Here is a 72089-nt window from a genome sequence, read left to right as displayed (position 1 = left end):
TCCCCTTCAAAGGTCGAAAGCACACAGAAGCGGAGGGGACACTTGCTGCGGGGGGGAGCAGGGGGTGCCAGCCTGTCTCCCCGCCAGCCTCAGGCAGGGGTTGGTCCCCCCTCGGTCGCAGGATGCGTCCCCCACCTACGGCACTGCCGCCGGAGCAAGGACTGGCAGCCGCGAAGGAGAAGCACCACTGGAACCAGGTGAATTGGTGCAACCACCAGAGCCGGTGCCAGGCGCAGGAGGGAGGGAAGGACACGGGGGCGCGGAGCAGTGGCAGAAGTGGGGAAAGGAACCGAAATATTCAGGACACAGAGAGCCCCTGAGCCATCCCGGGCATGGAGCTCTCCCTGCGCTTGGCCAGCCCGATGCCGGCCGAGACGCGTTTGCCAGCCCCCGCGCCTGCTCAGGGTGTCCCTGGGGTGACAGATCACAGCCTCCAGCTGCCGCCAGAGTCAGCGGCAGCGCTGCCAGCCTGGAGGCCAGCGAAAATTGCCTTGTCTGCACTCTCCGAAAGAAAAAGTTGCTTTATTAAATTACCGGCCTGTGAAAAATTAGTATCATGTTCCTCTCGAGAGGAGAGAGCCACATAAAATTTGGGTTCGTTTTGACAGGATACCTTCAGCGACGGTAAATCACACCTCGGTTAGTTAACCTCTCTTTTTGGGCAATTCAGCAAGTTAAATGACAAAGCTTCCCCTCAACCTGAGGGTTTTTACTAAACTTGTAATGAATTTGAGTATGCTAATGTCTTTTTTTTTTTTTGTATAGGACCAAAGCAGCACAGTGGCTGTACTGCCTGGAAGCTGTTTGCCATAAGTACAGGACATCACTCGCTGTTTACCTTGTTCTCTCCTCAAACATCAGTAAATAAAAAAAAAAAAATCACAGAAGAGAAAGCGAATTTTATCAGCCGTGACAAACGATGCCTTTTTCAGATGCACGTTCAAAGCAGCAAATTAGGCATCTGCTGATGCTCTCCCGCGCACCACGCAAAGGGGACAGGAGGCAGATATGGTGGCGAGCAGGGGCCGAGCAGCAGCACGGGAGGGAGAGAGGGAGGGACAGTCATGGCCACTGCACCGGGGACACGCTGAGCACGGACTGGGTCGCCGAAATACAACGAAGAACTCAGAAATCCCCCAAACTGTGCGCAGCCCCCTGGTTTATACCTGCTATGGCAACGGCACGGCGAGCTCACGGCTGGGAGATGCGGGCACAGTTTCCCTGCCCGACCGTGGACGGGGCAGTCACCTCCCGGCCCCGCACGGCTTATCCCTGCTGAGGCATCGAGGCACTAAAGATTAAATGCTTTGCAGGCTGCTTGGGAGCTATTTTAATTCAAGGCATAATTATTTGAAACGGCAATTACGTGCTCGCCGAGACGCAGGCACAGACGTCTCCAAAATCCCCTCTGAAGGGGAGGCTGATGGGCACCGCGGGTTATCGTCTGCCCCGATATCTGTGGGGTTTTGGCCCCTTTGTGGCCAGAGGAGGAGGATGAACATCCCCGTTGGGTTGAGCCTGGCTCTGCTCGCCTTCGCCCCGAGGGACGCAGCCACCTCTGGGGCAGCTTTTCCTCTGGGAAGCTCCACCAGGGATGGAGGAACCCCCTTCTGCTCCTCATCTCCACCTGCAGCATTTTGCCCATGAAATCACTGTGATACCGTAAAAAAGTCTTTATGAACTTAGGCATGTTTTACTCCTGTCTTAAAATCTGCAACATAAAATATCGTTTTTTAAGGCAGCTTGTGTCAACATTTCTCTGCGTGTGGGGCAGAGGGCTGGGGCTGCTCCGCCTGCTCCTCATCCCTGCAGAAATTCATATAAAAAGGGGTAAAAAAAAAAAAAATTCCCCATCTTCCTACAACCAGGCTCAGCAAAAGCAGTGATGTGCCGTTAACATGGGGAGGTGATCTTACGGGCTGCTGAAATGTTTTCTCCGATTGACTAATAATAAAAGCTAATTTCTCCGGGCTCGTTAGAGCTGTGCTGCTAACAAGAGCAGGGACTGCAGCGAGGAGGGGATGAGTGCTCGTCCTGGACAGGGACAGTTTCTCGGCAATGCCTCTCGCACCGCAGACGGAAAGTCCAATCATCTCTGTGACATGTCGGATCAATGATGGAACATTTCCTTAAAAATAAATGCTGTCAAGGAAAGCTGTACAACAAAGCTGTTAGCAATGAAAGGGTTTTGAGAGGAGGGGAAGTTTGCTCATCCAGAGAAAGATAACCTTGCAAATAGGCTCTATTCCTGCCGTGAAAAGAACAGAAACAACGCGCTCCCTGTTCTCCCGCCTATCTGTCCCTTGCAACAAAATCCAAGGTTTCCTGCAAGCTCTGCCAGGATCATATTTTATCTGCTCGTTCCCAGGTTCAGCCGAGGTTTCGGTAGGAGCTTGCTGAACCGTCGCTGCCTGCGATTAACACTTGCAACTATTTTTACAGCGGGATGCGGGCTGGGTGTTTGAAAGTCCCCGGAGAGATGCTCAGACATGCATTGCGGCGAGTGCGGCGTCGGGAAGCACATCGCCCTGGCTCCGCTTCTCCCCCTGCCTTTCACCACCCCCCCACCCCCCACCCCCGATTCTCACTGGATCCCAGAGAGCCGCGGGGCAGCGCGGGTGGGTACGTGGGGAAAAGGCAGTCAGGGCTCCGCTGCTCCCTTTCTCTGCAAATCTTCAGTCTCAGCCCAACCCTTAGGCACTGCCCCGCTCGGCGCCGTGAAACCAAGGCTCGGCACAGTCCTCGCACCCTGCTGCGAGCACGGCCAAGTCTCCTTCTGCCATCTGAATGTCACCGCCAGAATAGAGCAGTCTGTGACTGCCAATGCCTTGAGGTCGGAAATTTGTCCCCAAAAAAGCTCCCAGGTGTTATTTGTGCTGCAAAGGAGCCAGCCGAGAAGTAGGGGGCTGGAGGCAAAGGGCTCTGCTGCACAGTGAGGAGGAAAGGCTGCGGGACGTGGTGGCTATGGGCTCTCCTAGCAGAGAACAGACGCTTTCGGGAGCAGAAGGAGGCTGTGTGGAAGATAGCTGAGGACGGCTATGGAAAGCTGTCCTAAAGGACGAGACCCTAATTTATTTTGTAGCTGAGTAAATGCAATGTGGCTTCGTTGAGTTCCAGAGCATTACGCTGCGTCCCTGTAGCTCAGGACGCGCTGCTCAATGCAGATACAAATTTGTCCTCTTGTGACATGTCCATCTCTGCGTGGTCTGAGACATAAGACACCTTCTATAAGCAGAAACAATAGGTTGGACCTGAAAGCCCTTTAGCTTTGAAGTCTGGAGTTGAATATACCTTCAGCATCCCGAGGCCATCCCTGCTGGTACCAGAAGTCCGCTGGTGCTACCTGGGCTACGGTGAGCACAAAACCTAGGGCGATGTCTGGTGCTATCGCCCAGGCCAAGGATGCGAAACACAGTATTTTATTAGCTAATTCCTGGAGCGAACCAAGTGTAGATGGCAGGTCGTCTTATGGGTCGATTCATGGCCACGACAATGACTTTTTTGGCCTCTCTCTTTGCCGAAGGCTCTGCAGAGCCCGCGATCACCCACCCTGCCCCAAAGGGTACTTGCTGGAAAGCCACAGTCCTCCTAGCAGACGTAAGTCAAAAAGCTTTCAGAATAGGTGTTTTTTTGGTGTAAACCCCAGAGAAGCTGCTTTGCCAGTGGAAGGAGGCAGGAGAAAAGTTCCAGGGAACGGCAGGAAGGTCTCGGTGCTGCTGTGGGCATCACTGTCCCGCAGGACAGCTGCAGGCTCCAGCCTCCCACAAATTTAATTTAGGGGAAGGAGGGGCTATTTTTGTATTTACGGCAGTATTTCACCCCCCTTTGGTGGCAAGAAGGGACTTGCTCTCCTGCCTCAGCAGCTTTATTCCCTGGAAGCCACGATTCAACGCTTCTGCTGTTTAAGCTGCTTGGGAGAATGGGGATAATTAGTAACGAGGCACACGTGTTAAGAACACGCAATTATAACCCATTGGGTTATAATTTATGTCTTATCCTTCTGTGCAAAGTAATTAATATAGTAAAAAATTATTTATACCTAAGTGCCTGGAAGGCGAAGCTCGGCTGTGCAGCAGCGATGGAACCCGACAGAACCACTGCGCCCTAAAGAGGCCGAAGGCTGAAACCCAGCACAGACAAGGAGAGGATTTCCCGACTGAACAGAAACTAATGTTTTGGAAAGCCTCCTCTTCCGGGCACCTTAAAGTGGAGGAAAAGTGGTGCTGGAGAGCAGCGGGGAGGCGCCCGGCTGGTCCCTGCTCTGCCCACACAGGGCTTTCCTCTGCTCCTCTTCGGGGCAGGGGCTGCCCGTGCCCTGTGGGATGGGTCCCTTGACCCTGCTGAGGTTTTGGGCAATAGGACATTGAGATTTATTAAAGAGTAATTTGGAGAGCTTTTTTTTCCCATTCAGGAGCCGCTTTTCCTTGTCTCCTGGCCACGAGCCTGGAGCAAGCAAGGCAAAGGCTGGCCCATCAGAAGGCTTCCAGCAGCCACCAGTAAGGTGGGGTGGAGCAGCTGGGACGGGGACTGCAGCCAGCCACCAGTGCCACTTGGAAAAAAAAACGAGGCCAGATTTCAGCTCTAAATATGGTCACGCCTATGCCCGTGCAACAGTTTGAGCAAATTAACAGGGACTACTTTTTTTTTTTTTTTGCTGAGGATGCGCGGGGTGGCTGAGACCCCACCGTTTGATGAGTTTTCACTCCTCGGCTCTGTCCTGCCCCTGGTCCCCACCAGCGCAATGGGGAGACACAGCATCAGTCTGATGCGCATACCAAAATCGCTGCAAACTCCTGCTGGGTCACAGAAATAGGGAATTCTTAACCCTTGGTGCCCCAGGCAAGGGTGCAGCACGTCCAGGGAGCTCTGGGACGAGGTTTCCATCCCCTGTCCCTGCTGTTTCTGCAGCCCCTGGGACCGAGGCTGAAGGCAGCAGGGATGAACGCAGCCCCTCCCCTGCTGAGACCCCCTCTGTGGCTGTTTAAAGGCAGACTTTGTTTGCCTTGGCTCTCTGTTTCCATGGCAATTCGCACCACTGTGGAAGGAGCATCCACATGGAAGTACCCGGGAAGAGCAAGGACTGACCGCTGCTGCCAGCATGGACAGAGCGGTTGGACGGGAGTGTGAGGATGGGAGTTCAGGTGCCAGAAGGGCTGAGGGGGGTCACCACTGTCACTATCCATGTCTAGCCAAGGCCAAACCTGGACACGCAGAGAGCCGGGTCTGTCTGGAGCAGCCGTAACGCAGCTGAGGATGGATACGAAGTCTCCCTGGGGCTGTGGCCTCGTGCACGACCCCACAGAGGAGCTCAGGCAAGAGACCTGCGAGCAGGACATCTGCAGGTCCTGCAAAGAGGTTCCAGTCTCCTTTAAGCTAAGGAAAAAGCCTCCGCAGGAGGTTCAGTGGCCACACTTGGTGCAAGAGACCTTCCACTGAGCCCTGTTGGGGCAAGTGTGAAAGGCTACAGCCCTCTTGCAAATGGGAAGCTCGAGAGGTATTCCAGGGTTTGTCACGCAAAATAAAGCTGTACCAGGAGAACAAACCCCAACAGCAAAAGTCACATTTTACACCAGTCTACTCCGCAGCGCTACTGCCGTGAGAACAGAGCTTGCGCCTCCACCCAAAATGCACTTATGCAAACAGTCGTTCTAAGCCCAGGTTTTAGCCCGATTTGGGACGGAGCAGAGGTTTGCGAGTCGCTCAGTGTGTGCCCCTGCCTGTCCTCCAGCAGCACCAGCTGCTTTCAACCACCTTGAGCCCCTCTGGCCTCGGGGGCTTTGCCTGCCCCGGCGGCAGGGTCCTGCCGGGGAGAGAGAAAAAAGGGGCAAAAAGGTGTCTGTGCTGAGGCAGCTGCCAGTGTGCAGGCTGACGGGGTGACCCGGGGACGTCACGGTCCCCATGCAAGTGACAGGTCTCCCCAGTGCCCCGGCTGCGCAGGAGCCTCCCCGGCCACGGGCCGCTGCTGCCGGAGGTACCCTGGGGCAGGATGGATGCGGTCGGGTGCACCGGGGAGCCCAAGCCCTGGTTTCTGCTGCCAGATTTGAGCTGAGCATTTCATCCCTGGAGGTGAGAAAGCAAAAAATTAAGTCGCTTACCAGAGGCATCCTGGTGCTGGGTCTCTGTGATAAATCTTTCCGTACTTATACTCACCACTTTACTATAGCACAGGAGCTGTGGATCCTGCCAGAGGTCTGCAGATGACCCGCAGCCATATGGTAGGACTGGATTTGTGCAGAAGGAGCCCACGGGACGACCCTTCTGCAGAGGGAGCTTGGGCCCCGCTGGCAGACAGTCTCAGGAGCTCGGGACAGGCGACTGTGGAATAGCCGGGCTTTGATTCATTATTTTTTTCTGGCCCAGTCTGTATCCAGAGCAATTGCCAGGAGCCCTTTGACAGCCATTCATTCACCCTCCAAGAAAAAAACAGCTTTTTTTATGGGTGCAAAGGGTTATTGCTTTCTGACAGTGCTGTCAACACTCAGGTGTCGCTGCTGATGTCGGTACAGCTCAGCCGTGTCCGTCTGGCTGTAAATCTGCTGCGGCATAACCGGCCCCGAGACGCGGCGTTGGACTGATGAGCAGAAGCGGGAGCATCCTTTACCCGTCTGAACAGCACTTGCTCCTCAGCCTGGTCCATCGTGGCTCTCGGAGCTCATTGGTACCACGGTGGCACTCATTTTTTGCCTTACCCCATGGCAGCAAGACCTCATGCACGCACACATCTCATCCGGGGTGCTTGTGCTCCTCCTAAAGGTCACTGTATTGAATTAGGGGGACTACTTCTCCCTTCAGGCAGCATGAAAAGTTGAGGAGGCCTCGTGAAACGCATAAAGCTCATTCTGCTGGGAGAGATGAGCATTAAGAAGGATGTGCCAAACACCAGCAGTGAAATTAATATTTTAAAATCTTTCTGGCGCTGTAAAGATGGGGAATTCGGCAGCAGGCTGTCAGGGACCTCGGCTGGTGGTGATTTATGTTGCTCTGTGATGGAGCGGTATTTGCAGAGACACAGCCGCCCCCTCTCCCCCTTCCCTTCTCCTGCTCAGCAAGGACTTAGTCAGGAAGGATGAGGCATTGAAAGCCGTCCAGCTCCCCGTAGTGTCTCTGCTCAGCTGCTGCCCTGGGCTTGAGCGCTGCTCGACAGTGTTGGTGGCCATGGGAGGTGTTTGTCAGCAGATGCTCTTCACTACTGCTTCCAGAAATCGCATTATAGAATGTAGTGCAAAGCTCTGTAATGAAAAAAGAGCAAAGAGAGCCCTCCAAACGCCACTCTGCCAGCAAACGCCTGCTCCCAAGGCCGTGTGGCTGCAGATTTGTGCTGCTGGAGCTCAGCACCGGTGTCTCTGCCGGAGACTGGGGAGCCCCGAGGAGCTGTTGCTTTGTGATGCTCAACCCTGTTATTGGCAGAAGCCAGCCCAGAAACACTTGGTGTGTTTCAGCATCGCTGGAGCTGGATGGTGATGGAGGCTTTGACATGCTGATCTGGCCGGTGGAGCATCCCTGGTGCCAGTGCAGTGCTGGGTACCCTGCCCTGGCTGAGGGCACCAGGAAAGGACCCGGGCATTGAGGACATCCTGGCCCCCTGCCCAAACCAGCATGTCCCTCGCTCCTCTGCCCGCTGGGATGAGCAGCCTTGGTGCCACCTTCCCCGAGGTGACAAAGCGCCTTCTCCCCATGCCGGGAGGTGGATCCGCTCCCACCGTGTCCTCACTTCCCACGAGCGCTTCTGCGAGCGAGAGTTTTGGCAGCGCTGTGCGCGGAGATGGCAACTTTTCAGAAAATACTGCAGAGTATTCACATTTTTCACTCCATAAACACAAATATTCCCCCTGGAAACCATTGGGAAAAGGTTACGTGAAGCCAGCTAAGGATGGAAAGCAAGAGAGCCTCATCGTGGCTGTTCAGGTGCATCCTCAAACAGGTGGGGGGAAAAAAGAAAAGTATCTCCTTCTCCCCCTGCCCTAGGAAGGGGCCCTTCGGCTGTGGGATTTCCCTTTCTGTCCCCAGATGCCAGCCCCGGCCGCCTGCCCGGGGGGCCTTGCTGCCACACTTGGCTCTTGTGTCCCTTGCAGGGGGAAAAGAGAGAAGGTTCCCCCAAGTCTCGCCTTTCCCGGGCCACTTCTATCAATCAGACGCAGCTTTTATCCCATCTTGTGCCGGGGAAGCCGTGCTGCTGCCCTCCATTTTCATCTGCCTTCGCCTATTTACTCACCATCACTATTTTTTCCCTAAATCCCCAATTCCTGTGCTCAGCCAGGCTCGAGCAGCAAGAGTTTAGATCTCAGAATGGGTCTCTTCCCCAGCGCTGGAGGGTTCCCCGGGAACTCCTCTTGGGATGTGCCCCAGCACCCAGCCGGCCCCAGTGATCCCTCCCGGCCCTGTCGAGGTTCGGATGAATCCCACCCGGACACCCCGCGGGGTCTCCCCTCCTCCCTCCAGCCAGCCCTGTTGAGGAAGGGCCACATTTTCCTTTTTCTCTTGGAAAAGGCCAAACCAAAAACTTGACGGCTTTTTGAAAGGCCGTGTGTCTCAGGAGCAGCTCTTGGAACACCAGAAAGAGCCCCAGGTGCCCCGAGGCCCTTGCCATGTCAGACTGTGGCTTTTTTTGCAGAAAAAAAAAAAGGGGGTTATTTTCTCCAGAAAAGAAATGAAACAAAAAAAATCTCTTAAAATTGACAAAAAGGTCCGTTGAGAGCTATTTCTGTAGAATCCCTGGCCTGAGCATCAGCCAGCGCCAGCCAGTCCCGGGGGACCGGGGACATCCCGCTGGCAGGTCCCCGGTCCCAGGGCAGGATCTCCACCTCACCCTGCAAGGGCTGAAATTTTAGTTTTGGGGGAGATAATTTTCATTGGGTGGGGTTTGGTTTTTTTCCACCAAAAAGCTGAAGCTCACCAGCGGCCGGGGGCAAGGGGCTCCTGCAGCAGCTGTGTTGGCTAGTGGCCGGCTGCGGGCAAACAAGGCACAGGCAGTGCTCGCTCCTGCCAGCTCACCGCGTCACCGCTGATTAGACCATTGCTCGGTGTATAATTAACCTCGCGCTGACGATGCACGCCGCCGCAGCGGTGACGGCAGCAGGTGGCCCTTTCTCTGCCCCTGTTTTCGTCCTCACTGCAGGAGGTGCTGGAGCGTGTCCAGAGAAGAGCAGCGGAGCTGGTGAGGGGTCTGGAGCACACGTCTGGTGAGGAGCAGCTGAGGGACCTGGGGGTGTTCAGCCTGGAGAAAAGGAGGCCGAGGGGAGACCTTCTCGCTCTCTACAGCTCCCTGAAAGGAGGGAGTAGCGAGGGGGGGTCGGTCCCTTCTGCAGATATCCCCAAATCACGTCATTGTTCAAAAGCGCTTGTGAATAATCCCCGGGCCGTGCTCTGTCATTTCGTTGTAAGCACTCTGCACACGCGTTGTCCCTGCGGTGGTTGCGGAGGGTGTCCCTGCGGTGTTTGCGGAGGGTGTCCCTGCCTGCGGGCCAGGGAGGGACACCGCTGGCTTCGGCCCCTCTAAGGACCGTTCAACCTCCCGAGAGCAAACCTGCAGTGGGTTCCGCTGCTTTATAGAGGGAGCTCAGCGCAAGGCAAGCTGCAACCTGCCGCGTAAAATCCTCTTTCTATTCCCAGCCCTGCCGGGAAGCTTATTAGTCTGCTTTCTCCTGGAACTGATCGGTGATACAGCCTGTGGGCTGCGGCATGCGTGCTCCTACGAATGAGTAAGGAGTAAATGACTCGGTGATGCTCCCGCTGAGCATCATCCTCCCTGTCCTTCATCACAGGCTGGGCTTTTCCCATGTGGAAACATTGGCAAAGCAATCAGCGACATCCCAGCGAGCCTGGGGTGAAGGCAGGAGGAGCAGAAGCAGCTGATGTGCCTGGGACAGCCTGTCACTCCTGCCCGTCAATAAACACACGGCGAATGGATGCGGCGGGAGAGGAAACTCTGTTAGGTCTGGGGTTTGATGGCCCTATTTTCTCAGCCGTGATGAGATTGCTCTGACCCCAGAGTCACTGCTCCCCCCGTAACCTCTCCCTACCTCAGCCAACGCATCTGCTGCCCAGAACCACCCACGCCTGCGGTAAAACCCATTCCTCGCCCGGCTGCAGGCAGCACGTGTGGATCGGTGGCCGGGAACCACACGGGTCGGGCATGTGTCCCAGGACGCCCAGGGGCAGAGCACCCCAGCGCCGGGAGGATGCAATGGGGTTTGGTACCCAGCCACGGCCTCCGCTCCTGCATCCCCTGCTCTGACCATCACGCCCCTGCGTGTCCGACACCCGAATATCCAGAAAACCACTGGGAAGGGAAATATTTCGGAATAACATTTTAGAAGTGGCTGCAGGGGAGGCTTCAGGGTGTTGCTGGCTGGGCTCAGAGCCCCGGCGGCGAAATGCCTCGCGGCGAAATGCCTCGTGGCGCTGCCTCTTGTCCAACGGCACCGAGAGCCGCTGCTCCAAGAGGAGTCCCCAAAGCCAGCAGATGCAAGGGCAAAAGCCAAGCAGCGCTCAGAGCTGGCGGCTTTGCATCTGGCTTCTGCTACCAAGGAAGTAATTAACAGGAATAATCATACAAGAGCAGCAGCACGCTTGGGAGTTGAGCGAGTTTTATCAACCCCAGCGTGCTGGACAGGGGGACGTCCACCTTCACGGGGAGCAGTAATAGCAAAAAGCAGATGAATGTAAAAAAGCTCTGTAAAAGGAGAGACAAAGGCTCCAGGCAGAGCTTGGGGAATTTCTGTCCACAACAGACACCGGGCTGATTTTTCAGAAGAGATTAAATAATTTAGTGGTGGCCTGGCAGGGAAGCAGCACTGTAATTTTCTAAATCTTTCCCCTTGCAGAGCAGTGATAAACCGCCCCATTTATTGGTGTGGGGAAAGGATCAAAGCACTAAGAGCAAGATAAGGTAGATGAAAAGTTCCCCCGTGACATCGCTGGCTGTCCCCGTCACTGTGACCCCCAAAAGAGAGTGGGGTTAGTCCTGGCACCCATTACCCATTGTCCCATTTGCTCCCTGGCGCGGTGGCGGCTCCCCTGCGCTGGCCCTGTTCTGTGTCACAAAACTCCTCCCCAGCTGGGTGACATCTGCCTCGTCCCCGAGGCAGATGAAAAATCCTTATAAAATTAAATGAAGGGGCTTAAAGCATTCCTGGGAGCTTGCAGGAGGGGCTCAGGCTCCCCTGTTTCTCGCCGACCTCCACATCGGGAAGGGGACACGCTCCCCACAGCCACCCCACGAGGGGACAACATCAGGTGCCGGTAGCAGGACCCGGGCTCCTGCGTGGGGACACAGAGCCTTTCGAGGACAGGCAGGGAGCAGCAGCCACTCTGACTCATCAGGCTTGCACAGAAGATTTGCAGATGGATGTTGAGGGCATTTAAGTTTTAATTTTTTATGGTGTCTGACAGTTTGTTTCTTAATTAAAGCTGTGCTTGAGCTGGAAGGGCTGGAGCTGTTGCTTCTATGGCTGCTCTGCCCCAGCAGATGCTCATGGTCATGTTTCACCCATCAGGTTTGGGAATGGAGTTAAATCCAGTTGGTGGCCAGTCACAAGTGGTGTTCCCCAGGGCTCAGTATTGGGGCCGGTTCTCTTTATCACGGAATCTTCAGAGTTGGAAGGGACCTCTAGAGATCATCTAGTCCAACTCCCCTGCCAAAGCAGGATTGCCTGGAGCACATTACTCAGGACTGCATCCAGGCGGATCTTGAAAATCTCCAGAGAAGGGGACTCCACAACCTCCCTGGGCAGCCTGTGCCCGTGCTCTGTCACCCGAACCGTAAAGAAGTTTTTCCGTGTATTTGAACGGAACTTCCTGTGTTCTAACTGGTGCCCATTGCCCCTCGTCCTGTCACTTGGAACCACTGAAAAGAGCCTGGCTCCATCCTCCTTCAGCCCACCCTTGAGACACTTGTACGCCATAATAAGGTCTCCCCTCAGCCTTCTCTTCTCCAGGCTAAAGAGTCCCAGCGCTCTCAGCCTTTCCTCATAAGGGAGATGCTCCAATCCCTCAGTCATCTTAGTTGCCCTTCGCTGGACTCGCTCCAGCACTTCCCTGTCCCTCTTGAACTGGGGAGCCCAGAACTGGACACAGTATTCCAGTTGTGGCCTCACCAGTGCAGAGCAGAGGGGGAGAATGACCTCCCTCGCCCTACTGGCCACACTCTTCCCTATGCAGCCCAGGATTCCATTGGCCTTTTTGGCGACAAGGGCACATTGCTGGGTCATGGATAATTTACTGTCTACCAGGACCCCCAGATCCTTCTCCTCAGAGCTACTTCCCAGCAGGTCCGCCCCTAACCTATACTGGTGCTTTGCATTCTTCCTCCCCAGGTGCAGGACCTTGCACTTGCTCTTGTTGAACCTCATTAGGTTCTTCTCTGCCCAGCTCTCCAGCCTGTCCAGGTCATGCTGGATGGCAGCACGGCCCTCTGGAGTGTCAGCCACCCCTCCCAGTTTGGTATCATCAGCAACCTGGACAAGGGGATTGAGTGCACCTCAGTTTGCAGAGGACACCAAGCTGGGTGGGAGTGTTGACTTGCCTGAGGGTAGGATGGCTCTACAGAGGGATCTGGACAGGTTGGATGGATGGGCTGAGGCCAATGGTGTGAGGTTCACCAAGGCCAAGTGCCGGGTCCTGCACTTGTGTCACACCAACCTCACACAGCGCTACAGGCTTGGGGAGGAGTGGCTGGAAAGCTGCCCAGTGGAATAGGACCTGTGGGTGTTGGTCAACAGCCAGCTGAATATGAGCCAGCAGAGTGCCCAGGTGGCCAAGAAGGCCAATGGCATCCTGGCCTGTATCAGGAATAGTGGGCAACAGGACTGGGCAGTGATCATCCCCCTGTACTCGGCACTGGGGAGGCCCCAGTGTTCGGTTTTGAGCCCCTTATGACAAGAAGGAGATTATGGTGCTGGAGAGTGTCCAGAGAAGGGCAACAGAGCTGGTGAGGGGTCTGGAGCACAAGTCCTGTGAGGAGCGGCTGAGGGAACTGGGGGCATTCAGCCTGGAGAAAAGGAGGCTGAGGGGAGACCTTCTCGCTCTCTACAGCTCCCTGAAAGGAGGGGGTAACGAGGGGGGGTCGGTCTCTTCTCCCAAGGAACAGGAGATAGGACAAGAGGAAACGGCCTCAAGTTATGTCAGGGGAGGTTTAGATTGGATATTAGGAAAAATTTCTTCACTGAAAGGTTTGTCAAGCACTGGGACAGGCTGCCCAGGGCAGCGGTGGAGTCACCATCCCTGGGGGTATTTAAAGGACGGGTAGTGGTGGTGCTGAGGGACATGGTTTAGTGGTGGCCTTGGCAGCGTTAGGTTAACAGTTGGACTTGATGATCTTAAAGGTGTTTTCCAACCTAAATGATTCTATGATTCTATGAAAAGGAGAGAGGTGGCCTCAGGGGCGCAGCCCTTTCCTTTCTATTTTAATAAAAATGCTCAGCGTGACATCTGTACTAAGTCAATTTACTAAGAAAAAAGAAGTGAAGAAACTCCTCCAGGCTGCACTGCCTCCAAGATACCGGACACAAGAAGTCATTAAACCCCATCTTTTACACTTAAAAATGACAACGCGCGTGGTGCATCCCAAGCACGGGGAATAGGACGAAAAACCAGCTCGGGGCACAGCAGCAGCTGCGGTCACAGGTGAACATGTGTGAATAAATCCGAGCGATGAATTGTTTGGCTGCCCTAAGCCCACGCTCCTGGGTACGGCCAAGCCCGAGCCGGCGGCGACCACCAACCTCACCACCCCAGCCCAAACCAGCAGCTACTGGGGAAAGTCACCCCCTGATGCAGAGGCTGCTGGTTGGATCCAGATGGACCCGACCTGATTCTGGGAAAGAGAAACCGAAAAGCCCCTGTTTCGATGGACTGACACATGGCGGTGGTGACTGCGGAAGCGGTCCCTCCTTGCCTTGCTTTTCACAAGAGCCCTGCTCTCTCAGCCGGTCGCTAAAACCAGGCATAAAAGCAGACTTAATTATGTTAGCAAATGGCTCCCAGGAAATAATTGCCTCTTTTATGGAAGTGACCTCATTAGGCGCTGTTAAATTGGGCAGTAACGGAGACATCTGGTGTCTCTGACATCACTGCACCAGCAAGGGATGGGATGCGACCACGTCCGTGCTGTTATTCCCAGGGTTCAGTCGGGGGTTATTTTTCTGTCCCTACAGTCTGATCTTACCACGTGTGGCCACGTCTGTGCTGACAGCCACAGAAGTGCCCAGCACTGGCATAGGACGGTCTGTGCCAGGGAAGTACGGGACTAGTTCCCGGTCCGGGAGACTGCGAGTCCCGCACAGACTTGCCACAGAGTGGGCTTTAACAAAGGGAAGATGGAAAGGCACAGATGAAATCCTGAAGGAGCCATCTGAAAGAATCCTGAAGGATTCATCTGAAGGGCCACCTAGGCTGAAAACACATCTAAATCAATAACCAGGCACCACAGCGTGAACAGAGATAATTCATTACCTCTTACTGCATTATTTATTATTCTAATGATTTGTCATTTTCTATAATGGCTCATACTTTTCTATTTGCTCCCTTCTGCCGTCCTTCGTCCTTGGTGCCGACTGAACTTCCAGCCCCGAGCAAGTGTTTCACAAAGGAAAACTCATCCTCCAAAGATGCTGATGAGGCAGCTCTTTGGTGCCCAGCACGCCAACAGGTCATCCTGTTGCTGACCTGTGGTGAACAAGCAGCCCCTTTTTGGGGGGGGGGGGGGGGGGGGGGGGGGCGTAATCGGTAATTGGTAATTGGGCAGGCGCACTGGGCTGCACCACTGGGGCTCTCGCTGCCTCCCACCCTGACTCACGGGTGATAGACCTTCACCTGCAAACGATTCTCGGGGGGGGGGGGGGGGGGGGGGAGGGAGAGTGGATGCATCTGGGGGAGTGGAAAGAGCCGAGGCACCGTCCTTGAAAAATCTGAACCTGTATTTGCAGAAAAGTTGTTACCTGGGAAACTGAAGGCAGCGGGATGAGCCGGGGCTGCGGGACCAGGCTTGGTCCTTGGCTGGGGGTAGGGTGCAGCAGTTACAGCAAATTGGAGGTCTTCACGTGCAAACTTGCTGCTGGCTCCTGCAGCGGCTCAGTAACCTGCAGAAAGCAGAGATGGAAATTAGAGAGCAAAAGTGCCTCTGTGTGTGTGAGCAGGCAGAAACAAAGCTGCAAGGTGACTCTTGCTTTTCCCCACCTCCTGCTGCTGAGGCTGAAAAAACCTGTGATTATATTTTATCAAAGAAAACTGGCAATATTTGCCATATCATCTGCCTGGCAGCTGCTGTGAGCAGCCCCCTGGGCTGGAAGCGCTCTCCTCTCTTAACACAGCAAATACGATTTACTGCGTCCATCGCTGGGGACGGCCACGCGTGGCACCGCTCTGGTCGTGTCGCTGCTCCTGCCGATGTTGTGCCGTGACAAACGCTCTGCCCAGCCCCGAGGGAGCCCAGTATTTGCTCTCTCCTGGCTTGAAGCTGCTCCAGGCTCACCCACCCGCCGCAGGACCCAGCTGGCTCCTGCCCACCACCGCTGCGCATGGGGCACCCGGCCAGCGGCTCCCGGCTGGGGGTGGCCCAATCCGGGGTGCCCCAAAGCTCAGCCCACCCCGGCACCCACTGCGGCAAGACAGCCTGCAAGGCCTTCCTTGCCTGGTCAGTCACTCTGCCCTTAAAAAGACACTTTTAAGTTCAGAAGTGATGGGAAAAGCCTTTTCTGGCCAGCTGGGAGTAAAATGGGTGATTTAATTATTATTTTTCTCCAGGTATGCGTGGCCCCTGCAGGACACGGCCGCTGGTGTTGGGGCTGATGGCAAGCCCGAGCCGCGCTCGCCAGCGTGTCCTCCTGCTCCGTGCTCCTGAAGCACAGCGCTGGGTCCCCCGGAGAGGTGCCGCGGCAGCAGGGAGGTGCTGTATCCCCCCACCCCCGCACGGCCAACTAGCAGGGAGCAACACGGAAAGGGTGCGGAGAAATAACGTCAGGCTCAGAGCGTTCTTTCTTCCCAGGCAGGACGCAACAGCAAGGGTCGCTGGCAATAAAGCCGGTGGCTCCACACGCCACGGTTTTCCCAGCGAGCTCCTTCTTGGCAGCCTGGCAAGAGGCGCCTCGGCAGAGCTGCAAGCGATTGCCATCTAGAGGCTTTTGAGAAACAAGTGGCTTCAACCCCACAAAGAGCCTGAGCCCGGCGGCACCCGGCCAGGGTGACACAGGGTGGCCTTCCCCCAAGGTTGGAGGTGGCCGTGGTGGCCCATGAAACCCACCGCGGGCAGTGCGCTCCGGCCCCGAGCACCGCGGCGGCCGGGACGGGGCGAGGAGGCTGCGGCAGCAGCGAAGGTGCTGACTTCAGGCTGTGCCAGGTCCTATGGGGAAAGAAGGAACCGATTCCAGCCGGATTTGGCCCATTCCTCTGGGATGGGCCCCAAAGGGCCACAGGGAGAAGAGACAAAGCCGGGTTTGTCGCAGCCCCTGCGCCCTGCGGCAGGGATGCTTCTGCGTTCCCGAGCCGTGGGCAGCCGGTGGAGCTTAACTTCTCTGCCCAGGGGTGGCTTGTGGGCTCTGCTGCACGCGATGGCAAAGCGCAAAGATGCTCCAAAAAAAAGATTAGGTTATAAAGATGCAACTGCCCAAAATGCATAATTTTAGTATTTTGCATCACTTGTAAAGTTTCTTTTGCGACACCGGGGCAAACCTGCAGCCGTCCTCCCGCAGCCTGTCTCGCCTCCCGTTCTCAGGTTTTGATGTGCTCAGTGAGAGAAGGGTGGGGAATTGTTTCGATTTATTTTTTTTTTTTTTTTTAAAGTTAATCGCGTTTTTGATTTCTCCGCTGCTTGTTTTTCTGACCGAGCCCCAGGCTGCTCTCCCGGGGCAGCGACACGTTTCACGCCTCCTTCAGACCAATATTTTACAGCTACGTGTAACCCAACAAGGCACCAATTGTTTTCAGCAACACAAATGAATTTAATAAGGGTCCCAGCAAGGTTTTGCAACCACGGCTGCCTTGTCGCACCTCCAGCCCCCCGGGCTGCATTTTCTTATCGATCTGTTTATCGCTTCTGCTGAGAGCACTGTCCATCACCGGCACCAGAATCCAGCCCGCAGCACGGAGTGGACACTCATAGCTCTATTTAGGTGATAAATGAGAGGTGCCTCTCATTCAGCATGTTTATGAAGCATGAAATACTTATTTTTTTAAAGCCCCACTGCCTAGCAGAGCCAGCAGGGGGTTCCTTTATGTTTCTTGCTGAGCTGCAGGTGGAAACGCCCAAATGCTGCTGCTAAACTTTGGTGTTTTGCTTGAACCTCCTTGGAATCGATGCTGCTTTCCAAAACCCCAAACGCCGGCTCCAGCGGGCGCTCTGCCTCGGAGCAGCGAAGCTCTCCATGAAGCACGAATAGCTGCAAGTCAAGATGAGGTGGGTGTCACTGCCACCTCCATCCAGAGGGACGCAGGGACCCGTCCCAGGGTGGGCGAAGCGGAGGTGCCGGGAGAGAAGGGGCAGCAGGAGAGGAGCTTGCAGAAGAAACCCAAAGCGGAAACCTGAAAAATTGGAAATCTTGGCATTTTTTTAGAAATACAGCAAAGCTGGAGGAAAGGGGGAGATTCAGAGAAGGAGCAGAAACGACAGTGACGTGAGGCCAGAGGAATACCTAAGTACGAGATAAGTAATAACAGGAGATGAGACAGTCCCCGGTAACGATGCTCTGAATTAGCCAGAAACCCCGTGTTGGGGAAGCGCAGCTGCTTTTTATATCACCTCTCACCAGGCTGGAGATTTCCTTCTAAATGGTGCTTTTCTGTGAAAATAGGGACCAGGAAGGGATTTTTTTCTGCAAAATGCCCTGGGCAGGTTTCCTCCCCTCTCCCCGGGGCTGCACCGCTCTCCCCTCCCGCCCGGAATGGTTCAAACACACCAACACGGAGCCACAGTCCAGCCGAGGCACGGCACCTTTCCAGGGAAATCTCCGCTCCTGCCTCAGAGGCTTTAGGAAATTTTACAAGAGGAACTTAAGCTGTCCAGCGAAATTTGGGATCGGGCTTAAAACCCACTGTAATTAAAAAAAACAAAGGATTTCAGCACAGCTCTGCGCCTCAAAGATAAACATCGCTTTCCTTCCCCAACGGCCCCTGTGCAAAGGGGAAAAAAAAAAGATGGAGAGATGGATTTAGCCACAAAAGCTGCTCAAACACTTTGCTGGGGGGTTTATTTATAAACTATTTACGTTCAGCACTGTGGAATAACTACGATGGTCCGCTCCAAACAAAGACCAACAACGCACACACACGGAGACACAGCGCCAGTGAAATGTTTAACGTTAACTCAGAACACAACTTTCCTGGAATCTGTCCCCGACCTCCCCGAACATGTGGTTTCATTCCTCCCTACATTTGCATTAAAAAAAAAAACAACAGAGGAAAAGGCTCAGCAGGCGCAGAGGGCCGTCTCCAGCGGTGCCCCCAACATGCTCACCGTGGCCCGGGGGCGTCCTCGGGGTGACGTGTCCCAGCTCGGTCCGGTCTCCCTGATGGACTGGACACTGGAAAATGTGCCTTTTCACTGGTCCGATGCCTGGAAGGTGGCTAATGCCCACCACCATAGCTGCAGGGCGACAGAGGGCAACGGGCTGAGCCGCGCTTCGTGCCGTTGCAGCGAGGAGTGCAGCAGAGCATCACCTTGCGGGCGATGCCTGGCCCGGGCGGCGCACGGCCCCGGCGCCCTGAACCCCCAGCGTATATTGCAAATACACCCGTCGGTGTTGAAGCCTTTCCCTGCGTGTCTGGAACACGGGTCGGTTCAAGCCTGGTTTGCTCAGTCCCCCCCATAAAGCGCTTTTTTTTTTTTTTTTTTTTTACCCGTCCAGGCCTGGGGTGCCTTTTTCGAAGACTCGGCAGCAGAATTTGAGGGCAAAACCGCCAAACCGCTGCAGGCGAATGGAGGCGGCACGGCACGGCTGCTCATCCTCGCCGCAGCAGGCTTTTGAAATACAGCGGGAATTGAGGTTTCGTTACCCTAATAGGCTGCGGGATGGGCTGAATTTGGATTTCAGGTTTGTAACTGTGGGGTGTCGCTCAGCAGTGTTCATTCGGGGCTGGACGCGGCGGAGCGCAGACACTGCCCGCTGCGCCCGCACGAGCGGCGCAAAACTGTTGTGACTCTCCAGGTTAAACCTGAGGTTTGTTCGTAACGCGTGGCTATGCCGCTGCCGCATCTTTAATCTGTATTGTTTATTTATCAGCTTTAACCTCCTCATTTTCCACTCGTGGGAAATTTGCAGTTGGCACTAACGCAACTACATCGCAATTATTCTTTCCTTCTGGAGTTAGGGTGCAAGCACTTTCACGTGCTCTCAAACTGCTGGAAACACTCTGGCATCAACGTGAGGAAGTTTCTACCGCGGAGTGAAGGCAGACGCTGCTCGCCACGGCTGGTGAGAGCCTGCGGCACCCGAGGAGAGCCCAGGGCAGGGCGAAAGCTGCCGGGGTTCAACGGGGACAGGAGCCCACCTGCGTGGGATGGACCGGGAAGGGCCGATTCCCCACAGATAGTGAGAAGATGGCACCGCGGGTTTATAAACTGGCCCCGGAGCCAGGCTGGGGCTTGGGGACACAGCAGGAGGGGTGGGGGCTCGGGGACAGGCACAGTGCAAGGGGTTGAAGTGTTTGGGGGCCCACAAAGCAGGCTGTGGGAAGGGAGGAAGAGGGTGTCTCCCGTGTGATTGAGTAGACCAGGGTTGGACAAGCTGCTCTGGAGGATGTTGAAACGCCCATGGTGTGTCTTCTCCATCCTGTGTCTGTCCCATATGCCCCCAGCTCCAAGTGGTCACCCTTCATCTCAACCCGGAGCTCACCGGGTTGCCAGGCAGCGAGCAGGACTAGCAAATATACCTGTTCTCTTCTATTCTTCTTGGTCTTTTCTTTCGGTTCTTGGCTCTGAAGCACCCCAAGGGATCCTCCATCCCAGGGCCACGGTGGGCTGCAGCACCTGTGGTGGGTGGTGGTACGGTATGTTCGCAAGAGGCTGAGGCTCTTCTCTACCGCTCCGAGACTTGCCGAGGGCTATCAAACCCAGAAGCAACTCCCTCTTCAAATGAAGGACGGGGAAATCTCTTCCTGCAGTATCCTGCAACCCCCCACGCTTCACTCCTTATTGCTGAAAGGTGCGGTTTACCTTCCTCGCTAGAGCGCAGCAGTACGTTGCTATCTAAATCCCCTTTCACTCCCCGCAGATAGAGCGATAACAACCTCATTAAGCACCAAACCCGGACGGAGAGGCTTTCTCCCGGCCTGGGCAGGACCAAATCATCACCACCTTGTCCCAGCTCCAGCTGGGGGACCTCAGGCAGGAGGCGCCTTTCCTCACCCACCTTGGGACACGCGCCGAAGCCACTCGAAGGCAAGTGGCCTGAGATGCGGATCGTCGGGGTTGGAAATGTGGGCAGAGCCCTTGAAAGCCTCAGCCTCACCAATCAGGTGCACTTACCCCAACTTTTAACCCTCTGCGGCCGAGTAATCCGTGATGCAGACTTAGAAGAAGTAAGATCTGCCTAGAGAGAAGGGCTGGAAGACTTAATTAGCTGCCTGCTGGCACTTAGCAATTACTGCTGTACGGTATGCCCCAATTATGGTACTATTAACTTTAGTTCTCTGGAAATTCAGTGATTAATAATACTAATAATTCTACTGACCTCAAAGTAATTGCAGAACATTAAAGGAGAAAACTGTTTCTAATTAAGCAATTCCCAATCCTTCTGTTTTCTCTTTTTCTAAGCCTCTGGTGCCCTCTCGGCTGTCCCGGCACGGGGAGACGGGATGTGCGGCGGGGTAGAAACTGCTTTTTTCCTCCCCCAAGAAGTGACATTCCTGGAACTCTTCAGCATTTAAAAACCCGAAGCCTGTGCAAACCGTAACCCTGCGCTCCGTAAATGACTGCCGACGGGAAGTCTTTGTTTCACTGCCTGATTAAGCCCCCGGAGGAGACCCGGCAGCTTCCACCGGCCCCTGAATGCATCGCTGCAGGTTGGAAAGCAGCAGAGATGCTCGAACACCAGCTCCCTCGCGCTTGCTCAGCACCGGGGTCATTCCATCAACTCGGGATTTAATCACAGAGCTGAATTGAAAGGGTAAGTATTTCCCTCTAGGAAAGCTCTTGAGGACGATAAAGGGGTCCAGACTGCTCTCAGCTTTGTGTGGGGAAGGCCAAGGGATGGGAATGAGTTGAATGAAGAGGAAAGTTTATCTGGAAAAAAGACATCAACCGACCTACCACATTTCCATAGGCTTTCCCAGAGCAGGAGGGGCTGAAGGGACACGTTCCCGGGCCACGCAGGATGCCAGACGCAGCGGTCGCACAGCCCTCGCTGCAGGTTGCCCCTTGGAGGCTGGTTGGCTCCAGGAAGAAAATGCTTATGGTTTCTTCTTCCATCTGCTGCAGACAGTGCCGGGGGCTGAGACAGCCGGGCAGGGACCAGAAACGAAGCCCGGGAGCTGCCGGGAGTCACGCCGGGAGCTTTCGCAAGCAGGGAAACAGGCAGAAGTGTTCCTCGCCCCAAACTGGAACAGCCTCTCCCCTGTGGGGTGGTCACAGAAAACCCAAACCCTTTCAAATAAAGGAAATAAAAAAGCCCGCGAGGTTTGGAGGGCTGGGTGCCTTTGGGGTTGCTGCCGTGTAGCATCATTGCTGGCGTGCAGGGCTCTGAGTCAGCCCCAGAGCGTGGCTTCCTCCTGCCAACCTCCCAAAACGGTAATTTAATAAAAATTGACGTTAGCTCTCGTGATCTGAGTGTGATGCCTTTCAAAATGAGAAACAAACGGAATCAGTCCAGCCCCAGACCGCCCTGAGGGCTTGCGATGATGCTGCACGAGGCCCGAAGCAGACACAAAAAGCAGCCTAGGTGAGCCCTGTTAACTCTGAAACCTAATGAGGAAAGAGGCTGCGTGCTGCTCAGCGCCTTGCTCGGGGCGCTGCAGCTCAGCAAGGACGAAGCCCGGGTCATGCTCAGCGCAGGAATAGCCACAATAGCCCTGTCCCCAAGTCCCCCTTCGGCAGGAGGCAAAGCCCTGTCCTGTCCTCTCGTGCTTCGGCCCATCGGCGAGGGAAGAGGAACCAAAACGCCCCCAAAATATTGAAGTAAAGAACTGAAATGCTGCAGACGGGAGGTTTTCTTTCTTATCATTTTTTTTAGTTCTAAAATGCAGCAACACAAAACAGAAGGGTAGAGAAACACTGAAGTTCCAAAACCGACCATTTGTGTTTAAAAAATGACTAGGGATGAAAAGGAAATTTCATCTTGTACAATGAGGTTCTCAAAATTACCAGCTTTCATATACTGTATGTATTTATTTGTGTGTGTATATATTTAAAAGGTTAATACTCCTCTCGGCAAGGGATCAATGAAAATTCTCCTCTAAAGTTTACCTCCAAAATACAAAGTGAAGATTATCTCATTCAAACATGTCACCGTATGTAATTATCACTTTAAAGGCACCTTTACGAGGACAGTCTGTTGCTGCCATTTTTTATTACTCTGTCTTACAAAATTCAGATAAATGTTCTAGAACATCTAAAAGGTGCAAATTTTGTTTGTCTCGGGGAGCGGGAAGGGGAGGCAGAGAGCTGTCTCCAGAAAGGTCCTGCGTTACTACAGAATTTTGCTTTTCTTCATAGCTATTTAAAAGCCATGACAGGCGAGGCTTTACCATAACCAAACCAATGCATCCCGTAGCGCAACACTTGGGACCGTGCCGCATTCACGCTGCGCTGCGTTACCTTCTCCCTCCCTTCCGGCTCCCCTGGGCGCACCGGTGCTGTCGGGGACACAGCTGAGCGGTACCTGAGCGGTACCCAGCAAGGCTTCCGAGCAAAGGGGCTCCTGCATTTAAAGGCTGAACCAATTGAGAGGGAAAAAACAAAACAAAACAATCAACCTTTTAATCTTTTTCTCCCCTTTCAAGCCTCACATCTCGGCAGGCTGAGCAGCAGGAGGTGGGCTTCAAGGAGATGTCTTTACCGTGCACGTGTCCAACAGATGCATCCAGCAGAGCCGGGGCTGGTGCTGCGTCCAGCCCCCGGAAGGGACAGCCTCTGGGGGATGGTTGTGTCCAAGTGGGCCGGTCCACATGCTTCCAGGAAAGCTAAGGGGACATGAAAACCCAAATTATCCCTGTGTGGCTTCTCGCTGCTCCCCACAGAGTCACGGTCAGATCCTCGCAGGCTGTCTTCAGCGGGTGCTTCGCTCCAGCGGCGCCCACCGGCCCTCGTGCTAGCCAGGGGCGTTGTGAAATGTCCAAACGCTCCCCTCACACCCGTTCGCAGATGGGCCACAGTTGTTTTGTTAAATAAGCCAGCTATTAGCAAGCTTCTGTAGCTGGGTTTGGGTTTTTTTTTTTTTGTCTGGCTGGGGTGTTTTGTTTTTTTTTTTGGTCTTCTTGTTTCTACTCCGGCAGGTCAGAGAGATTTATAGAAACAACATCAAAAGGCCTGAAACCGTAGGGGATGTATGTGCTGACCACTGGCCCCCGGATTTGTCAAGCTGGTATTTATTACAGCACCAGCAACCAGGGGAGGCGACAACTACGTTAAGATCAAATTCAAAAGTCAACAGCGAAAACGCCTATCAAGGCTGACCCCTTTCCACCAGCTTCCCAGTAATCCCCACTCCTTCCCTCTGACGGCGTGACGAGAGAGGAGAGAAAAATCGGAGGCAACAAAATGCACCAAAAATATACGAACAAATCGCACATTGGTCTGTTGGACAGTGATGGAGAAAGTACTCACAGGACTGCAGGTCACTCACCTGCTGTTGCCCTTAGACATCTGCAAACCGGTCCGGCTGTCAAAGGAGAATGATGGGCACTGACACCGCAGCTCCAAGCGATGGTAAGCAAATCTCGTTAATCTCATTATTAAAGAGGTGTGAAAGCGTGCAGAGCTGTGCGCAGCTGCAAGACTGGTCTGAGGAAAAAATAAGTGATGCTTAAGGGAAGAGACTGGAATGACAATGATTTTATGCTGCAAAATCTCCAGTTAGGAGTTGAAAACTGAAGGATGGAGGCCAAGCAGCAGCGAGGACTAGATAAGGTGAAGATTGGTTTGGGTTTATAATCGATAAAGTTTTCATACTACGAAAATTTACTGCAAAACAAGTAAATTGGTGGAAAAAAAACTGAAAACACAGCATCCGTTCTTTAAAAACACACAAAATATTTTTATAGCTAACTAAAAACATAACTATAGACATTTACAAAATCTCTTAGTGCATATTTACACTTACTTTTTTGTTTTCTTTCCTAGAATTAAAGCTGCCATAACCTTCAAAGACTTTAAGCCTGTTTCAACAGCTGAATTACAAAACAGCTCAGTCGCAAATTACAAAATAAACTTGATGGTTCAAATAAAGAGGGAAAAATAATCCACGATTCACTTCAATATAGATTTATATAGAAAACATCGTTCTCTTGACACATTCGCTAAGTTTGTGAAATGGCAAACTTTTAGTATTTTGATTTATGCTTTGATATTTTTGATCCTAAAGAGACGCAGCTAACCGGTCTCTTGTCTCTCGCCTTTTAGACCACAACACTGCTGAAAGGGAAACTGGGTTGAAGCCGTTTGTCCCCCAAAGGTCCTCCGCTACAAATGGAAGAGACCTAAATGACAGGACGGGAGTCCTGAGCGACACCTCTCGGGGATGAACCCTGCTCCGCCGCCAAAGCTGAAGGGCAGCTCTTTCCCAGCTCTGGCCGGAGGCAGCTTGGGAGCTGCATCGCTCCAGACCGCTCTCCGGTTATTCCAGCATCTCCGCTTCTGATGCTCAGCAGAGCCCAAGCTGAACGAAAGCAAGTGTTCGGATACTTCAGAACTCGGAGCCACACGGGTTCTGCTCGAGTTAGGAGAGCAGGTAGTCACCTTTTTCTTAAATCTCCATGAGTTTAGCACAGCCCTCACGGTAGAGCTGCACCGCACAGTGCAAAACAGAGGGGTTTCAACGCTCCTGAAAGCCTAAGAGACGGTGGTGTTGGAAGTCAGACTCTAAAACCAACTTAGAATAAGATCTTTTTGAAAAGAAATGTATTTTCTTCATAAATACAATACAGTACAATTACATTTTACAATGTCTTTTTACTTTCTAGACATAAAAATGCTAGCTTTTAAAAAAGAATTCCTATACAAATACATGAAAAGAGACACACTCCCCCTCTCCCCGCAGCCCCCCGCCCCCCAGCTCTGCCACGGAGCAAAATCATCGGCCGCGGCGTGAAGAGGCACAGTGAATCCCGGGCTAACCTGCGCCAGCCCCTGTGGAGAGGGAGAGAAAGCCAAATTACCCCCGGGGCTTTGTGTCCTGACTGCCCCGAGTTTTATGTTGCCACCACGTTATAAGCAATGGGAAAAGGACATCGTCTGGCCACGGTTGTGGGGATTCACTGTGCGGGTGTCACAGCTCACGGGATGTGGTTGTTACACGTCTCGCGCACCGCTGGTCGTCGGTTTGGGCTCCTGGAGCAGGAGGGGTCCCTGGAAATGGTTCTGGCCTCAAACTCTGTAAGTCCCCTCACTCAGGCAGCCTCAAAAACGAAGCGAAGCTGGCGCCAGCTTTCAGCCTCTCACTCTACAAACCTGACAACAGAGGCAGAGACCACACAGAAAGGATTTCAGCCCCTGGACACTACCTGCTGACCTCAGCCACCCTTTGCAGACTCTTGAGGAGCAACTCACAGACCCCCGTGAGTCCTCAGACAGAAAACTGCTGCTCTAGACCCCAGGAGAGCTGCCAGGTAGGAGCTATTTGAAGTCAAGAATGACATTGGGCCAGACGGGAACAAAAGCCTCCAGATCTCAGGCAGTTCTCTGAGCCATCAAATCCCAAAAGAACTGCCCAAGGGAAGGACTTGTGAGTTTGGCCATCCTGTAAGCAGTGAAAGGAAAGAGGAAAAATAACTAAACTCGATTTCCTGGGTTTGCTCTACAAAGAAGAATATGTGGCTTTCTTTATAAAAGCTACACTTCTGCTTCTAATACCCGAGTTTAAGAAAAACTCTTAGTCTAAAATTTTGGTTTGCAAAGAAGGTCATTGCAATCATTGTGTTAAAAATCACTTTCTACTAGAAATAAGCTCTACAGAAGGAAAAGGAACTAGGTGTGCAGTTTGTCTCCTTAAAGCAGTTTCTGTTTAAAAACAAAATAAAAATCTGTACAGAGAGACTGAAGACTATAGTACACATCTTCCTCAAAGCAAGCAGCTCTTTTACATTCACATCAGGATGGCTCTGAGGAAGCTCGAGGAAAAGAATACATTCCTGATGGCTCCTAGTTTGTCAGCACGGGAAGATGACCTCAAACTTCCACGGCAAAAGTTTTGGGGGTTTTGCTTTCAGAAGAAATCAAAACTACAAAATAGGGCAAAGAACCTGACCTAAACAATGTAAAACTGCACCATCTTCTTCCAAATTTACTTCCGTGGGCGTAGAACTGCTAAGGCTCCTGCAATCCCGATGCCCTGGACTGTCAGAGACCGCCTGGCTTCCATTTTTGGAGGAGGCAGTTGCTGTCCATAATCTGTATTTTATTCACAGAAAGCTATCGTGTCCTTTTTTCTTTGTAAAAATAGATTACAGAGGCATTTAGTTTGAAAACAATGAGCTGCAAGGAGGATAAACAAATTATTTTTACCTAGTCCAGCTGAACAGCCAATATCGATTGGGGAAAATCAGTTTTCTAAAACAGATTTTATCTGCAAAAGATCCAAATTTTCCTAGAATTAATGTGAATCAAGAGAGTTGGAACTGTTTATCTAGAGCACTACAGTTCTTTCCTACTGCTGAGAAGTACTTGTAAAGATGGAATATCATTTTTCCTGACTTTAAAAGAACAAAAAAGCATCTCTCCCCCTCTCTCACATAGACACTCAATAGCATTTGATCTCTGGTCAACTGTTCATTCTAAGCTCAAATCACAAAATATAGAAAATGATGCTGAAATGGCAGAAAGATGGACACCTTGAGCTAAAGAGAAAAGCTTCTCCTGCATTTTCAACAACTGTGGAGGAGGAAGAGAAATCATCCAGAGTGGGCATTACTTCATATAAGGGGATGGAATTAAGCCAAGAGAAATAAATGTAAAACATTCTCAGGGATGAGAATGAAGAGGCTGCGAACAGTTTGTCTAGAAAAGGGTGGAGAACTAATTCAGACAGATTATTAGAATACATTTAGGGAAGGTCCACCGCACTGTCCAGAAAGACGCTGTCCCACACTGCAGAGACAGTCAAAGCCTTAAAGTGCAGCTCTGAAGTGCCTTAAGCAGTGGTGATGGAAGGGAGTTTGTGCTGCCCGTTAGAGCAGTCACCAGCAAAGCCAGGCTAGTTAGATTTAGTTCATATCTTACCAAATGCATTTTGCCATCTGTAACTTCTGTGGGTCTAGGAATATAGCCTTAAGAACACTAACAAGCAGCAAATCTGCTAGAAATGATGGGAAGTGTTTTCCTTGGTTTTTAAGTGATGATGACTAGAAGACAAACAGAATCCAAGTCACGACTGATCGTTAGGCACCACTAAGTCACCTGTGCAGCAGACAGAAGGCACCTGCTTTCATCTCCCAACTCTCCATTGTGAAATTCACGTTGTATCTGTTGATCCGATAAGGCCATTTCAGTTGGACACCGTATCAGTAGTGTCAACTAAGTAGGAACTGATGACGTACACTAACTGTTCAATGTCTAATTGCTAATTTATGGGGTGAAATGATCTGAAATGAAAATCTGGCTACTCTGACACTGCACAGAAAGCTGAGACTAGCCAGGTTCCCAACATGTGACCACTGGCTAATTAAGTATTTTAACATTCAAGTAAAAAAAAAAAAAAAGTAGTTTTTAACAGATATTAATATTGAAGTGTTTTAATAAAATGCAAGAACAGTAACAAAAAAATACTCATTTACTTCTGTTGGTCTTAATATCTCCCTATAGCATCTGCAACCAAATCATTGCTGCATCTGTGCTAGTTCCCAAAAATCTGAAAGTGAACCTGATGACTTAACGGTGTAACTTACTTCTCTAACGCCTCCGGGACTTTCTTTAAGCTGCTCTCTCCAGTTAGATGAAGAAAAAAGAGTATTTTGGAAAGAGAGAATTTGCCATCTGAAATTGTACACAGAGCTCCTCTTTAAAGCTCTACCTCTGAGGCTTTGCTACACGAAAAAGAATCTAGTATCTCCAAGAAGGAGGGAAACACAAAGTGGACAGGCATTTGAAATATAGAAAAAATCTGCTACGGAGAAAGATCTCCACAGACGTAGATTAAGCTGCTAACACTGAAAAGCAACAGGGCTTGCCACTTGCACTATGGTAAATTTGGAGTAGTTCCACTAAAGCCAATGGAATTACAATGGCAGAAATCTGATCTAACGGATCAGGACTGAGCCTGTAAACTCTCCTTTTTTAATTTACGTAAAACATGAATGCAATATATTATTTACTATCCACTGTATAAATTACTGAAAAAGTACTTAAGTATAAAAGTGTGGCAAATCTTTCAATGAAACTAAAACCGTGAAATGCGACGTTAATCACCGGAGTCATTTGTTTTAATAAAGAAATAACACAATTTGGGAAATTGAAAAAAAAAAATAATGTTACCACACTGAAAATGGCAATCTTTCCAACCTACAAATGTGAAATACCTATTCGGAGTTCTTACATTGAGTGTAAAGAGAAAGTGTAAAGAGAAATCTCCTTTGATCACAGCTCAAAGTTATAAAAGCTTCTCAGAACACCTGTATTCTGAAACCATTAAGCGATCCTCACAACTAAGTCCCCAGTGCTGATCATTATAAGGCCGTTATGCCCATCTGACTGCATTCAAGCCAGACATTTAACCAACAGCTGTGAGAGTAGGTACTTCTGTTTAAGAGACTTTAAAAATACTGAAATGAAATACCAGATGTAGTGCACCCAAGTTCTTGGTTTTTTTTTTTCTCCAGATGTTACCAGATCCAGTATTTAAAAAACAAAGGGGGAAACTTTCAAAGAACAAGTGTTACGGGTTTTTATAATTTAGAACAAATTATAAATTAACCTGTCCATACTTTTGAGACATAATATACAAGAGCAAACAGCTGAGTGTTCTTTTATTACTCAGGTACTACAATTTTTTCCCAATAAAAATGTCTTTTAAAAATTTCTTGCTACTGTATCCCAGCTCAGGTCCTGGTACAGCCTTTCAGATGAGGTATTCTACCATCTCTCCATCTGGGAGGTCCTGCCCCACGGTCTGAACAGGGGCTTTTCTTTCAAGAGTGCTGGAGTGGAAGAGTGGCCCATCTATGTGATGAGGAAAAACAAGAGAAAGACAATCAAAGCTGTAACTTCAATGAGGTTAGAAAAATGACATGAACATTTTAAAAGTCATCTGTCATTGGCCAAAAGACAGCTAACAACTCCTTATTTCATTTTAAAAAATTCAATTTTTCAGGTATGTAGCCAGACAAATAAAGATATTTTATCAGATTCCCTTTGGGTATCTCCCACTGGTACACAATGGCATATAAAACTGGAGTGACTGCATTTAAACCCATGTAATCAGTGTAGACTTTCACTACAAAACCTGTTCCCCTGTCTCCCACGATGCCCATTAAATAGCATAGCACGGGCAAGATGCACAGCAGACCAGCCAAATTCACTCTTCCATAAAGAACAACATAATTGTAATGTGTCTGTAAGTAGAAGAGGCAAGGTTGTGTAATCTGCATTGATTTGGCAGAGCGGTCTGGAAAACGAGCAGCTCTTGCCAGCTCGGAGCTCTGTGGGAAGCAAATTCAGCTTCTGTGACAGTCACCGTCAACTGGGTCTACTTGTGCCGACGCTCAAGTCGGCCCTGCGACTGGGACAGTACAATAGCGAGGCAGCTTTATCACGATAGCTACCTTTCCTTCTTCTCCCTCCCCCTTATCTGAGTCCACTTTGCTTTGAATACCTACTAAAATGCCACGGCCAGTTTCTACAGCCCATTTTCACACACTGCTTAAACCCCACGTGCTACTCGCAATTCAGGGCAGACACTGACTCAGAGACTATCCCGGATTTTGCATACACCCGCCGCAATTCTTAAACCTTGTTAAACCTCTCTACCCAGTGTGTCCATGTTTATACTAACTCTTAAGGCTTTTTTCCCTTCAGAGCATTTGAGACCCCTCAGAACTTTATCAAGCTCACCTCTGAAACCCATCTGTCCTCACAAAAACTAACTCCAGTAGTTTTTCCTGAGTGGAAAAAGGGATGGCAGAGCCTGTCCCACAGAGCAGAACTGATGGCGAGTCAGTGGCAGGGGCCCCTCTGGGAAAGCAGCGGAGGTTTGTTACCTGTTTTGTCTGCACTGTAGGCCAGGCTGGTACCGGGGAGTCGTCCTGGTGCGGGAGCTGCAGAGGAAGACGCAGCTTTGCTCTGCTCGTTCCCCCGGTCAGTTTGGGTGCTGCAGTCTCTGCTGCCTGTTTTCGAGTGGGCTGACAGCAACGGTGTGGAAGGAAGGACAGGAGAGGGGGTGGAGGGAATGGATTCGGAGCGATATTCTGTTCCCAGCAGAACACCTTTATGGAAAAAGGGAAGGGAATTTCACAATCCCAGAAAACTAATTGGTATCAGTTCTGCACTCCGCTGTGGTACTTGCTCCAGGATCTGGAAAGCGCTCCATGCTTCAGCAGACAGCACTAATCTACCTTTCTAGAGCACCTTTCATCACTGGGTGCTGAAGTACCTGAAGAACTGCAGTATCCTCACGTTGCTGCACGCAAAGGTACACAAGTGGGCACTAACACCTTACTTCACCGTCTCTAAGCAGTGGTCCATCTATGGCAGGGTAAATCTGCACGCTCTGAAATCAGCTGCAACAGATTCTCATTTACATTTTAGAGTCTTTTAGCCTCACAGGGAGGGCCTTTGGGCCCAACTACGCCCAGAAAAAAAATATCATCAAAGATTTGCTCTGTTACCACTCGTTTTCTCTGAGTGTTTTGCGCCGTTCCAGACAAAAGTCACACTAGTGCAGGCACAACACTACAGGATAGTGATCCTGATTAGCACCTCTGCTCCTATTCAAGGAGACTCTACACCTTCAGACAGCTGTAAGAACCCAGCTGAAAGCAAGTGCTCGGGAACTCTGAAAACTAGATCTCAGACTTACCTAAAGTCAGGTACCAAATTGGGAATAAAGGCTTACGCATTTTAATGACAGAGCCTGGGACATCAGAAGTCATTATTTCCCAAAAGTGATTAAAACAAGCAGTAGTTCCAAATGTGTCCCATCGTGCTTGCAGTCAGCTTTACTGCATGCTGGGCCAGCTGATCTGTCTGTCCCACACACCATCTTCCTTCCGCTGCTCCTGCCCCCCCTCTAAGCAGCGACTCGCGTATCTGACCTGTCATTGTTATTTAAAAGTTACCTAGGCTGCCTTTCCAGCTCTTGTCCTCCCTCTTCTCCTCCAGGATGGGAGTACTGCTCAGTGTCGACGAGTGGGACAGCAAGCCCGAGCCAGCGTTCGATATCGACATCAGCGACTTGGCGGGTCTCATTGAGGAGAGCTGGTCTGTCTTACCAGGCTCCTTCCGGGACCGCTGCTGGAGGACTTTGATCATGGCATCCTTCTCAATGATCTGAGCGTGCAGAGTCTTGATCCTTTTTGAGAAGCACAAAGAAGAACAATGTACTTGTACTCCTGTCTCCTTGGATTGAGGCCTCAGTACCCCCATGGCTGCGACTAGAACTCCCTTAGGCATGTGGGGAGGCACAGAGAGGACACCAGTGAGCTTACTGCCCTGAAGACTGGCTGCTCACTAGACCACCAGAGCAGATAACGCACGAGACTTACTGTACACATGCATGAGAACGCGGCACTGAGATATGCACCCACCTTTGGCTACTGGACGCTGCTCTAAACAGCCATGGAAGGGGCTTTGAGACAAACCTGAGAGTTATGGACAGGACATGCGACCAACAGAAAGAAGAGGATTAACACACTTTGGGGAGTCTGCACTGGACCTAGCCCCAGGCAAAACTGTTTTGTAAGACTCTTAAGAGGTGGCTGGAGCCTGGGGTCTGATGAAGATGCCCAGAAGACAGAAGAGGAACAAGCTTGGTGCAAAAAAAATCTAAGACGACTTTTTTGCATTAGCCCTCAGTATCAAGACAGGTTTTGGATTGCTATGTAGATACTTCCTTGGCCAAATGAGCGTCTGGCATCCTACATCATCACTATTGGTGAAGACACAAGAATTTCTGGTTCTGAGGCATCTACTCAAACAATTAATTTAAAGTCCGTGTCCTAGAGAAGCCAGATAGGACCAAATTGCATTTTACCTTCCCTCCATGTCAAGACACCTCCTGTTGGCAAGCAGGATCTCTTCCTCCTCCTTCTGAATGCGAGCTTCCAGCGAGGTGTCATAGCTAGGGTTAGGCGAGTGGCTGATCACTGTTGTGTCCCTGAGAACAAGCAGTAGAGCAGATGAAGCACCAGATAAGTTTGCTGCTTTCCTCCTAGCAGCACAAAATTATTGCTCAATAGTAACACATAAGAACATCCACTTTTTTTGAGTTTAGGCTGGCTCAGTGTCTTTCAAAAATCCAACTCCCAGTCCTAATAAAAGAAGGATTACAAAAATGTGCAAGCCATTACACCAACAGTCAATCTAACATCCATCCCGGGCCAGCCTGTAATCTAACTGATTCACCGCACTATCGTAAACTGATTGATGAGGCAAATCCAAGGACGTGGGGAGGGGGAAGGATGGTATAGAACACTAGGCACTTTCTTCAATTGAAGCAGCGCAAACTTCACTTCAGATACAAAGCTTTTTTCCTTCCCCTTCCAACAGTATCATACAGGGAATCCAAGTATCAAAAGGAACTAGGCATGGAAGTTTCTTAAGGAATCCTAAGCAGCTTGGTCCAAAATACTTGGGAGTGGGCTGCAAACAGTTTTAGACTGATTCCACCTAGTGCTTGATGTTAACGCTGTGATAGTTGTTCAGTCCACTGACCAAAACATAGTATTTCATTCTACTTGTTGCTGTTCAGTCAGAACAAAGTCACTGTGCTACGCTCTGTATGACTCCATGTTACTGACATAGCTATGCATTAACATAATTAGAGAAAAAAACAAACACCAAAAAATGTGGAGTTACCAAGAGCTCCAATTCCTTGTAATAAGAAATCAGTTCTCTCAGACCTAGCAGGTCTGTGAATTGTCATGTAAATGTAGCTTTAACTCTGCAAAAGTTTAGATCAGGAACGGCAAAGCACCAACGTGAAGGGCATAAGAAGGTCATTCATCAAAGAAACCTAACCTGACCCAGATTCCTGCCTGTGCTGTAAAGCATCCTTCCTGCAACCTCAACTTCCTAAGGGATGCTATTTTCCACTGTCAAAGAAAAGGGAAAGAAATCTGTGCACAGTGTAGATGAGGTGGTCACTAAAATTAGCGGAATCCCTCACAGCCCCTGTTTTTGAAGAAGACAGTATAGGTGCTGACTGCATATAAACTTGCAGGAGTATCGACACTAATGGAATACTCTCTTTTAGGGTAGAAGCAGCTAGAAGGAAATGGAAAAACAGAGGTTGGCTCTTTCCTGACTGGAAGGCATTCTTGTTCATTTAACAAAACCTGAACAGGCCTAACACATCCCCTCTCATTCCACGATAAACAATAGACCAGACCCCTACTTATCAGCGCGTGCTGAAAATATAACATGGCCTCTAAGGACAAGCAGTAGCAAGAGCCTTTAGAGAATCTCCAGGGAGGCGGAAAACAGTGCACAAGAAGCATCAATACCCTAAAATAACAGCCTGCCTCTGGAGCAAGATAAGATAAGTCTTTAAACGCTAACACAGCAGATCTGCAACTTTCCCCCTGTAATTCTAGTATGATCTTACAAGCTAGGAAGCCAGCTGCGATAACAGCCCTATTTGAATCTGGTTCATGAAACAATCTAAAATAAAATCTGCCATCAAGGACCAGAAACTAGCGAGCAATGAAATTATATGTAAGCAATACCTAACGCTAAAGAGTTGTACCCCAAGAACAGCTTTTGTTTACCAACTAGCTGAAGCACTTGGGCCTATTTGCAGCCATAATAAGTATTTCTGTACAATTGTCTTGGAATATGAGCTTGTTACCAAATTTCAGACACCCTTCATTTCCCACCCCCACAAGCACTGCTCTCCATACACAGCAGAATGTTTTGAGCAGAATTTCCTAGTAGATGTGTCTGGTTAGTAACAATGTTGAGAACAATACCACAAAGTAATTTGCAAAAACATTCTGGAGAACAAGTAAGCCATTCAGGGTGACTGCTGTGAATCACCAAGCTTAGCCCATCTCACATGACTTCAGCGAGTACTGATCCCTGTTTAAAAAAAATAAAAGACCAAATCACTCCTCATACATCTAGTTTTGAATCAACAGCTTCTAGGAACTGCTCAGGACAATTCCAGTCTCGAAAATGGCCCCTGCACACGGGGGAATCTTCCCCTGGAAAAAAGTTTCTAATTGTTGGCAATTGCACAGCTCCCAGGAAAAGCTGCCAAGCTCCACTTGCATGCAGAAGTCTGAGAAGCCGTTCAGACCGCAAGAAGAGCTATCATGGGAGGGTGGTATGACAACATTGCTTGGTGGGAAATATGACATTCAACTGGAAAAAGAAAATAATCCCTGTACTATGAAAAGTCTCGTTTACCTCTGAGCAGCCACAGTTGCAGCTGCATCCAAAGCAAACTGTCTCATCACACTCTCCTCCAGGTACTTCTGTTCCCACTTGGTCATGTCAGCTTCCAGAGCAAGAATCCTTTCTTCCTTCTCGCGCAGGAGTTCCATAAGCGCCGTGGCATTGTACTCCGAGACGTTGGCAGCCTGAGATGTACCCTGACGCTGATTGCCAAAAGAAAAAAAAGTCTCAGGATGTCTCTGTAAGACCCAGGGTTGGTTTCTTTGCTTTTTGTCTGAAGGACAGAGGCTGGTCCAGAGCAGCACTGGTTGGACACAAAAACCCCCCAGGGTGAAATGCAGTGGCCTATACCATGTTGGGCAGACTAGGTGATCGTAACGGTCTCCTTAAGAGCTTAATCTGAAACATCTGCAGGAGCACTTCAGCCTCACCCTGTCAAAACCAGGAAACAAGCCCATATAATGCAAGAAAAGCTCTTTCTATTTTCCAAGTGTTGAAGCTCAAAAGTCATAAAACACCAAACACTGCTCCCAAGAAAGCTCAACTCACAGAACCCATGCTAGAATGCTTCCTGGTGCCATTCCAGAGCTGGTCAATACTAACAAGCAAATATCTGAGATGGAAAATACTCCTCCTAAGGCCTTTTTCCACGGGCAAAGCCCCACACATGCGTCTGAGAGCTGGATCAGGCTATTCAGGTCTGATGCCTACAGCCCATCCATAATGGGCATAACCACAGACTTCCAACAGTGTTCCAGCAAAACACTAACTAGCATACAAGAGTTATTACACCTTTAAAAAAAATACATCCAAAATATTTTTAAAGGATCTGATTATTAAATCAATATGATCAGTGTATACCTGTCGATTAAGTAGCGGGGGATCAAAAATAATTCAGTTCTAAAGCAAGATTTGGAGGACAGGCAGTGTTCACTTTCAAAACAAGAAAGAGTGGAGATTTGCTGAGGTAATAGTTCAATGGATAAAATGAACAGTTTTACATGGAAGTCTTATCTGGGATTGGCAGGATATTTGACTTAAAAATTTTAAAAAAAAATTGTTTAAAAGGAAAGAAATTGGGCAGACAAGCTCTTTCATGTTCAGCTCAGAATTCTTAACCATGATAAGAAAGCTATTTTTTTTTTGTGCTGACTCAGGCTCAATGTCAAAAATTGTGGCGTTCAGAGCACCTAATCTTCCAAAGGTAACACAGAAAAGTTTCTCAAATTACTGTAACTCCTACTAAAACCAATACAAAAATACAAGTAAGATATAAGTATCCATTGCTATGCAGAGGTGGAAGTTAGGGGATAAACATACCCTGAAACTAAATGCGATTTACAACACAGACCTGCATCCTATTTCCAGTAAAATCTACAAATCTGACAGTTCACCTATGTTTGACATAGGTTGAAATAAAACTAAAACTGTCCATCCAATTCATAACACCACAGCACAATCTACTTCTCATTCATTCTTTTCACTGAAAAAGACGCATGTTACAATTGTAAGAACATTCTCTACTTGAAGTTCGCATCCATTTCCATCAACTGCATGTATAGAATTGGTCTTGCTGGTTTGGTTTTGTTTTATTCTTAAATGCAAAAGTTTTTTGAAGGGCCTCATTTCAGGCCAGTTGTTAATTAATTTTATATAAAATCTCAAACTGTGAATGATATTCTTAAAATCATATAAAAGTAAATATAACCAGGTTACTTAAAAACAGAACACCATCTAGCTGTGTGGCTACGTCTGAATCTTGTCACATGATGGATCCCCTATTGCTCTTACCTAAATTTTCTGGTTGGAATGGAAGAATTAAATCAAGTAAAAACAATACAATGGCCAGCAAATCCATGATTCTAGCCATCAAAAGAAAAATTCAGTAATTTTACAAGAGGGAAGAAAACACTGCCCTTCTTTTACGTGTGGCGTAGGGTATAGTGTACAATCCTACAAGAAACCTCGTATGGCACAGGGAAACAGCGGGTACCTGCTGCATCCGGAGAGATTCCAGTTCTCTCTCCAGGCGGGTCCGCAGCCTGTGTTCCAGCTGCTCCCGTTTCTCACACGCTGCCTGCAGCTGCACCAAAGCCTGCTGCATCTTCTCCACCTTCTCAACATAGACCTGCTTCTTTTTGAGCTGAAACAAAGGAAGAAAATGCAACGTAAATTAAATAATGAGAACAAGGGAGTGAACTTCTGGCGTCGTACACACTGGAGAGCACAGGAACACCAGCGGGGAAGAACATGTCCAGATGACTGCTGTCAGTGTGCCCCCGACTCCTGCTCTGGCCTCGACACTCAGGGTGTTACAGGTCTTTCCCATCTTTGCTTTCCTGCTCGGTATATTTGTTCTCCTTGTCCTCAGCGACCCCATGGTAATGATGGGGAAACTGAGGCAATTATCTGTTGCAAACGACTGAGAGCAGCGATGGGCTAGAAAGGGCACCTGGGTTCATAACAGAGAGTGTTTAAGTGACTCGACACGTTACCAAGGTAACTATAGCAAAGACGGGGATTAGAGCTGGTCCACAAATTGGGAACACTTTTCAGTGCAATACTGAAAATTGCTGGCAGTGTTTTTGTGAGATTAAGCAGAAACTGAATGAAAAACTGCAGGATCCTATTCCAGTCCTGTAACAATAAAATAATAAATAGGATCAAAGCATACACTCGACATGGCCTGTGCTCTCTCCGCACCGCAGCCAGGTTTATTCTAGCAGTCTGGACATTCATCTCGGTCATCTTGGCCCGGTGTGATCTGGGAGGTCCCACTCCGTCCCTTGACCCTGCCGTTCCGTCCTCCTCCTCCATGGTTCATCCTGCAAACCCCGCTGCCACCCTGCCTCACGATAAGCAATGAAAACTACCGCTCTGAGCCCCCCAGTAACTGTCTTAGCAAGGTTAATCCACAGTTAAGGCAGAATAAAACCAAACTAAAATAGGAATTAAAAAAAGGAATAAAACACACCCAGGGCCCAGCTCGATTCTAATATATAGAATACCGCGCACCTACGGACATAATTTCCCATTAAGGAAAAGAGTAACAATGACAATTAGGTGGCCTTCTGTGGCAAATCCGGGGCATTGGTATTTTAGCTATGATTGTCATAAACCCTGAAATACAAAAATAGCAGGAAGGAGGCAACTTTTCCCAACAGTCAGAGCCAAAGTCTAGAGAAGCACCACAATGCAAAACACAGACTCCCTTGTGCGAGTTCAAAGAGCTACTCTACAGCTTCATGGAAGGAAAGTCCACTGAGAGATATCAAAGACAAAAGACTCCACTTTTGGCTCAGGAAGTCCTTCTTGGAAGCGGAAAATACTCTGGGAAAGTATCGCTGTTTGTTGGCCCCATTCTGACAGTGTTCCCTAGGACTCTGCTATAAGTTTCAGCAGAGACGGGATACTAGGCTTGGTGGGCTTTGATCTGTACAACATGAACCGTTCTTATATCGCACCTTCCTTCCAAAAAGGTCTTATCGTGTGTTTCTTCAAAATTTTCCCTTTTCACACTCCTGTTCCTTGAGGCAATCCAGAGACTGCAATGTGAATAGCAGAGAGAAAAATTTCCAAACACTATTAATCCCAGACACGGTATCCTTTTCTTCTCTTCATAAAGTCAGCAGGCATCTAATCTCACAGCGTGAATGTTACTGCCCTAGAGGATTTTCCCCAAACAAGTATTTTATAATAAAAGTTACAATAAATAGTGAGTAATCCCGCCAAGGGCCTTCTCACCAGTGCATGTACAGTAGAAAGGTATTTTTATTCTTCGATTGCTCAAGATTTCAAGCTTGTTTGGAATGGGAGGGACAAGAACATTTTAATACAACTTACTATTCCACTGCTGCTCTGCAGAAAATCAATAAAAACGCTATATTTAATAGATCTTTTTATTCCAGATTATAGTGCTTAATAAACACGATTTAAGCTTTCCCAGACTCCAATAAAGCGTAGATTAACGCACAAGTTTTACACTTAGATTAACAGCAGCTCACAGTAGTTATGTATCAAAAATGATAAACTATGAGTCAGCAGCAGAACCTAGAAATGGAGAGCACCCAGTGTCTCGGCTTTGCATGAGAGCTCACTGATCGGGGCAAGAGTAAGGAACAACCTAACAGGACAAGAGGAAGTGGCATCAAGTTGTGCCAGGAGAGGTTTAGGTTAGACATTAGGAAAAACTTCTACAGTGATAGAATTATCAAAGACTGGAACTGGGGAAGTGGCTGAATCGCCATCCTTGGGTGTATGTAAAAGCCGTCTAGATATGGTGCTCAGGGACATGGTTTAGAAGTGGGCCCGGTAGAGTTGGATAACTGTTGGACTTGATGATCTTAAAGGTCTTTTCCAGCCATGACAATTTTATGAATAAACTTGCTAGCAGCGAAATATCATGCATCAAGACAAATAATAATCTCTTGAAAATCAGCTCTCCTCCCCCACTCCTCTGTATAAAAATTAAGGAAGGACGGACGGACATTTGGTCTCTTATTACTTACCACATAGCATTTACATTTCTGAAAAGTTCTTTAACACACAGGTAAAATTCTTGCAAAAGTAGCCACCGACAACATTTTACCGGTTTCATAATTAATAAACCTGAGTATGCATATGTGTGGATTAACATTTTGGCCGGCATTCAAAGAATACCAAGAGCCCAGCCAAAAAAAGAATTAGGACGCAGAAATTCCACTGAAACGTTCACTTTGAAAGTGCTCCCATCAGCCGAACCTGCAGGTGAAACGTTGCAACACAAGGTGTTGCCCAACTTACCAGCGCTGCCTGCACATGCCTAACTCATGCACCAGACCTAAAAGTACAGGCACAGCTTGTTCAGTGGCTTTTCATAAAGACAATTCTTCCCCCCCCCCCCCCCCCCCCTTCACAAAATACACTTCATCTTCCAGCATCAGGAAGAATTAGGAATGTTAGAAAATTCAGGGTTTGCGTGTGTATTTTTTTTAATGGCTTAAAACCAGAATTAATTCAGGAATCCCTCAAATAATTTTCAGTTTTTTGGAACACAGATGTTCAGTAAGCTTTAAAGGCATGTGTGCGCTCCAGACAACTCAGCTTTCCTAATGTGTCCTTTGACACAATTATCCTTTATATATGAGATTGTTTCAGTTCATGCACTCGCGCACTCAGACAACTCACTGCATATTCCGGCAGTGTCATTCATCTCCATCTCTGCTACCGTGAGTATTTGTGAGGAACAATTTACCTTTCCGTGAACCAGGATTCTAATTTTTATTTTATTTTTTAAAAAAATCTTTGTGCCTTGATCTGTCCTTGCAATGTAAAGAGGATCAGGAATAATTCTTCCAAGCACAGAGGGATTTCATTACCACAAATTGAGAGTATGATCGTGTTTTTCTAAGACAGGAATTGGAAACAGGTTCCTGAGTATTGCCAGGGTGCTGCAGACATAAGTGAGATGGGAGGAAGAAAAAAAGGCAGCATGCTGAAGCTTGCTCTTGGTCATTTGCCATGGATTCCCCACCCTCCCTCTTCCAGCAAAGAACCAAAACTGGCTGCTCAGTGCCAAGGGCCACAGTAACATCTACCACAGGGGAGATGGCATCAAAGGACACTGGAATTGTCTCCTCTGCAACAGGCCGTGCAGTGAACACGTGCTCTAGATAAGAGTTCATTCCTGAAGCTTTACACAGATGCAGTCACGCCCTTCGGTACCTCATTTTAAATAAATTTGACAAGATAGTAATTTTCCTTTTGATGGTACTGCATTTAACTAAGAAGCAAGCTCATGCTCACATAATGTATTGTAACTCTTTTGCCTTGAAGGCTGCTCTGAAAATGCAGAGCGTTTTACTTATAATAATATCTTTATTATGACACCTCTTTAAGACGGTAAGATCTCAAATAACCTCTCAGTGCACGTCTGGAAGCACAGCAGAGCACTTCAGCACGACTGTATCCCTTCCCAGCATTTCCTACAGCACATGGCACAACTTTAATCATGTGCCTATCTTCTCCAGGTCAATCCCTGACTGCTTTGGAAAATGTCCTCACCAACTATCAGAGGTCAGGCTTTAACTCTATCAACAAGATTTTCTAATTAAACCACTGTAAGCAAGAGCAGTCACTCTCCAGTTTGCACCCACTATGATGTTTATGTACATTCTGCAACAGGACTGAGGGCAAGAAAAATAAAGAATGCAAGGACTGGCTCGGGACTCTGCACAAATCTAATACACAAAAGAGAGAATTGATGCCGGGAATACCTCTGAAAGATTCCCTGGCCTCCTAATCAAGTACTTCTCTCTTCATTTTATTTCCTCTATCCCTTGTCAAGATCGCTGTCTGCAGTTGAGAGCCAGCTGGGAGACGCAGGATACGGTTGGGATTCAGAGGCTTCATTGCTCACAAGAGTCTGGCTGACCTGAAGAGCAAACTGTTTCCAAGTTAGTCAGATTTACTGCCTGAAAATGTCTGCATGCTGCTATCCCCGAACTGCAGGGCTTTCAGCCATGGAAAATGAATCAAACACTTTAAACATATAGGGATGAAATGATTAAACAAATTCACTAAACCTAGAAAACTGAAACTAGTCCTCAGAATCTTTTCGCAGGAGAAAAGGCTTCCTAAGACAAGGTAATGCCTGGCAGGAGGCAACCTGCAGGCTTCTCTGCTACAGAGAGCATCTGTATGGTCTAAGATCAATAATGGCCAAGGACAAAGCGTTCCTGTCAGAAATAGGGACATTTGATTATTCCTACAACTGCCCAGCAGAAAAGGGATTAAGAGTCTAAAAGCCAAACAAACCCTGTTCCTTCATTTGATTTCGGCTTCGACAAACCATGCAATCTCTGTCAGGGACCCCAGGTCCTCACAGAAGAAAGGCACTGAAGAGGGCATGGAGGCTTCATGCACACAGCGCAGGGAGCCAGCACGTGGGAAGGAGGAATTTTCCTTGCCCAGTCGTTAGAAGCAAGGGAGGCAGAGGCTGTAGCATCCTCTGGCCTGGAGCTGCCGCTGCAGGACAAACGTAGTCCTGGACATAGCAGGTGAGGGGGAAGGAAGGTTCTTGTTTCGTAAAGATATTCATCGCTTCCAGATGCGTTACTCAGCAAAGAGTTTTTCTGGGGAAGAAGAGAAGACTTCCTGCATAGCTAGCGATGAATCAGAAACTCTCCCAGGCATTCTGAGAAACTCAGCCATCACCCTCTTCATCTTGGACAGCTCCTATTCCAGCAAATTGGTAACACTCGTCAGCATCTGCTTGTCTCCCACCCACTATTTCTGATGTCTTCAAAGTCCTCTGTTTAATACATTCAGGGTGTTTTCATTACATTCTGGGTTTATGCTAAAGCTGAATCCATTCCGATGCAGCTGAAAATGTGTTTCCCCGCAAGAATTTGCCAGCTATGGCAGAAATGCAGTAAAAAAAAAAAAAGACAGCAAGCACGTTTAAACCACCTCTCCCTCTTGCAGTTGGAATATATTCCTCTAGAATGCCTTTGAACCCTCCATTTGTTTGAATTCAGGCCCAATAAGGCGCCACTGGCCTCAACAAGAACTCATGTTGAAGCAATTTGGTAACACTATCCTCTTGCTATGGAATAGAGTTTGTCGCATGGGAATGTCATAATGTCGTCTCTGCGTTTGCTTGTGTTGTAAGTTATAACTCTCAAAGCCACCTCTGGAAAATTACTAACAGACAGAATAGGAGAGGTAGCGACACGGCGGTAAAAAGCCAGTGCTGCATTGTTACAAGAATGCAGGTCATTAAAGACACACACATACTAGTTACAGGGAAGAGAGGGAGTTTTCTCAATAAGCCATCCAAAAAGTGTCCCCTTTAAAAGCAACTCTGTCCTGAATGGACTAGTTATGTAGCTCTGAGAGTCTTAAGAATTGAAGTGAGACAAAGCTGGGGAGACTAGGAATATCTTTTTATAGACCCAGAGAAGTAACTGGAAAAAAACAGGCATGCCTTCAAGCACACAACTCTCCTTTGGGTCTCCTCCCTATAAGCCAGAGCTCTGTTCTGAAAGTATCTCAGATGCAGCATGTGAAGTACAATAGATGTCATTTGAAAATGAATGTTTCTACATTTCCCCACAGACAGAACCCTCAGTGTTATCAGAAATAGTCTTCTATTTCTCTCCACAATAGCTGAGTGGGAAATGAATATAACATCTTAGCTTTGATATCTGGTTTATGTTGAATTCTGATAGCTGAAAGATCTCATAGCTTCTAAATACAAGCCACTTTTCTAAAAGATACTTCATTAAAACTTCTTCCCTTCCCCCAGCCCCCAATTTGCATCCACTAGAGAGCATGTCTGGCTTCTCTTTCCATTGCAAGGTGTGTGCATGAGGATGGCAAAGAGTAGATATTTATATCTTCTTAGTGGTAGTCACTGTTTTTCAAAGCTGTCTCCTTAAGGCACTCATTAAAACAGTGGCTTGTAAAGGGGCGGAGCAAAGGAGCACAAGTTACACTACTATAAAAAACCACACGCTTTTTTAAAGCTGAAGCGTGGTCTTCCATGGCATGAATTAAGCAAGGTAAGCAGAAATAACTAAGTTCAATAAAACTTCTGGAAATTCCTTTTTTTTTTTAAATAAAAAAAGTTAAAAACCAGTAGCAATCATACCATCTACATCCAGCAGCTGTGGTTAGATAAAGTATTTGGCATGAAACTCCCTCCTGCAATATTACAAGCCTGGTGAGGTTTCAGTGAGCCAGCCTTTACCCAGAGTCTCAGGCTGCCCGGGATGGTCCTTTCTGTGAACCCAGCAACTCTGCCTCCGGCCCAGAGCAAAGCCAAGTTTAACCATCTGCTCTGCTGGCTGAAGGCTCTCAAGGTGTATGCTAGCAGATGTTGGGTTAAATCACGGTAATGTGACTATTTTAAAAGCTCACACATACAGGTCATCTGTGACCATCTACCAGCTACAAACCTGCTGCACGCTGCAGCCATTCAAATGCTGACATCAAAATTGAGACCATCACAGCAATCCATGCTCCAAAAGTAGAATTCTTCATTGCTTTAGCTGTAAATATTACCATCGCTAACTTTTTCTGACCGTCATATATGACTTTAAGCCAACATGCATTTTACCTCAAATATATTCAATTTCTCTCAAATTTATTCCATGTAATGAAAATAATCTGAAGTTTTGATTTTAAAAAACGAAGACTAATACTTCACTAGAAACAATTGTAATAAGCTGCTGACATGCATAACTGGAACATCTACTAAAGGGAAGAATGAAAATGGAGAAGTGAAAATAGGGGCTAAAACCAGGGTATCTTTATGTAGAGAAGTAGTGAAGTTTCAATATTGCGTAGAAAACGTATACATACTTAGCAAACCCGTTCATAGACATATTTAAGTTTGCTTTAAATACTCATGATCACTCACCCTTTTTAGCACTTTGCAGAAATAAACTCCACACTATCGAAAACTTTAATGGCAGCTTGTTCTATTTGAAGAGTCATTTCACCCCTGCTATCAGACCAGGGAAAGTATTCCGCGAATGTCTACTGTTACTTCCAACTACTTCACACTATACCTCTGTATCTCCAAGATCATTCTTTTCTCCATCACATTTACTGTCCCTTTATCTCTTCCTTCCCTCTAACTTGGATGCTAAAATCCAATAAAAGCTCTCAAAGCTCCATGGGAGTAGACAAGTATCTACATTTTACAGATGGGTGGTTTAGTCCAAACTGGCAATTCAGGCAAAGGATTTTAAAAAGAATCTGGAAGTTTCCATTCCAATGCAACATTTAAATTCAGCTGTAGCAATATATGGCTTATAGCTCTCATTAGAACGGAAATATTCCTTTTATAAAGGATCTGGTGCATATAACGCAGAGTAACTCTGCTTAATAGGAAGTCGAAACGGAAGGGAAAAAAAAAAAAAAGCTGAAAACTTACATTACAGGATGCAACAACTGAAATATGCACACCCCCCTCAGGCCTGGAGCCAGAGTGGCTGCCAAACCTTAGTGTAAGAATCCCCACCCTCTTCTGCAAGATCAGTTTAGAAATTCCTGACAATTACAGGGACTAGTAACTCAGATTAAGATGGCAGGAATAAAATAAATAATTGACAAAATTGTTCGTATGTCTCGGTCACTGAAGGCTGACATTTACAGTCCCTTCTAAACGGTGCCCTGAGCGCTGAACAGCTTGCTTGGCTGTCTTTCGGAAAGTTACCAAACAGCTTGGGGATTTGAGAAGTTCCCACAATTTAATACTAATGAGGCAACAAATGCTTTATAATCCTAAGTATTTCATTAAAAAGTGATTTGGGAAACCTGCAAAAGTGACTCTCTACCCCTTCTGTTTCCCTTTATTCCCCCTCACCTCTAGGAAAAAGCAGAGTTAATTCCTGCTCCCTGACTGAGACACTTCCATATTTATCTACAACAGGAAGGGTGGCACTTCCTGCGCACCCTGGGATTCGAGCAAAGGTTGGATGCAAATGATCACAAGCCCTCATGCAGGGCATTTCACTCTATATCAGCATACGTGTGTTTTTTAAGCTATCACACAATCTAGCCCACAGTTATTCACCTATTTTACTATTCTAACTAGGCAGAAATACTTTGCAGCAACACTGAACCCAATTATTCTAGTAAAATAAGAGAGGTCTTTGAAAAGAAAACATACAATTATTATTACCACTAAAGGGTTCAACTTTAATGCGAGGGAGCCTCGCATTAGTGCCTACACAGAGGTTCGACCTTGCGGAGTGCTGTGTGCGCTGGCCCCGGCTGATCGCAGCACCTCTACACGTTGAGTCCGAGCACATGAATAGTTCCAGGGAAGCCACACGGATGTCCTGTGTACTTAAAGTAAGTCACTCATCAGACTTTCAGTGTAATAAGGTGCTGAAATCTGAATGGAAGCCAAAGAGCTCCAATACATTACAGGATTAAATGACAGAATAGTTTTAGAACCCAAAAGAATCACGTCATGTTTAAATTGCCCTATAACCTACAGCTCCCTGTCCCCCTGAGCAACAGAGGTGCAAGTCAGCCTTGCCAGGAGATGCTGCAGTTTTAGTGAAATCAATGGACTCGTCAACTGTGCACAAGGCTGAGTGTGGCCAGTGATATTTACGCATTCATCTGACTCCTTTCTTCTTTTTTTGTTATTATGATTTGTATTGCAAAGGACCTGGTTCCCCAGTGACGGACCCCAGCCTGGTGATGTTAAGTGCTGTACAAATGGAAGCTCCCTGCCCTCAAAGCTCACAGCCTGAGTCTGGGACTGGAGACAACAGGAGGAAACCCACACGGAGGGCAGGCCAAATGGACAGTCTCTGGGTTAGCATGCACTGTGGCCTACCCTCTGCCAACCATGTCGTGAGCACCACAGCAAGGGATACTTCAAAGTGGCCTTGCCAGTGTTTGCAGTGAAGGGGAGGACAGTCTGGGAGAAAGCACAGAAGCGCTTGTTTGGGGTGGGGAAGAAGGGGTGGTTGGAAATTGAGAAGGACGAAGGTAGAAGATATCCTTTCAACAACAACGGGAGAAGAGAAATATGGTTGGGTAAACCATGAGGGGCCTGGAAAGCAAAGAGGAACTGCCTGAATTTGATGCGGGGAAAGTCTCCCTGAAGCACCAGGGAGAAAAGCTAATAAGGAATGATGGCAGGTGACACTGCAACAACATCCTGAATGAGCAGAGCGGATCCAGGAGGGGAGAGACTGAGGGAGGGCTTCCATGAAGCTGAAGAAATTAAAAGAAGTGTAGTGCAAGGGGCAAAAATTAAGGACATCAGGGAAAGAAACACAGGAAGGTTCAGGGGAAGGGCTATTGAGGCAAATATAGAGCTTAGAGATGAGCAGGCTAAAATTTAGAAGGCAGCTACATCCGTACCTGGGAGAGGAGGAAGGTACACAAGACAAAATAGGAGGATGTTCAATTTGTATTTGGTCGTTCCTCCTCTCTTGGCACAATGGGATCCTGAACAGAGAGAGCAGCAGAAGCAGAAAAGGGGAGGGTTTGAGGAAAGTCTCTGAAGACAGCAAGATGCAGGTGGATACAGGCACAGCGCTCAACTGAGAGTGATGTTGAGTGCTAGTAGGGAGGAATACGGCAGAATTGAAGAAGAGAACAAATCTGCAGTGGAGGAAATGTGCTTGGCCATGAGATTTCCTCCAGAGGCTCTCTATGGAGGAAGAGTAGGAGTAAAGGAAGCAGAGGCTGGGAGTGGGAAATGGAGCCTTTGAGAGGAAAGGAGTAGGCGGGAGGAAAGAGGACGGCACTATGACGCAGAAGGGAAGCGAGGTGAGAGCCATGTGTGAGTGGCAGGGACAAGGCTACAAAAAAAAAAAATGCTGTGAAAGCTGCCCAGTTAAGCAGCTCAAATGCTTTATCCCCTCTTGGGAGAAAAGGGAGAGAAAACAACCAAGGTCATGCCCAGCTTATTACAAACGCTGGCCACATACGGCGATCTGCACTGTGTGCCACGATAACCTGGTGTAAGTGGAACACCTGGCAAGGGGACAAGCTGCATTCATTTGATATTAGTTAAAAGTTCATCCAGATCTGAATTTCTGCCAAGTTCAGGAGGTTGCCAGGGCTGGGATTTCAGTTCCAGCCCACTTTTATCAGTTGAAACAAAAAGAAAACGAGACATGGCTACTTAGACAAAAGCACTTCCAAGGAAATACAGATTTGTGGCTTATCTGTGCGCAGTTCAGTGGTTTAGCGAACCAACACAAAGCTAAGCTGATATAAACAGCTTTGAAGCAAGCAGGCTTCCTTATAGTTTGAACAAGACAGACTCATTCCCACAGTCACTTTTACTGGAACCCAAGCTACCCTAATTTCTCTCTCCCAGCATCCTTACCTCCTCCTCCAGTTTCACCACTTTGGCCTGAGCATTGTTCAAGGCCTGGTCTCGGATCTCGATGTGCCTTCGTTGGTCCTCATTGGTGGAGCGTGCAGCAGCCAGTTCTATTTCCAGTTTCTCTTTTTCTCGCTGTGTTTCTTTGTCTATCAAAACAAAGTGAGAGTTATCAATGGACAGCGCTCATCTCTACCCAGCTCTCAGGAGGCTTTCACTCCGGAGGTGAAGGAAAGATTGTACTGGAGCTTCTCACAAGAGAGAGAATGCAAATCTAGTGCTAAGGGGGAAAGAAAAAAAAAGTACATGGCTTTCAAGGAAGAGAAGGACTTGTTGCCCTGAAAAACAAGCATGGCACCTTCAAGTAACAATGGGCCACAATGCTAGTGAGAAGGAATAGAAGGTGCATCACTCAGTACAGTTAGGAAATTTCCCCTGATTATGCAGATGGTTAGTGAAACTTGGCACCTCTTTACCTCTGAGCTTTCAGCAGTGGAAAACAAACTGGGTAATTTTAATATTCCGGGCTGGGGAGAGGAGATGGCAGACTTCTGTACCTGAAAAACTTGTGCTCCTTTTTTTCACACTGACCCCACAAACAGGAAGGATCTTCTGCCTGGGGCAGCCGTCCTCCTTCTCAAAGTAATACTCTGTCATCCCACTTTGCTTACAGTACCATCAGAGGAGTCAGAAAACAAGTGAGCAATGAGAACTCCTCAGTCTTCCTCTACTGCCCTTAAAAACGACCCCCTGGACCAGAACTGAGGCACATTTATCTGTCCTGTCAGTGCTCAAAGCAGATCTGCAGTTAGAGAAAGCCTTTTCCCCAGCACCGAGAGTCCACATCTAATGCTTTAAAGCCACCCCAAGCACAGCAGCCAGTCCTTTTCTGCTGCCCTCCAGAAAGAGCTGGACCTAGTGGGAACAGCTACGCTGTGTGTTTCAGGAACAGGGCAACTGCCTTCATAAAAAAAAATAAATAGGATAAAATAATTGGGGACTGGAGAAATTATCACACAGGGGTGTAAAGCAAAGCCACAACACAGAGATGATGTCCTCTGTATATGTTGTCATTCCCAGCTCAAGCCAACCAGCTACAATGATAACATTAGCACACTTGCTGGATACATAACCACAGAATACTCCCTGGAGTGATCTACACCCAGCACTGATGACACCAGAGAAACTGCATTCCAGAAACCAACATCCCACGACAAAGGAATGAGGACAAGGAGTGGAAGGCTTGAAAAACAGGAACTAGATCCTGGGTGTTAGGAGAGACTGCATATGGAGTAGTACACAGGCCCGTTTGTGCAAGCATGTGCATAACTATATTTACAGGACCACAATTATTCCTTTTCTTCTGCCAGCAGAGAGCCAGGAGCAAAGCTTTAGCAACTCGGAGTAGCTAAAGATTCCCTTCTGCTAGGGAATCAACGCAGCCCACACACAGGTTGCAAAACAAACCTGTCCACCAACAGCACCCAGAACTCCGCAGAGCAAACCCTGACTGCAACTCAGAGCTAGTCTGTGACATAAGACACGAGGACAAAGGCTAATGTCACCACCTGCCTATTCTTTTCCCCATCTTTCCCATCCCAGTATTTCTCCTCCACCCAGGAAATAAGTTGCTGACAGTGTCAGCACGTTAAAATGTGTTGCAGAAAATGGGCAGGGATGAGACAGGGTGGCATTATGCCAGCAGGTATCAATCAGTGCCAGCAGTCTGTTTGCTAATCTGTAAGTGCTTGCAGGGAGGCTTTTGGAGGTTTTGTTCCAGACTTCTCCCCAAACAAGTACTGCTTCACTTGACAAGTGCCTACAGCACCCCTAGAAATGCTGGGACTGATGAAATGTAGCAATATGGTTTTCATGTTCATCCAAAAGGAGAAAATGAATGTGAGGCCTCACAGCTTTGACCTTCCCACGTCTCTGGGTGAACCTATGAACCTCAAAGTCCACCCAGCCAGTCTGAATGCAAGACTAAACTCTCAGACTTTCCACTACCACTAGGAGTTTTTGATTCACACCCTGACAGCCATCTGCTTGCACCGTAAGCCACAAGGAATAAGCTAAAGACAACACAAGAGAGGGATACCAACATTTGTCAGAGTAGAAGCAGCATGTGTTACACCACAGAAAATCTCTATTTTGCAATTTTATTGCATTACCTTTTTATATAACAATTGGAGAAAAGTGAGCATTGTCAGAAGGGTGGAGTACACTATGGGATGACAGAGAAGTTGGCTTGCTGCCGTCAGCCTCAAGACATTTCAGTACAAAGGAAAAGCAACATTTCACATCCGTCATTTTGGTTTGCCTTGTGATAAATCCACTACTGTGGACTGCATTCATGACCCTTACCCAGCCCAGCATACTGCAGGCAGTGTTCATCCCCTTTATTTTTGCTGAACTGGATAGGGCAGTGACAAATTAAAGAGGAAAGAGATAGGAGACCTACGAGGTTCCAGTTCCACTGGCCTTAACTCACGCCAGGACTCTTGTCAGCCTGGAAAGGTTTAATTCCAAAGCTTTCAGAGGACAAAATAAGTAGACAAAGTATCTGGTACATTATGGGGTAAAGACTAATTTTACAGTTTAATGGCAAACTACATTTGCTCCAAAATCTCTAATAAATGCCATCAGATAAACTTTACATACTGACAGAAAAGGAATTCTTGAATCCCTCCTCCTTTCTCCACTGCCAGTTTTGAGCTGTCACTGCCCCGATTCCTGTCCCAGTAGAAAACCGACAGATTTGAACTAGGCTAACCTGCCGCATTGTTATCCTTCCCAGGACAACTGGAGCATTTCTACTGACCCACAATGACTGCATAACTCACTTTGTGCAAAGAGTTGAGAAATGGTTTTCCGATTGTCTTCAGACCCCTCAAATTCCTTCTCTGCAAGCTGCTTGTTGGCCGTCTCCATACGTTCTGCAAAATGTTTCAAGAAAAGGAACACTAAATAATTAAAATCTTTCAAGCATTAAGTCACATCTGCTCAGGACATTTCTAATGCAAGCTAGGGGAACAGATCTCCTAATTCTACACAGCCAAAAGTAAAAAGCCTATCAGAAGCTGACACTCCCTTTTGAAATGTTTCTAATTATGTCCTTGAGAAAATATTCTCAAGGAGACAAAAAGGAGTTAAATAAAGTTCCAATAAAATGACTTTAAACAATTATAACACCTAAGTTTATTTTTTCAATTTTTACAGATGTTAAGGCACCTTATTTTTTCCACCCGAATAAATTTCACCATGCAATTAAAAGATTCCCTTATAATTCTCCACTAAATCTTAACAGTTAGAAGATTAAATCACTGCTGTCCAATTACCTGACTTTTCCCTAAAGTGTAAAACCCTAAGCACAGCTAAACAGTTCTGCTGCTGCAGGCTGTTAGAAATTTCTATCAGTCTATGAAAATAAGAATGAAATGTTTATGCTGTGTTTTATCATGAATACGATGATTTCATGCAGGCCTTTATGTACTGTTCTTCTCGATGGCACTGGGCACTGTATGGCCTTACTTCTTAGATGCAAAACAATTTCTGGGAACACAGTCTTAGTGAGAGACTAGGAGAGTCAGAGCAGATGACATGTAGGACAATCAGAAGGCTTTCATAAAAAAATAACTTACAATTTAAAAGCCCGATTGTGCACCTTTAAACATCTCAAATTGCAGGTGTTTTTCACCTTTCAAACTAATGCTTAAACTTTGACCCACATTAAGGTCAAATACCATTCAACACCACTCTCCATTGCCAGCCATCCTACTGCCTCAGCCACTGAGCAAGAACCAGACACTAATAACATCTCACTGTGGAAAAGGAAGGGAGATCCAAAAAACCAGATGCCTACATTGATAAGGAATGACAAGACCTTCAGGAAGAACAGACAGTCTGCAGTTTGTATGTCAGTGCAAAAGGGTCACTGGACAGGAAATAAAGCGAACATGCCTGGTGTGGGATTAGGCAGTCAGCAAAACGTCTTTTCATTTGTATAAACTGAACAAATTGTACAAATTGTGTCTAGGATATAAGACAAGAAAGAATTCCAGGCTTGCATCTGGTTTACAGTATTTGACTTATCACATGTTTCTGCTCAATGAGAAACAGGCTGGAAATGAGAGACTACAGCACTCTCCGAAACCTGTCTTTTCCATACTTCCAGCAAGCGTTTAAGATCTCCGAGTACTGAATGTAACTGAGCATCCTGTCATAGTCTAGTTGTGTCACCAGACACAGTGAATTCTGCAGCAAAACACTGTCCTGCCAAGTAAGCATAACAATAAAAAAAACAGTATTGAAGAATAGAAGTTTTACTTCATTCACCTCTTAGATCCCTGTTGAAATCATGAAGCCTACGAATTTCTCCTTCCAGCTTGTTTCTCATGGCCTTTTCCAGGGCATCTCGCTTAGAGGATGATTTCTCCAGGTTTTTGTACGCCTCTGAAACTTGCTGAATTTCTGTTTCCAGCTGCAGTGGAAGTGAAAACAAGCACTTACTACTTTATCACTAACAATTCTTTTCGTTCAGTCTCAGAAAGGAGATCACTCCCTCTCTCGTTTTCTATACTGAAAGGAACCTACACCTATATATTAAGTAAAACAACAGTCTCAGGTTTGTGATGGATCCTTCGGTATAAAGATTACCAATGACTGAAATGAAGATCTGGACTCTCCTTCCAGACTCTACCTCTGTTTCCCCAAGATGATTAGAGCATAGATAAAACAAATTGAAGAAGCGCAAGTGTCATCTACTTTTTTCCTAAGACTGGGGCAGTTTGGCACTACTGTTAGTTTGGGCAAAAAGCGTTTATATAAATAGCTCATGGAATATCAAGTTGAGTAAGTAAAATAAAACAAGAAAGGCAGACAAAACTATGCTAAAAAAATGCCAGCAGCAGATCTTGCATTACTGATCAACTCTGCAGGTCCATAATTGTTATGGTCCAAATTTCACAGTAAAACCTCCTGATGTTTAAAACCTCCTACATTTTACATTTCTCAACTTAGTTGTGCTTTTAACTATTCAATTTACTAAATGGGGTGAGGGAAACATTTGCAGTAAAATATGCTTTATCCTTCCTTCTAGCCTTCAGTGTAAAGCTTCTCTGATCACCCAGAGGAGGAGATTCCCTTCTAACTCTCCTTAGTAGGCATGGTTTGCATTGCTATTCCACATAATAGCAAGTATTCCACATAATAGCAAACCCCACCAGCACTGTCTACAGCAAGTGATCAACAGGGGGGTGGAGGGAAGTGCATTTTTATCCTTCTTTCATTATCAGGAAGCCGTCAAACATTTCTCTAAAGCATTTCCTGGCCAGGAACCTTCCAAAAAAAATTACAACAAAACGAACATATGTCCCTGGAAAGAGGTAACACAGGGAACAAATGAGTGTGGGAAGCAACACTGGTCACCTGAACTCAAACAAGTGTTTTAAGCAGCCACACATTTTTATGGCCCTGGAGACTGCTCAGTGCAAAGAGCACAGCAAGGGCCACAAAGTCCTAAATTGCAAGTAGAATCAGCCTTTTCACAGCTGCAAGGCAAAAGCAAAGCTGACCTGCTGCCCAGCTTTAAACCACTGGTCATCAAGAAGTTATTTCTATGAGGCTGCAATTGAGAACACCTCTCTACACGTACACATTAATGATGCATCTCACTGGGAATTTTTTTTTTTTAATATTTTAGCATCACTTAACATTACTTGTTTCAAATAAAGCCAAAGGTGGCAAATAGCTCGATCCAAAACAAGATATTAAGTCTTCATGGAAGTTGTGTGGTATTGAGAGATTGACAAAAGAAGTGTTAGTTTCAGTCCTGCAGTCCAAATGTCTTTAACGTAGCCATAGCAGCAGTACTTGCCTTGCACACTGTCCTGCCAACCAGTTTGTAGCAGTGTCCCCTGTTGCCTCCTTGAGTGACTATGATCTCATGTCATTCCAAAAAGGCCCTTCCTGCAGTCTCTAAAGTCTTTTAGACTCATGGGAAAATGAAGCTTGCTGCTGTCCTGGACATAAGAACACTAACTTTAATTTAACCAAGCAAGCCAAGCAGTCAGCCTCTTCAAGACAGCTGATGAGGATACTCTTTTGAGCGTGGCCAATGAGCTGTTAGAATAAAACTGAAGGCTTTGATTCTATCTTCTGACAAAGTTAAGCTGCTGCCCAAAGGGACAGGATACAGACTAATCAATCTGCATATAAAAGACTCTAAAGTAGATAATCAATCCCTTAAGCAAGGAATGCAACAGCTGCAGACTAGATGATTCAATTAAGGACGACACTAGACACAGGAGAGTGCCTGCTATCCAAAAACACCCACCTTCTGCAGCCGGGCTACTTTCTCATAACACCCATCCAGCTCCTGTCGTAGAGACCGGTTCTCTTCTGACAGGATTTCCACCATCTGCTGGGCCCTGGAAACTATGGCAAAAGGGTCTACTTGCATCTGCTGATATGGGGAAGGTATCTGCTGAGCCCGGGACATTACTGAATAGGAATCGCCTTGCTGCTGCTGCGGGCCTAGGAAGGGCTGGCATAGTCGGTACAGATCTCCCTGATGGACTTGGTTTGACAAGAATGGCTGCTGGGTCCGTGGCAGAAGGCCAGGATCTCCCTGGCTTGGCGTCAGAGGTTGCTGATGCTGGGAAGGGGACAGCCTGGATGGTGGCGGAGACTGAAGCAAAGTCAAAGATCCCAGGGATGTCAAGGAAGAAGTTGGGCTGTGATGGTGAGGTGGTCTCTGTTGTAACTGCAGCTGCACATCTGGGTTCTGCCTGGAAAACAGAGAGCAGAAGCTCCATCACAGTCATGCAGAAGATGGTGCACAAGCCCAGTGACAAGGCACAGGATGACCTGTGTAGTTCCTAAGCACAGGTCTTCCCACACAGAAGACTCATATGTGAGGTTTTTCTCATTTTTATAATGCTTCAAAATCAAACTATTATCAGAAAACATATTCTAAATGTACAAAGGTCTTTTTCCTCTTGAGTCTATTTTGTACAGCAATACTATGAGAAAATCCATCAACAACTACTGACCAAAATTATTTTTATAATTTTTCTCCACACTTTGTAGATAAAACGGCTAAACTGAGGACTATTAGGAATGGGCTCACTTGTTCTGTCCTGAAATGTGCCATCTCTCATGGAGAAAACAATGAATTTTCTTCTGCAATTCAGGATACAGAGTTAAAGGGATCGGCTAAGCTCCATGCTTAGCTCTATGCCAGCACCACCGACTGAAGAGTCACCCAACAAGCTGCAGCCTGGTCAAATGAGACAGTTAAAGGATCTGAAAACCAGCCTGAGAGTCAGAAGCAGCCTCTTGATTCAGAACCACCCTCAGTCCTATGCAGTAGGTATGTTTACTGCTCCTAACAATAACTTTTATAGCATACCAAAGACAGGTCTAGCAATATACTACATGCTTGAATCTATCACTGAACTAACTCCAAGATACACCAGTTCACATTTCCCAGGCGCTGGAGATCCCCAGCTCAACTTCTGCTACATTAGCCAAGTAAGAAATCTCTCTTAGAAGATTGTGCGGATTTATCGTGCTCGGATGACCTCAGGAGGCAGGTTTTGCTTCCTCCTCCAAAGACATTCAACCTTTAACTTCTCTGGATGTTCTTTATTCTAACAGCTGAAGTCACTCCCTCTGCGTGCTGCAGCCAGTCTCTTCTTAAGCACAGACCTCAGCCCGGTGCAGACCCAGTCTGGCAGTTCAACGTGTTCTGAAATACTCCTGGTTCCTCTGATAAAATTTCCCACCCTTTGGGATGTAGTTCAACCCTGCAGCTGGAAAAGGACATGCTGTTGTTCCACCTGGCCATAGCTGCTACAGAATACCCCCGTGGTTGCCCGCATTCACAGGAAGGACCCTACGCGCTTGCTCTGCTGAGTGCAGTGGGGGTAATGGGTGGACAAGACAGCCGTCAGCAGAGCTCTCCCACTGCACCAGGAGCATTAGTGGCATGTGAGTGACACCAGCAAGCGTGAAGCTGAACTGGGAACTAAAGGGTTACACAACAGGCTTCTCGGCCGATGTACAAACACTCAGCATCATCCTTCCTGTTCTCTGCAGAAAGAACTCATCAACTCTTCATACCCGTTCAAAGAGGAAACGTCTGCATTACTCACATCTGTCTGGCAGCGCATGTAGGAGTTCGTACGTTCTCAGCCCAGCACAGGGTTCGCTGTTTCAATATCGTGCATCTTACATCTCATTTTCCCTGCTTTACAGCAGAGAAGGTGCACAGAAACCTCCAAGCTGATGCTCAAATTCCTTAACACGGAAACAAATCTACCCTTTGTCACTTAGGAAAAAGCAAATAATTACTGCTCTAGTTACTGTTTCTCTCTTTCTCATGCTCAGGTGACTGTGGTCCCTGCCAGCAACATCATTTCAGGAGCTGTATTTCCCCAGAAACGATCATATGCAGTGTGAGGATCTCAGGGGTCATGCAGAAGATGGATGTGCAATTCATTTCCACAGGAATGTTCAGTTTACTGGCAACAATTTGGTTCTTTCCCTCCCAGGAGGGCAGCTCTACTTATCGTTGCATTTAGTTCATTACCTTTATTTGGCAGTTCTCATAACGAAGAATGAGGCAAAACCATCACATGCCATGCTCAAGGTCCTCTGGTTTGTCTCAGGTGGTTTCCAGCTCCTTTCTTAGCTCACCCAGTTATGTGCAGAATTAAAACTTTGCATCTTCAGAAATCACTTGCCTCTGAGCTTATTCTTTACCTAATGACACGCACCTCTGTTTTGATGTTATAATCAATTAGGGAATAACCTTGCTGTGACATTTAATTTATGATGACGTACAAAGGTTAGATCAAAAGAGATATGCTGCCAGTCTGCCTCATGGATGGAAAAAAGCACCTTTCCAATTTTGAACCTACAAAATACTCTCTTTCCAGTCTGAAAACAACCTGAAGCAGTTGCTCAGAAAGACTTACTCCATTGATTGCAGTGCATTAATATTATAAGCCTAATGAGGACTATTTAGATCCCAATGTTAAAAATTTGAGCTGTTAGACTAAAAGCATCTCGTTATTCTGCCATCGGAGACGCATGGGCAGAATCTTGCCATTTCTGCAGGACCTGAGCACTAATGAAAGGAACACAAAGATGGCCAAAGAAAAACAGCAGCAGCTAAATTCTGAAGGGACAGTCTTTGTACTGACCTGCCCGGTAATGACATTTTTTTTGTTTAAACCTATTGTAAAGAACAACTCTAGGAAATCATGGCTGAGTATTTCTAAACAAGATACATTTCCAAGATTTCCAGCATCTTGGCACTCACAGCCAAAGCCTCTCATAATCTTGTAATCATACCAATCTTGTGGGTTCAAGCTAAAACATGAGAGCTGGGAGCCTCTAGTTCTGTTACATTACCGCCAGCATCAGAGCTTCCAAAATGTCACAGGGGCGTTTATATTCCCAGCAAAACCAGATAATGCAACTGGAGTAATTCATCCTACCTTAAAAAAAATAAAATCTAAAAATCCTAGTAACCTCACAGTGACAACTAGGCCTTTTAAGACCTTGTATGCAAACTTTTACATGCGTGTTCAAAGAATCTTTTAGCACCCTCACTACTCTCAATTTTGTCTTATAAAATACTTATATGTATTTTGTGGGTTCAAAATACCTGGCTCCGAGATCCCTCAGATTAACATGAGAATTGCAGAATTTATTTCTCTGGTAAACCAGTTTTGGACTGAGAAATTCAGAAAGGTAAATGAACACAGCTGGACTTTTCAAGATTTTTAAGCCAGACTGCAAAATTTTAAGGTACAATTCACTATTGGGGTCACCTAACAGAATTGCTGAGAGAATGGTAGTAGAAACTTCCCTCCATGAGAGAATCAGTCCTCAGGTAACCCTGCAGTAGTAATCAAAATTAGATCTGAACTAACCACTTCATGCAAAAATGCAGAAAGTCTCTCAAAGTACATGGAAAAAAAATGACGCAGCCTCCTTCCATTTGCCTCAGTGTCATAAAGACCAGAAAACTCCAAAAGCAGTAAAAAGACTCAGAGCAATAATTCCCACAAGTGTTTAAGTTTGAAAGCATTACTTTAAGGGCCACTTCATCTTGAAGACCGTATCATGCAAGAATTTCTGCTTCCCTTACAGTCCCTGGTACGTATCGGAGAAACACACCACACGGGCCAAGCACAAACCTGGATTTATGGTTCTGCAACTACAAGGGTCACATTAGCTTTTAAGTCATGAAGGCAGAGATATGGAGTAAGTGCAGCTCTGCAAGCAAACGTAGCCATCAGGAGTCCTGAGGCTGCCAGGATTGCAAACAGCAAGTCACGCAGAAGATCTGCGGGTAGAGCAACAGAGTGGGGAGGGCAGAAGAATGAAGAGATCAGGAAAGGTCTCTGGCTCGTTAAAATTTTTTCTGCCTTCCCAGCTTCTCCCGCCTGTTTCGTGTTCAAGAAGCTACAGTTCCCCTCTCTTCTATACCCCTCCCGCACTAACCGGGAAACGCCGACTGCAGGAGGGCGCAGACTCCGCTTGATTAGACAGCTGAAATCAAACCAATGCATTTTTGTTCTGCTTCCTAGTCATACCTGATTATCCCCTGCTTTGATGCTGCCCAGGGGAGTGCAGTGCACAGAAGTGATTTACTAATTATGGGACAAATTCTGCAGCCCTCCTTATCAAAAAGTTTCTGTGAAGTCAATGGGATTAATCACCACAGCAGGAGCTCAGTCATTTGGGCTCCAAACAGAGGATGGCGCTTGAATCAGAGAGACAGGGAGCTCCCTCTGCACCCAAAACGCTGCCCCATCTCATCCGTCTCTCGCTGTTCTGCCACAAGAGACTTTGCAACCCCCCAGGACACTGAGCCCACAGCACCCGCCTTCTCCTCTTAGACCTGAAGGTTTGCCTTCATCACCAATGCTAAAGCGCAGTTGAGATAATAGGGAGAGAACAGGATTTTGGAGCTTCACATGCAGCCAGCCCTCTTCTGAACTTTCTTTAAAATTTCCAAATAACAGCACAGATGCCTCCGGCATGCCCAGTATTTACATTAAACCAACATCATTATGAACATATACGTGTTCCCAAACTTACACCGCCCAAGAGCAGGTGAGGCAAAGTGTTTGCAGACTGGTTTAAACTTACCACACAGCCCATTCCTTTCCCAGACTGGGGAGGGTGAAGCATGAGAATGCTGTGAATTCCCCAATGTTTATCTTGCTCAACGAGTTTTATTTAACCGCATCGTTAGGTCACCCTCAAATTCCCCCGAACAATGAGGGGAAAAACCCGCAGAAAAGGGTGTGGCTTCACTAGCAGAGAGAAGGGGCTTTGTTTCCTTGACGAACAGTTCAAAAAATGCACACATTTACCAATCCAGATTAATCCCGATAAACACAGAGCTGCAGCGCAGGAAAACTGGGATCTCTGAAAATACTTTATCACTCCAGCGAGGCTGCAAAGACACTCGTTAGCACTGCCTGGTGCCAGGCAAACGCACTCCCAAAAGTTGTACGCCTTTAAAATCCCCACACCATTACCCAGCTGCACCTTTAGTAACACAGAAGGTTTCTTGTCTAAACGACAGTTTCTCTTAAAGCGTGTGGGAGAGGGAGGGGAATAGAGGACTCGCTCCCTTCCTTTGCTATGCTGCTCTGTAATTTATGGATTAGTCTTGCAATTGTTCTACTGCTTCAGCATTTGCTTGCAAAGGAAACCTCTCCTCTGTGCAGCTATTTAGGTTAAAAAGTAACCTCATTAGATTCCCAATGCTTTGAAGACAAATTTCAGTTGCTTCCCCTACTGGAACCCTTGCCAGCTGAACCTTTCTCCTCCCCCCCTCTTCCCCCTGCCATGTTCTTTCAAAGCAGCCAGGATCCATCCAATACAGACAAAAATCACCCTGTCTAGAGGAGCTGACTGTTGGCGTGTTTTCAAATACCTCTCCCTTAACCAGCAAGCAGGCTACGTCTCACATTCACTATAAGTAATATTATGAGTATTTCTGATGCAGCGTAACCGTCAAGGATCTGTTTCCCTTTCCTGTGTGCACAGAGATTTGAGGCCTTTGAATTTTCAAAAACATTTGCAACGAGCTTCTACAATCATTACCCCCCCTAAACCCTTTACTTCCCCTTTTCCTGGCCTCTTTATTATTTATTTAGCCAGATCAAAGGGCCTTTTCATCAGGCTTGTATGCTGCTGAAGTCATTTCAGATCACAAACAATGGTGGACAAACTCTGAAAATAACTCCCCACAGGACTCAGGAAGGTTCTGAGAAGATTCAAATTCCCCAAAATTCAGCCTCTGTTCCCAAATACAGACTGGTTTCTTCTTCGTGCCCCCTTCAAAACACAACACAATATGTGCAAACACAAACGCGCAGAGACCTCACCATTTACTTATGCAGCAAGGCCCTCCTGTTGCTCCTTTGTATTACCCTTTTAGCTTCAAGACGAGGCCAAAACCATTGTACCAAGTCCCACCTGGTCTTGGACAGAGATGAGACGGTAAGGAAACAGGTAAAGTAAAGCTGTATTTTTAGCCCATCTGAATAAAACTTCATTTTCACCCACACGGACATCAGTGTTTGGTTCAAGCCAAATCTAGCTCCTTATCTAGAGGAAACCAGAGCAGGCTGAGATTTCAAATGATGCAAGGAAAATTAGCAAAAGCTAAACAAGCAAGCCTGGGATGAGGCACAAAGCACACTCCATTTTCCACTCCTGCACTTTGGTCCAATGAAGATAAAATTTGAGAAACTCGAAAGGAAGCTCAGGTGATTTTTGTTACCTGCACCATTATTGCTTTCATTTATTTTTCTCCTTTCCTATGTAGCATTTAGATGCAGTTTATATCTAAAAAAAAAATCTTCTGACTGGGCAGATATAACTAAAGAACAGCTTAAGTCCTGCAAGTTTTACAATGAATCACACCGTAACTTTGGCTTTTGTAGCAGACCTTTTGTAAGGCTCTGGAGCCTCACCATTAAACTTCCCCATGCCATAAAATCAAGCTGGCTTGGTTTGGGGTTGTTTTTTTTTTTTTTTAATTTGCATGGTTTGTTTTGTTTTTTAAAGAGTCAGGCCTCTCTAGGAAAGCTACTGAAACAGGTTACAGTCCTTCCAGACACAGTTGGTAGCTGAACACAATATGTTGTCTCACATAATAAAGACGGGATCTTTGCTGAAAGAAAACCTGCCCCAGGAGCAGGGGCAATGGAATGAGTTTGATACTGTCCTTCCTTTTGTGGATCTTATGGAGGTTGTTTTAAGATCTTGCTTACCTGACTGACCCATACTCAGGGGGATGTTGATACCTCATCATAGGCCCATCGGATCTTCCCTGCTGGCTCATGCGATGATCACTATAGAAATGTCCCGAGTCCTGAGGTTTGCAGTTCATAGATGGGGTGGACACATTTTTGTAGGGATACTCTGGAGGAGGACCCCGCTGCTCCATTCCTTTCATGTTGGGCTGGGAAGGGGGCTGCACCGAGTTCTTGTAGAACTCATTGGAGCCAGAATTTTTATAAGGGTCGCTGGACTGCTGAGGGGAAAGCGGAGAGAGGGGGGAGAGCGGCGCACTCGTGACAGGCGCGTGGGCCTTGACACCACTGGTGGCCAAGGACAGCTGCATCAGCCTCTCGCTCAAGGAGCGGACGTGCCCCTGCTTGAGGTCCTTAAGTCCTTCATCCTGGTGGACCTTCCCCGGGCTCACTCGCTGAACCGTGGGCCGCCCTTCAGTCCTCATCTTTTGGTTGGTGACCCCTGTTACATAAAACGCTGCCCCAACGCTAGCATGCGGCTGGCCCCTGAAATACTGCGACTGGACTTTGGCTTCCTCGTAGGTTGGGAGATCCTCACTGTTCTGAAGTCGCGGGGAGAGCTGCTTCTCCATGATGCTGTTGTCCACCTGTATCTCCTGGCCCTGGGGCTCCTGACGGGCAGCATGAGTCACAAGCTGGTGGTCCTGGGAGCTCAGCCCTTCGTTCTGAGATGCTGGACTCCCAGTGCTGTTGAAAGGGGGGGCATTTCCTGTGGCTTGCTGGTGTAAGGCAAGAAGGTTACGGTTGTCATTTGGGTTTCCGTATCGGAGCTGCTCCTGCAGCAGGCGCTGTAAAACTGTCGTAGCTGCTTGCTCTTCTGAATTCCTCATCTCAAACTGTGGTGCCTTTTGGGTGGAATGTAAAAGCTGCCCTTGACCTAAGGAAAGGAGACATGCTTATTAGCGCCTGAGTGGATCAAGCAAGAGACATTTAAGAGCAAAGGCTTGAAATACAGAAAAAAAGCAGGTTAGATTACCAAAGGTTCCCATAACAATGGGGGTCATTAAGGCCCTTGACCTAAGAAGGACTTGCATGCCAGGGGGCAAAGCCTCGCAAGGTGATGAAAGGTGCCTTGCAAATTTATAGGAATATCAATCGACTACAAGCTGTAGGGATGCATGCCGAATATCTCAGATAGCGAGGCTGCTTTCAGGTGGGAAGGCGACCTATAATTCACAGGATGATGGTAAAAATGCCTAAGACCTGTTTGCTTTACACTTAGGGCTACCAACAGTGAAATACGTTTCCCCTATTTGCAGGCAGACAAGGATTGAAGGGTGAAATCAGCAATTCGTCAGTTTTAAGGAAAAGAAAAAAAAAAGAGAGGCCTATTTAGATAGTATATGTTTCAAAGGAAATAAAGAAATCTCTTAGCTTAGATCGCTTAAAGCAATTAATGAATACCTCGTTAGCCAGCAGGTTTTTAGAGTTATGAAATACCCTGAGTGAGATCAGCACCTTGTCTCCCTGCTGCAGAAAACCCTACGTACCGGTGCAAGTGAGGACTCTGTAACTTCCTGCTATACAAAGGCAACCAAATCCTCACGCATCTAAATATCATCAGCTGAATGCATGCAAATGCAAGAGGAGGAAAAAAGAGTTGTCTGATCTAAGGAACAGAAAAAGACCTCTGGGTGGCAGGAAAAAACACTGTGTACCAATGAGAGAAATACAAAGAGCCAATGTCAAGCACATCCTAAATACAGATTAAGTCAGTGACCAACAGGGATTACACTTCACTCAGTCCCCCAGTGGAGTCAGGAATTTGTCATGGAAACTCAAGCCCATTGGCCTTGCAGGAGTTGAAATATCCAAAATTAATGATACCTTTGAGACATTTAACTAAAGGCAGAGCTATTTTTGAGCTGGAACAGTTCAGAATAGAGAGTATGCTTTATTTGTTGGCTAAACTGTGGCTCTGCCCTGACAGCAGAACGCACGTTGGTATTCTAGCACTTTATTTTGACACCTTTTTTCTGTATAACGTTGTCCCTTAGCAAAAGGGAACTTGCTCCCAACAGTTTGTTCCGTGGCAGAACCAGGGATGGACTGCAGGAGTCAGGAGACCCAAAGGGTCTGCTTTGTTCTGCGTCTCCACAACCACCCAGTGTCCTCCCTGAGGCCAGCCTCCTGCAGAAGTCTACCCCCGTGACACCAGGCCTCCACGCATCAGGCAGACAGAACCCTTCTGCCAATATTAATGAGGAGAAAGTTAAAATCCACCTCATTCCAGGCTGCCTCACCAAACTAGGAATTCAGGCCCTGTTAAATGGCCTGGAACACGATTCTTCTGAAATCCTATTTGAAGCGGCACATACCTATTTCCTTCACTTTGACTTCCTTGGTAAGGAGGAGCAGTTCTGCCACATGTGGGACACACACACAGCCTTCCTCCCGCAAGTCCAAAATCTCCACTCAGAGATGGCTTCAGTCTCCTCTTCAGTAGGCCAGATCACTTGATACTCTCCTCGCTTCCAAAATAATTCTGAGGAAAGCATTGAAAACATCATTTTAATCAGCAGATGAGACCCTAGAAATAATAAACCTTGGCCCATATTTCAGATTTTTCTTTTGTAGCTTCTTGTTTTCTCCCAGAACCCAACAGTTTTGATCCCTTTAGGATGAATGAACCCCCCTGTCCCTAGCAATCTACTCCAGCTGCTGCTTTAATCATGACAATTTCTGCTCCAAGATTAAATGTTGCCAAGTAATGCTCTGTCCCATCTGTGCCTCCAAGTGAAACAGTGATTAAAACCCGCTAATTCTTTAACTCCATTGTTTTATTTTTTGCTACGAATGAAAGCTGCAGCACAGATGATGATACCCTGTGCTTATGGCTCCTTTTCCAGTGGTGCTGTATATTTCAAAGTATATCAGCAGAAATCCTTTGATGAAAAGCGATATGGTCAAATGCTTTACAAACTTCAACAAATTATGCCTCAGAAACGACTGTGAGAATGATCGGTGTACGAATATTAGCTTTATTTCACAGACTGGGAAAGTGAGGGGAAGAAAAGGACACTGACAAAGTATATGCCAGAAATACATTGCAGAGCACAGCTCTAATTCCCCAAACATTCTTTAATTATGTTACTTTTCCCTTTCAGAATGCAAAGCACTAAAGAAACTTTAACCATTGAGGGGAGAATCAGGAGAACACAGAAAAATGTGTATTTAGGTGTGTTATTCGAGAAGCAGTTAAATCTACTACTGAAGGTGTCCTAAAGAAAAAGGCAAACGACGCAAAAGAAGTGGAACATATTTGTGCACTTGGTGTGCTTATACTTTAAGGGCAGGCAATTAAAACAGAACCAGTGAAATTAAAAATATGCACTGAGAAGTATAATTTAACTGAATTTCCTGCAATGTTGCAAAAAATAAAGTGAACAGATGTAGCGAAGGAATGCAGACGTGGATACTTCTGTCTCTGTCTTATTATGGCACACATCCCCACCCAACAAAAGTTATCTCAGATCTGCAAGTTAAATACTTGAGGTGTCAACAGCAATTTCAAGGCACATGAACAATATCTAATGAGAGAACAGGGCTGTGTTGTGTGGTACGGTACTTCAAGATGGTGGTTGAAAAAAACATCTAATGTCAAATTCTTAACTGGTGACTTAGCTCGAGAGGGATATATTGAAAACAGCTGCCAGCAAATATGCAGTAAAGAACCTTTAAACTGGGCATTAAGATAGCAGATAACCAGAGCAATTTCTAGCCTCTTTTCCCAGTGTTGCACAACAGAAGTTGAGGATTCCTCGTCCCCCTCACACCAGTATCATCACTGACTCTTCTTTTTTTTTTTTAAACAAAGTTGCCCTAAGCAACCCTTTTTAGTAGAGCACTAAAAGGCTTTTATTATGCAATATGATGCTGCCTTTCCACCCAAAGATTTCTTTTGTCTCAACTGGAAAAATCTAAGGGGGGAGGTGGGGGGTGTTGTTTATTTTTTTAATACAAAGATACAACCCAGCTTGAGATTCTGCCTCTCTGCCTTAAAGATTTTCTCAACAGACAAATTCAATCTGTGCATGTTTAACTCCTTCACTCGTTCGAGGAAGTAATTCTGTATGCAACCATTTCACACAGAGTTTCACTTCACAGCCATCCAAGCTTATTCTGCTGATCTGATGAAGAGAGGGCACAGTTCACAGTGAAAGTATTTGCTGGAATTGACTACTACTAATTTTAGTGTGGATGTAAACTAGGAATCAGCCTGGAAATCCAAAACAAAAAGGTGGACTGAGATACAATATGAAGATGTTCTGGCCAACAGATCCGCTTTCTTCAAAACTGTTAGCATTAGGCCTATTTTTTTCCAGTTTTATCCCGTCATTTTTAATTAACCAAGAAAATCTTGTGCAACTAACTTGGGTGGCAGCATTCCTGGAATCTGCTTTCTGAACAAGCTGGAAACTCATGGCAGAACCAGCGAGTTAACTTTTTTATGTAATGAAACACAAAAATGAACAGTACAATCGGTACTGAAGCCCATGTGTTATTTATTTGGACACCAAATTGTATTTGTGTTAGGCTCTTCCAGCAATTTCAGTTTTCAGTGTGCCAAAGATGGAAATTAGTGAGGTGCACTGGAAAAGTTGTTATGAGAGAGCTGGAAGGAAATTGGAATAGGTTCTGTAGACATTTTAAACAGACATATTTAGGGGTTTAGCCTAAATCTGTTACAATGGATAGAGCTGAATTCAGACTACCAACAACTCTGCAAAACTGTACTTGCTTATAGATTGGATGATGCACTCTTCATGACCACAAAGCCTAGAAACACCTCGCTTTCAAGCGGAAAAGACAGTTTTAAACCAATTCTGTTCCAAGGAACCACTGTGAGGTAGATTGCCCAGGCTGAACCGATTTTGCAGTCTGCCCCTGAGCTTCGTAGCTCTACCACCTTCCTACCTTATTCTAACGTCTAGTCTGAAATTACTCATGGTCACTTTATATCTGTATGTTCTCGAGCAAAACATCAGAGTCTAGAACTGGTAGAACTAACACGGCAATTGCAAATAGTGTTGCGCGTAACCATGCTGAGATCAAGAATGAGCATAAAAGGGGTGGTAGCATAGGTACTATTTAAGGAAGAAAAGACCCATGTTTGCAGGGCATTGTGTAAAAACTCAGTAGCTGAGGCTTCTGTCTTAAACATCATGTAATTATGCCCAGGAACTTTGCCAGTCCCTCGTGAGGAAGAAAGATTAATGAAGAATTTAAAATTATAATACTGCCAGGCTGTAAGGAACCAAAGCAGCACATTTCTGTACAGCATGCAAATATTTTTCAGCATTATAAAAATAAACAAGCTTAGACAAGTGAGCTACTCACCACTGTTTGATGAGTGGCTAGAATGCTATAGCTCAATTAACCTGCATGGAGCAATAATAACCTCACAAGCAAAGAGAAGCATCTTTCTTTAGCTTGTGAAACTAAGAGGAATGCAAGAGTCCCTGCGAGGACAGCCTGTACATACTTGCCCAGAATTACTGCTTAGCCAAGAAGCTAATTAGCTTACGCATCAGGTGGGATGGGAACAGGTTCACCACCTCAAAAGGGCTGGAGTACAGTTAAGCACTTTCAGTTTTACTACTAAATTTTGTGTCACACACACAAAACAATCCAGTGACAGTGTCAGACTTCAAACTCGAGCAGTAAGTTTCGCTAAGTAATTCTCCATTTTTCTTAACAGATACGGATGCGATACGGCTTATCCTGGTTGGCAATAGGTGACGGGATGCTATCAGTTAGTTGAAGTCTTAGGTTGTTTTTTTCAGTGCAGAGTTATCTTCAGACATACCTGCACACTGTAACAGAGGAGGGGAACACAAAACAGAGACAGCAGAGAAAGGACCAGCTGTGAGGTCCCCAGGCAATCGCAGAGACCAGCTCACATGCTGAGTCACCCACCGTTTAATAGAAATTTATGCCTTGGCTACCTGGCCTACGCAAAACCCAGCAGGCTGATCGCCTGATCCTGCAAAATTCGCTTAACAAAAGTGTCTCGAAGACCACTGGAAACAGGGCTATTCCGCACACACACTCCCTTTGAAGTGGGTAACAGTACCAGACTCACAAGGGCGAGGTCCAAAATTATTTAATGAATACTGCATGTTATCACTGAATGCTCTTCATTTCATTTCAGCCCTACCCAACGAGGAGGAACAGAGAGAATATACACGAGGACAGTCCTTGAGAATAAAAATTCCCAACGTCTGGCGCCAACACCCAAACCTGCAAGGTGGCACGCAATGGATCCCAGAGTTGCAATAGTGTTTTAGCACCTGTTCTAACCAAAAGTGGGTTTCGGACTCCAACCATAAACACTTCCCCAGCTTTCATTCAACCATCCCGTCCCTGCTTGCCTAGATCTGCTGACTGTGGCTCAGGTGATCTTGGAGGGTGGCACTGAGCAGGTGCATGGAGTAGCGCCAACATTACTCATCCTCATACCAGAAGGACAGAGTCACCGGGCAAACAAGAAAAACTTCCTTCTTTTAACTAAAAACAAGAACAATGTCACCCGCAGGGGTGCAAATAATATGCATACCCATTACATTACATCATCAGGCAGCTATAGCAAGAGGCCACCAGAACACCTGAAGATTGATCACGGTTCTAACAAGTCTCTGGGCCAAACTGAGTCCACCTTCAGCAAGGACTAGACTGCCTCACCGAGAGCCACTAACCATTCTCTTCAAACGCTCGCGGTATTGGGATCTGGGCACAGAACAGCACAAGAAAGCCTGGCAGGCCTGAAGAAAAAGCAGCAAGTCACTCGGTCTGCCTTGAGATAAATAAGTCAAGACATCAACACAGAAAGACCCCCTCTAAATAACATCTCTAAGGAAAAAAAATGAAAAGACCTTACTTGACCTTTGAATTACTGCTCCCTCACTATAAAGTATCGATTTCTTCAGAGGGAAGTACCTATAATCTTCACCAACATAATTTAGGTTTTAGATTACAAAGAAAAAAAAAAAAAAAAGGAGAAGAATAAACACTTACAGAGCCTGGTATAAACAGGAATGCTTCACGGCTTTTAATCATTTTGATAAGAATGCTATGGAATTTCAAGTTCCTCCATAAAATTTCAAAAGTCAGAGGGCAAGAGGATTTATTCTGAATATACCGGTCTAATGGCAAAACCACTCTAGATATATTCATCCAGCTGTTTTTAATGCGAATATTTCTAGCTGAATACATCACACCATTCGGTTACTTAAACTGCTATGCAGCACTCCCAAGCACTACGTGCACATCTGCAGAGAGACAACCCTTTAGTGGCATGTACTGCAATTTCTGCATATTTAATGAAACACTAATTCCAGCACAGGCAACGGGAGCTCTGCTACTACCTTCACAAAGGCCAAGATCTCACCTTTTAGATGTCGTCTTGATAAAACCAGATCAAGCTTACACAGGTTTAGTCACATCGGGTCTAATTTCAGAGGACTGCTTCCCAGCGCATACCGAGCAAGATTCATCTGCTTCGAACTTCACAGATTTCCAGTAATTATCCTTGTAGAACTGGGGAACTGTTGTAAACCCAAGCCGCAATTTTAATTCAACATCAAGTTTTGTTTTTGTCTTTTAAGAACGCTCCACTTCTTGCTGCTGCTAGCACTCCGGCAGCGCCCTGCTTCTGTCGTCAGCAGCCCCGGTCCCACAACTATCCCAAGTATGCCTCAGCACCATTTTCATTGCATTGTGTGGTTTCTCCATTCCTTCACTGATTTAGTCCAGGCCTCTCCTCGGGGCTCACAGATAATGAAAACCATGTGAGAGTAAAATGTAACCTTCAAACACGCAAAACGGTTTCATGTGCATTATCAGAAGGGAGCAAAATGTTGACAGTGCATCATTTGTCCCTACCGATAGGATCAGGCTGTTTTAATTGCTGGTAAGATAAAAAAAAAAAGATTAGAATCACCACCTACATTAAAAAGAAAGTTAAAATCTGAACCTAAAAGCTTAAGTCCTGAAAAAAATGGAAACACACTCCCCCAAAATATATACATCCGTTTTACGCTACCTTAAGGTCATTTTTCCTCATATGTCAGTTGTGACATCCTGAAAATTTGTATCCTAAATTGACACAAATAAGAACCACAGGTGAAGAAGGGCAAGGAGAAGAAAACAATCACTACGGCCTAACTTTAGCATGGAATTTTCTGGCTTTTTCTTGCATTACCACAATTTAAACTATTTTAAGCCCCCATATAGAGGAGCTCTTCTTATTTCACAAAGCAGTTTTACAGAATTTATCGGGACTCATCACAGGCATGGGCCCTCCTTTTTTCAAAGGGCTGATTTTTCTTTTTTTTTTTCCCCCTTTCTAAAAAGAAACAGTTAAAATACAGTTAACTTTTCAGCCCTCAGTCAGCCTAACAGAGCTGGCAATGCTCATTTGGAGATGCTGTGGCTCAAGGAAGGGAACAAATGCAGTACTGGGACGACCCAGTATCATGAAGCAAGCCCATTTTGTGACCTCAATGGGTAGCATGGGTTAAATGAGTGGATCTGCTTTTTTTTTAAAAAAAAAAAAAAGTAAAACCCAACAGAAGATCCAGACCACCAAATTTTTAGAAAGCAAGGATGTTATAAAAGAACACCACCAAAACCACTTTTATCATAACCACCTGGGTTTTTCATGTGCACCTTGTAAAAACCTTTAATTACTTGTAAGACGATTAATTAAGCCTCACCACCACACTGGGAGGAAGATATTGCTTGGTTCGTTACAGCGCAGTGTTGATTGGCTAAGTCCTGGCCTACACGTATGTTTTTGTTGCCACAACTATGTCACTCAGGGAATTGATTTCTTTCAGAGTAACTATTCCAGCAACCACTCTAAAGCAGATGCAGTTACACTAGGAAATAATTGTTTTTAGGTATATTGCTTAGGAAACCTTGCGTAAACCATACCAGCAAAACTTCTTCCTTGCTAATATAAACTTCATCACTACTAGAAAGACTTTTCCATAATAACAGGAGCAGCAAAAAATTTTAAGCACAGGTCCTGCCCAAAATGGTTTTGATCGAGGATGTAGGCGTCCCAGAACTTGTTCAAGCAGAAGGCAGGGGAACTTTCTGAGTATTTTCTACAGCTGGAAAAGATACCTCTGCAACGTATCCTTAGCAGCTGCAGAAGCAAAAAGTTAAGAGCTACACAACGTTTCCCTGATGAAGGAAATCTGCGTGTTCGTGTTTTGATGGTGCAATGTCAGCAACTAACAACACACCATGATCTTACGCCACTTAAGCACTGAGATGTGCTAAAATTAGCTCCACTGAATGTGCAGAAACCACAGGTAATGCATTGCTCCTTGAGCACAAATCCAAAATAATCACCCTTGCCCCAGCTCCGATTCAGAGCCGCAGTCAGTGCCAGCAGCGCCTGCAGCACGGAACACATCCAGCTCTCCACTGCCCCAGGAACGTGACGGCAAGGACCTCACTCGGGCTGGAAAACCTGCTGTCCTGTGTCTCACAAGGCAACAGGCAGCCGAAGTGCTCCCTCTGAGCCGTCTGCCTCCCACAAGCACCATCTTGGCCCCTCATCAACATTGCAGCCTTTTGACATTGCTCCGCAGAAACGTCCCCTCCAAATGCCATCTAAGCAGTTCAGGATGGGGCCAGTGGCCTCCCGTACAAATTTTCTCTTGCCACCCCTACTTCCCCAAATCAGAAATGCGCTCATCTTGCGCCAGCTGGTAAATTCAATCTTCCCCCATGGGTATTAAGATTCTTTTTATTACTTTTTCTTTTTTAAAACAAGATCGGAGTGCTCCACACTCAACCCCAACTTGGAAACAGCAAAAGCTGGGTTTTTTCACACAATTTTTCTGCCTGCTATCTATGGTTTCCTGATCTTACCCAAAGGAAGGATGAGATAGACTACGTATTTGCTCTCAGTCTCTTCAACCTTTATCATTCCGCAGTAAAAAGTCTTTCAAATTTGTTTTTACCTAATATCAATACCAGCGTTCAGTTGTGATGATCTCAGTAAACTAGAGATTACCAGATTCCTTGCGCACCTCCGCAGGCTATCCTACAGTTTTTATGTTCTGTGTCCCCAGAAATATGGAGGAGGTTCCAGCTTTGTTTCTTTTCAAAAAGACAATGGGAAAACTAGGAAGATATGTTTTCCCACACTGTTTTTCCCAAGCCTCACAAGAAGACAGGCTAGCCCTAGTATTAAGCAATAAAATTTGTTTCAGATGGACACAGAACCACCCAAATTAGAAGAGCAGGGAAAAGTCCACCAAAAACCCTGAAGTGAACAAAGTCGCTGAAATGTGGAATTACTTTCCGTGAGGGTTACAGTAAGTAATCCTAAGAGATTAAGTAATTCTTTTAAAAAATGGGTCGTGTAGAAACACAAAGCATTTTAAAGCAAACAAACATTACTGTGATACAACCCTTAAACAAGGTCTTACAAATACTAATTAATTCATTAAACAAAAACTTAAATTGGCTTAATTCACAGACATTCATATGGCATCTTGGTCTACAATAAAGACACTGTAAGTGCTTTGCTAATACAAATAATAGCAAACCTTTAAAAAACAATTTTATTAGATCAGTTAACTTCACGGTTTAAACAAAGTCTCAGTTCTCTATTCTAATCAATAGTGATGAACCTTATGTAGTCCAACAGGAGTTTTCAAGAAAAATGACCAAAGACATCTCCAAACTCCCCAAGATTTTCAAATATTTAGTATTTCAAAAAATAAAAGGTTATTTTAAGCCTAGACACAACCAAATTAGACAACAGTCATTCTGAGAGAGGATGAGAAAGTAAAAAAGCAAGAAGTATGAATGGCAGTATTTATCTCTGAAGCCCTTCTGCGGGACCAAGAATGCAGACTGCGTGCCAGTAAAATATGAGACGATTCAGCTATTAGAAACAGGAGAGAGCGCTCACTTTCCCAGCGCTAAGCCCGCCATACGGGAGCTGCTCCCAACAAAGCATGACACATCGAACAACCATCATATGAAGGATGAGCACAACTCATGATCCCCAGGCGCTACAGGAGACTCCAACACACTTTCTTCCTTCACTTAAGCTAAGCACCTCACGTAACCACTACTCTACTAAGATGTGATTTTAAGGTTTTGAGAACGCCGTTTCCACAGGTCTTTTTATTTTCTTCTCAGTTTTTCGTTTTGTTCATGACTTTTTCTTTTCCAT

At 46.8% G+C, this 72089-nt stretch overlaps 1 protein-coding gene across 1 annotated transcript; it reads right to left on the bottom strand.

Moving 5' to 3' along the window:
- Positions 1 to 29083: 29083 nt before the first annotated feature.
- Positions 29084 to 61713, bottom strand: AMOT (angiomotin; the record flags this gene model as incomplete). Its single annotated transcript, XM_082488160.1, has 11 exons — positions 29084 to 29293; positions 30331 to 30555; positions 31408 to 31640; positions 32322 to 32444; positions 34697 to 34887; positions 36678 to 36827; positions 47535 to 47680; positions 50375 to 50467; positions 51867 to 52011; positions 53866 to 54319; positions 60842 to 61713. 11 exons carry the CDS (start codon positions 61711 to 61713, stop codon positions 29193 to 29195), a joined length of 2733 nt encoding a protein of 910 aa, XP_082344286.1. The 3' UTR covers positions 29084 to 29192.
- Positions 61714 to 72089: the final 10376 nt, after the last annotated feature.

This window comes from Vanellus vanellus (genome assembly GCF_965231255.1).
Source record: "Vanellus vanellus genome assembly, chromosome: 10".
Classification (NCBI taxonomy): domain Eukaryota; kingdom Metazoa; phylum Chordata; class Aves; order Charadriiformes; family Charadriidae; genus Vanellus; species Vanellus vanellus.
This window is presented reverse-complemented; position numbering and strand designations above follow the sequence as displayed.